Genomic DNA, 70,643 nt, shown 5'->3' on the forward strand with positions numbered 1-70,643 from the left:
CACCTGTTCTCCGTGATTAAAGTGCGTTGTACGCAAACACTTGGTGGAAACGAAAACGCCGCGGCGCCAAATGTAAATGTTAGCACAAGAAACCTTTTGCGGTACATCCAAAGAAAATTTACACATCGACTTTAGTAACGTTATTTACATGTTCTCTAAAGAGGTACACATCGACACATCAAAGTATTGCAAGGATCTTTAAAGTAATAAACTCGCTACATTGAAATTTAACGATATTTACTCGTATTATGTATGCAAGATAACCTCTATTTATCTATATGTTACCGTTACAATGCTTTTTTCGTTTGAACGACTTTTCGCTAGTTAGCAGTTGTAGCTAAATGCCTTTGTTACCATTTAAAACGGGCTTAGTTGTAACATATACATATAATAAAACAATAACCAGACCATTACTATACATTTGCTTTTAAAGAGTAATTGCTATGCAATATGGATATTTATAGTCCATAAAACATTGTAATAATAATCTATATTTACATAAATGTTTTTTACAAGTTCTTATGGGAAATAATTACTCATAAATAATTGCTGCATACAGCACATTCACCAATCACAGTAGCATGCAAATATGTTTAACACAGCTCCGCTGTTGAGCGATTTGTATTATCGTCAAGAGATTTTGACAAAATTTTATTTGGTCTACCTATTTCTAAGACAAAGATTAGATTCAAAATAAGTAAAAGCATAGGAAACACTTTAAAGGTTACATTTTATGTTAAAAAAATATTATTTAGGTTTGGCTAGGCATACGTGTGATAAAAATAAATGTAAATAAGATTAAACAGTCTACTGTGACTACTGTGACTTTGACATTGTTGAAAAATATTCAAACAAACTGCTTTTGATCAATTAAATTAATCCATTTGAAAAAATACTGATGTTAAATAATTATAAACATATACAAATGTATAGAGGTAAGTAAATTTTGTATTACAAATTATCTGATAAAATGTATTTTTCATAAAAAAATCTTTGGTGTCTCAGCCACACTTCTTCATTATGCGCAACTCACAAAAGCTTTAGTGTGTATTTTATAAAAAAAAAAAAAATTATAAAATAACAATTTTGTTTCGTTTTCTACAAGGTACGAACGCTTAAATTGTATCACTCACAAAACGATTCTCCTGTCAAAAGTACCGTTTGGCCAAACATTGTTTGTCCTATAACTTCACGTTCTGTTGCGTTGGATAGAAAAAAATAATGTCACTTGTCTACCAATTTAGAAGTTCGTTACGCTCGATCATGTACCTTAGGTAATTTCAATTCCAATCATTGTCAATTTTTTCTACTAAAGTAACTACGCTAATAGAAAGTCGTTTGTATAGGGGACTTACTGGACCACTACGGTATATAATTAATAACATTTTATATGTACACAGTAACACCAACTTGCCCATACATACGTACGGTGAGTGGGGGAGCCGGAGGCCCGTTTCCTTTTCCTCACCCGTCCCAGTCCATTCCTTCTTTCCAGTCGTTAATCCTTTCCTTTTCCCTTACCCCAAAAAAGCGGGCAGCGCATTCCCAGAGGCCCTACTTTTGCGAATGTTCATGGGCGGTGGTGATCGCTTACCATCAGGCGAACCACCAGCTCAGTTGCCCGCTATGACATAAAAAAAAAAAAAAATAGAAACTGTTTAATTGTGAAATGGGCATTCGATATGATGGGTGTATTTAGAATCAGTTTATTTAAAACTAGCTGTTCGCCTCGGCTTCGCCCGTGGAACATATATAGCGTATGTCACTTTGTGAAGTTGCAGCTTTCTAATGGTGGAATAATTTTTGAAATCAATCCAGCAGTTTTTGAGTTTATCCATTACAAACAAACAAAAATACAAATTCTTTATTTTTATAAGATTAGTAAAAGGGCTCCGCCGACTCGTAAACTGCACGATGGAAAAGTGAATTCTCGGCATAATACTTAACTGCGATATAATGCAAATATAGTCTAATGAAAAATAATATGATAAATTGTAAGCAGTACAGTATGTTATGCATCACAGACAGACATTTCGCCAGTCAATCCAATGATGATGTATAGTGAGGTTTACAATTTTACGGTGACATATAGATAAATCACATCATTGACCCACGTTGCTAACAGTTGAATTTCTGCATATCTTTACAAAATATTTATAAACGCTTTAAATGTTGCCGCAAATAGCAATGTCTAACTAGTCCAAGTGATTTTATCGACACGGAATAGAACTAGGTAGAGACCGGGGTACATTAAATTCAATAACACGAGTTAGGGAGTTCGACGCTCGCTCCGAGCGTCCTCAAATAAGTAAAGAAGAAAACTTTTTAAAAACTCCGCTCAACTTGTACTGTTATACGTATAAATATATGCAAGGTAAACTAATGTACGCGTAAATAACATAATCAATCTGCATATTGTAAATCTTAATGTATTTTATTATCAAATTCATTTATTTCGATTTTTCGACATTTCGATTATTCGACAAAACAAATTATTTCAATTTCGATGAGATCTATGTACTAAATAAAGGAATATGAACGTTAACAACCTCCTCTGCGCTATAAGTTATATAAGATATTGGTGCAAGTTTTAAGTGTCGTTACGCCTTGTGCCTCGTGTGGCGGACATCGCATGCATTATTATTCGTCGCGGCTACGCGACAGTTTACTTGTTAGTAGGTTCTCGACTCGCCCCTCTGTAGCGCCTATGACTAAACTAAACTTGTAAGTATTTCGTAGTTTACTCTCTAATTTTCGCCCAAACGTTAACATACACTTAAAGTTTCCTGTTAACAAAACAATGTTATCGCCTTAGTTCTTTACCATCGAGAACGAAATAAAGGCGATAAACGTGCCAGATTATCGTCTAATGTTATTGCTATTTCAAAAAATTTATATTGAAAAGGCCTTTGGAAGAAATTTAAAAAAGTTCTATAAATTACCATTTTATGTTCTATTCTCATGGAGTGGTCGTTTAGTTTAATTTTATATTCATTAAACATAAAAACTGGATTTGTTACTACACCAAATTTGATAAAAAGCTCTGGAATAAGTATTTAATGAACATGTCGAATCAATAATAAACTAAGTGCACCTATAGCATATACCCAATTATTTTTTGGTTTACTACGAAAATCTAAAGCTCGGCTTTCTTTAAAACTACTGAAGGCGTGTAATAAATGCAAACTAATTTTCTGAGGGTCGTTCAGTAGCCGACGGAGGCGGGTTATGCAGGACTGACTCTCATCAAGCAATCATTATGGAGGCGCCATGTTTTTAAAACGGCTTTGGCTAGCACATGCTTCTGATCCAAATTAATCCTCTACTACAATATTGTTTCATAAAATTAGGATAATCTCTTTTAGGAAAATATTTTTCGTTATATAAGATTCAAATTTCAGAGTTTCCAAGGCTGCAACATTAATTATATTCCCCTCAGGGTCTATGTCGGACCGTGACTTCAGCCGTGATTTTGCATATAATTTTCTTCTCAATGAACGGTATCCTCACATTGCTCTTTTAGACTTTGAAGCACACTTATAAATTTATCCGCAACACTTCAAAAATTAATTGAAAAAATGTGTGATGCTAATTTTTATTGCATGAATATGATGAATATGATAACTATATTATCGATTTACGATTGCTACAGTAAGTATATATAATTTATTCTGGAAAAAACAAATGAAGATTTTATGAGATACAGTAACTTTATTTATTTATTTTATGTATGTTATACATCCAATATCCGTTGTATCCGAAATTAAAATAAATATATTTGTAGAAACTATGACTTAATTTATAGTTTTATAGGATTTAAATGCTTTTTTTTATTATTGCAAGATATCTCAAAAACTACGAATTCAGATATAATTAAAAATATGCACAATTAAAATTAAATAGTGCATTATAGAACGGTTAGGTAATGGTGCACTTTTGCACGTAATTTAGGTACCTTCCCCTTTATTACACAAGCAAATTATTCAATGCAACATCAGAACAAAAACTATGCTTTCTTTAATAACTTTATGAACTACGATAAATTTATATAATGAAGATAACTTAAAACACAACTAGTTATATCTTAGTATAATTGTCATTGTAGGCTATTTATTAATAGGTGTACATATATAATATTATAAAGAAAGATTCTATAGATATTTTATAGGTATTGACTGTACGAGATTCGTTTCCTCCATAATTTTAAACAAAAGCAGCGCTTTATCAAAATACCTCACTATAAAACGTAAGCCTAACACATTCAGGAAAGTAATAAAAGCACGCATTTCACGTGCAAGTCACGAACGAGATTATTGCGGGTGCGGAACAGCCGAGGATTCCTTTGCTTCGGTTGAACGAACAGATGTTCAATTACTTGTCTCCCTGTCATATTGTATCGAACTCTTATTAGACGCAAACACGTTGTAAAAGAATTATAATATTTTATACGACATTGTTGTTACTTATTAACATCGAAGTTTTGACGGCATACGACAATCTTCACGAAATGAATGTAATCATGACTGCCGAGCTTCATTTTTCTGAAGAGATACAAAATATGATTTTCATAAGATTTTCTTATTATCTATGATTTTGTTTAGTACATTATAAATTCTCTCTAACTTTATAAATCTCAAAGTGTGATTGTTTTTTGTTTCTGGCACGCCGCAACGGAGCGATTTCATAATATGGGGATGGGATGGTGGGAAAAGGAGCCTACATGTCACAAGTTACTTTTAATCGTATTAAAACATATCATTTCTTTTGATTACGCAGCCGTAGCGCCTGAAAAGCTTAGTAATACCCGTAAATCAAAAAAATACAAGAACTTTAACTACTCAACTATTTTCTTAAGCTCACTAAATGAAAAGTGGGTAAAGAAAAGTAACGTCAATAAGTGGTGGTGGAGTTGGCAAATTGAATTGAATAAAACACACAAGTCCGCTAACGAGCCGGTGTTTACCCAAGTGGACACTAATTGGCTTAGCCAGCGGTCGCCATTGCACTGAAAACAAAACAATCCGCGTAACACCAATGGATACGGCGCGGCGTGGATTTTTTGTTTGCATGACGATTTTCGACACTTTTATAGACACATTTTGTACTCTTTTATCACTGAAAATAGATATTGAGTGATTATGTTTAAACAATACATAATACGCAGATGATTGATGATTTGGAATAATATCCGTCGTATCTTTTCGTCAAAAGTTATGTTGGTTAATAGACACTATAAGGCTCATTTACATAAAATATTATTCATATTTAAATATTAATTAACTTTGCAACTTAATAAAGCCTACTATTACTGAATATTTTTATTTTTGCAAAGTTATGTGTATTAAAGTCGTTTACATCTAAAATATAATAAACAAAAGAATCTCTTGCAATGTATAGTGTCATATTTTATTCCTTCAGTCTATAACTCTTAATATAAGATTTTTTTCTTCGGATTCTTCGTTATGTATTGAATAATTATTCACTTTTTCGAATTAGCTGTAAAACCTCAATAAACTGTAAAAATCCAAACTGAGTAATTTTATTTCCTTGCCAATAGATATATTCCTATTTTTATTGTAAGAACATGTATAGTACAAATTGTCTGTTAACATAATATCAACCATGTTACATAGCTCAGTAATTTTAAAAATATAATGGAATCATAAATAAACAACCGCATCCAATATTTTAACAAATCACACCTCCCTATAAACACCATTTAGCGAGAGTGACCTCTGAATGAAGATGCAATCACTGTAACTAAACACGTGTTTCGGGCAGGAAAGATGCCTTTGTACAGAAGTTTGGTCTTCCGCAAGACGGGTGCAGCTTAAAGGCAAGATTTTGACATAGAAAAGTATTTGCGGGAAATGTTTGAATAACAAAGCGAATGAAATGGTATAATAAGGAGCGGGCAATTTGCAAGATGCCGCGAGGCACCGCTTAGGCGTACACCTTCTTCTTCAGGTCCGTAAAGTAAAGAAAATTTAAATAAACAGACTGTGGTTTACTGCGTCATAATGATCTCAAAAGGAAGGAAATTTTCTTGGCTCTGTTTTTTCCCATTCAGTCAATAAACAAAATATAAAATGGGAATGATAATGAATTGCAAATACAAAATAAGTAACACAAGCTTTAGGCCAATAAACATCATTAAAGCATAAATACAATTTATTTTAAAGATAATTTTCTTGAGAACTGATGAGAATGAATGTAAGTTTAATTTAAATATGAATACACCCTTTAAATAATCTAATCGCTAATCTGTAAAAAAAAAACTAAGAGGTGATATTCTATTATGAGTACAAAATATTTCTAGTATTTGATACCTATGGGCGACAGCCGACACCACTACTGTTTTAAATCGAAGTTTTGTTGTTCAGAAATTGTAAAAATCAATATTTTTTTTATCATTATTCCAATTCTACTGAAACATCGATATCTAATTTAAACTTTCTTACAAAACATACTTGTTGAATACTCCATGCCAAGAGATATAAGTATTAAATATCGATACAAATCATTTGCTAACATAATACATAATATAATAAATTGAGTATTTTCAATTACTTTAGTGTTTTATTTAATACGTGTAGGAACAAATTCATCATATAATTCATACATGTAGATATTTTTTTATTAATTTTACAGCTACCTATGCAAACTATGATAACTTTATTTATACGTCTATAGCCAAACGATACGGATCAGAAATAATGGACGAAGTTGGAATGACAATAGTTTGATTACGGTTATCTATATTATATATTGTACATTATATAACACTGACCTAAATGTAAACTTGCCTTACATATATTTATATAAAATTAATTCAGAATAAATAAAGTTAAAAAAAATTAAAAGATATGCTTTAATTATAGCATCAACTGAATTGTGTCACTTACTCTGATGGAGTGTATATGTAAAGATATAATGTAAACCTGCCGATCAGGATATTTTACATCAACTCATGTAGTAATTGTATTGTCACCGTTATTGTCAACGATAAGTTTTTTTTTTTTTCATGTTACAGTCGGCAATGGCGCTGGTGGGACGTCTGATGGTAAGCGCTACCACCGCCCATGAACATTTGTAGAGGCATAAGATCCTTTGCAGACCTTACGCCTCTACAAATGGATTGCCGACTTTTTGGGAAGGGATTAAGAAAGGATTGGCGATAGGAATAAAGGAAAGGACTGGGAAGGGTAAGGAAAAGGATATGGGCCTCCGGCTCCCTCACTCACCGAACGAAACACAGCAGAATGCTATTTCACGCCGATCTTCTGTGGGGGTGTGGTACTTCCCCAAGCGAGCTGGCCCAATTCGTGCCGAAGCGTGCTCGACTACCACATACAAAGTGTACAAAGTTTGAATTAAATCTGCCGATTAAAGTGGGTCCGAATCGAGCCGAAAATAGGCTTAAGGCATATTAATAGCTTAAGTTATTTCCTGCTGCAATTTCTGTGGTATATACAGGTATAAGAAAAATAAGCAAGTAGCAACTAGCACAGTTAATATTTGAGTAGTTTAAAAAAATATTCATTCACAGTCTCTCAGTATAATTAAAAGCATTGATTGTAAGAGGCGATATTTTAATTATTCTTTAATATTATTAAAGTCCGTTTCTTATTTAACTCTTTTTTTTTTATTAAGCTGTCACATTTTACATTTTGATAAATTTTAGTTCACGATTCATGTGTTATAATGATAACTATTTAATTAAGATAACTCATGAGGTATAGGTATAATATAGGTAACTAACACATTTTCAAACTACAAACTTTGAACCATTATGATTAACAACGGAACATCTAGTATGCTAACCGCGAAAGTAATTTTAGAAGTCCTAATACAAGCGTGCGTCTCGGGTTCTCTTGGCGCCAACACCCGGCATATCAGTGGCTTGTATCTTGTTTTCGATTTGCATGTAAATTGTGTCTTTCGGTCAGACACTGCCAAGATGACACACGTCCCTAATAATGCCGTCCTTACCAGGAACTCGGGGAGTTTAATATACTGGATTTAAATCATTTTAAGTTATTTATACGTATGTTGGTTGTAGTGCTTATTTTTTATTGAAATAAGTAAATAAATTAAAATCAAATGAATTATATACAAACATATACTTCGAGACATCTTTAGATTCGTATCTGCGTTATATGGTGAAATATTTTTTTTTTTTAATAAATATCGATAATAATAACTAAACTTTGATGTCTCATTATTATATACTACTTTTTTAATTTTTAATTTCGAAATTCCTCAATAATATTTTTATACGTTCATGATGGCTTTTAAATATGTAAGAAAAAAAATTATAACCACATCACTTATTCAATGTATTTATTACAAACAACAGCAATTAATTTAAAATTCAAACAATCGCTAATCATTATAAAGCAATCTTTTATTAAAATTAACGCCTATATTAGTCTTCATCACCTCCGCTCGCAACGGCGCGGACAATAAAACGATGAAAAGAAGCTAATTTTTCAGCAAATCATCTCCGGTCCCTATGAAGTCATCAATATTCATTTTGCGGCGCGCCTGTGAAACAAACACCTTTCCGAAGTTGCATAACACGCTTCCTTTGAAGAGAACTATGACGCGGGTGACGGCTCGTCGACGCAAGGGTGGCTAACTCAATTTATTTGGATAATTGGCTTGTTTCACGAACGTGCTCTACACCAATAAATTGTTCCACGTTACTGAATAGATTACAGAAATGTCATAATTAGCTTTATGCAGTTGTATCCGACAGAATGTAATCAGCAAATTCATGTGCTCATTTTACAGTTATCTACTAACTAGTTGAAAATTAATTAGCTATTGTGAGAGCTGTACGTCATTCCGATATAATGTATTCGTGTTTATAATTTTCACTTCTTCAAATCATTGAATTATTGAAGATTTTCGTTAAATTCCTCGCCTAGAATGATAAAGTTATAATATTTACTTCAGTGAATTATGTGTCATACATTTGTTTTATATTAGCCAAAATTGCAGGCAACTCTATGTGGGATGTAAAATTAAGTCAGTGCTGGCTATACCATCATAACACTATGCATGCGTAGCCTAATATTAATAACAATAAAGTGATGTGATTTGAAACTGGGTGAAGCAAACGTATGTTTAGTACTAACATAACATGCGTAGAGGTTTTATGTGCATATCTCTGATAAGCAAGAAAATATGTTCAAACATATGTACATGTAAAGTCATTTTATTCATAAAGTGATAGCGCTAACGAAGGTGAACCGGGTTAGAGGATTAGTTTAGCTGGCTCACGTACGCGACCGCAACGTCCAGCCATCATTACTGCGGCTCGACGCCAAATTGCGACGTCCGCAGCCTTTACCGGCGCCCGTCGCACTTGCAGTCCACGTAGAAACCAACCCGCTCCAACAATTTTATCATTAGAGCACATTATTTACTACTTATTCGGGGAATCTTCATTGCGAGAAATTCGTATAGTTAAAACGCGAGAAAATCGCAATGTCATGATTAAAAGTAATGTTCAACTTCAGCAGTATTATATTATCTGTGACTTCAGTTAGATTTTGTATACACAGCTGTAGCACGTCCCGTGGGCTCATTGTCCTAAAACCGCTACTATCCACAAATCCAAGCTACTAATGTTTACTTTCCCGCAATGAATTTGCTAACATTTTTTTTTAATTTTGAATACATTTGAGTACAATTCTGTGGCTGTTGCTCGCCCCTGGCAATCTCCAAATTGCCTCTTTATGCGCAGATGTTCCGACCCTCGGTTTTTCCGTCTTTTGAATGTCGTTTTGCTGTTAAATAACCTGCGCTTTCATTGTAATTTGGATCTTTAAGTTTATTTCCCATTCCCATCAATGCATATTATCGTTATTGTTATAGTACTATTTATACTTCCTGAATAATGAGGAAAAGAACAGAAGCATTAAATTATTCTTACAGACATGAAATTAAATAGCAAGTGATTTAAACGGATCGTATTATATTAGTCTTGATTCTATAAAAACAAGCATTTTTGTGTTTAATAATCTTTAGTTATAAAGGCAAGTCTCAAATGAATAAAAGAAATACGAGATTCAAAATTGCCTCTCAACGAAAGGAGTTCCTTTGAATTTCATTTTACTAAAGATTACAATTACACATTTTACAAGATTCAAACTCATTTATTTTTCCTCGCAGAAATTATTTCTTGTGAAGCAAATTAATTCCTTAGTATAATACTTCTTTCAAAATCTGAATAAACTTGAGAAGTAAGTATTTCATAAAAAATAGCCGGCGTGCGGCCCGCGGCGGAAGCCAAATTACGTCCTTATTTACAAGATTTCTTCTCAACAGGAAGCAGTAATAACATTTTTCAAATTAATATTATACAAATAGAATAAAAAGGGTAATGAATTATTAGTTCAAGTTCAGACATCATGAATCAGCTTTTGGTCCATTCAATAATAAAGAATATAATCCCTATTTATATTATAAATATCAATCTCAAAGTTCCTGACAGATATCCGCCATGTAAAATAACACCTTTAGTTCCTCCTCTGCGTTAAACTGTATTTGGCTATTGAGTAAACTTGAGCACGCAAATGGTATTTGTATATTTCATGATTATTGTCACAAAATCTGTAGATATTTCAAAAAAATTTAATATATTTATAAACACTTTTCTTTTGTTCTAATATGGCGGAAACTTAATAGTACATGTGTTATCCTTTAATTATCTGTCACATTCATTATTATTTGTAAAATCTATGTATTTTATGTATAAATACTAATGTAGCAAAGTTGGATGATCATAATAAATAAATTTAAAAAAGTGAAAAGTGAAAGTATCTCTGTCTGTATGTCTCTCTTCTTCACGCCTCCGAGCCAAAACTCTGAAACCGATTTGGATGGATTTTGATACAAATAGAGTTGAGACCCGACGGTAAAGGAAACTATGCAAATATAACCTCAGAATGTTTATCTTTTCCTCCGAATACGCGGATGACGCCGCGGGCGGAAACTTACTTAAAAAAAATACAATATATTTGCTTATTATGCTTTATTAACTTAAATACTTATTTACAGCTCCTCCGTTTCGTCAGCGTCACTCAGTTTGAATAATACTTATGTTAGAAGAGGAAATAAAACTGAAAATAAAAATGGTTTTAACATGTGCTTGTTTTTTCATATGTTTAATTGACTTATAAAGAAAACTTACGTCTGGATCCTGTTTATACGAACACTGATGAACATCGAATGCTCTTTGACACTTATCTTTGTCCTTTGTATCTGTAATATAGTTAAAAAAAACATATAAACATTCTTAAGTGACAAGATCAACTTAATTGACTTACTGGACTTATAAATTTAATTAAAAATATAATGTTATTAGAAAAACTCATCAAATTATCGTATTATCTCCGATTATAAAACCTGTTTATGTAACCTGGTTTTGACCATATGTAATTTTGCCTTAAAGTGTCCAGCGGATTTTTCGTGACTGAAGCACATACAAACGGACAAACAGAACTCCATGTACATTTTTTTGTTTCGGGGATTACAAAACGTCTGTAATGCATAACAACTACTCTTAAAAAATATGTATTCTACAGAAATAGTCTAATTATTGTTTTAATTATTATGTGTATAGATTGTTATTATTTTAATTGTTAGATTATTGATATTATTTGCGATAGAAAAAACTGAAATCTTTCGATATTTTTTCGTTGCATAGTTTAATAAGCTTAATTAATTGCTTAAAGATTTTTACCAAAGAGAATAATTCGTTTATACCTAAATGTTTGCAGGCGGTAATCATTTTTGTAACTCTTTCAGTGTACTGTTCAGGAATGAGGCTGATCATCATGTCATAATCTACATTTCCATCATCGTCGACCTGATAATATCAAATATTATGAAATTTTATTGTGCATATTTTCATTTAAATTATAAGAAACAAATAAAATTCGTATTACAAAGAAGACAGATAGCAGATCAGCATTTTTGCTTCGTGCTTTTGCACGAAGCTGACTTTCAGGTGCATTTATAAAAAATCATCTTTAAAAATCAAAACCTTTTTATTGTATTTAGTAAAATCAATAAATCAATCAGTATTTTATTTTGAATCGCATATGAATCTATAGCCACGACGCAACATTTAAACTCTTTTAGCCAGCAGGATGAGATAAAAACAAAAGAAAGATAACTCACAAGGCTACCCTCCTCGAGTAGGCAAAACATATAGCACTTCAATTTGTTGTCCTCCTTAAATATGCCGTTTTCGCAATTCGCTATATCCTCTGGGGGCAAGAGAGAATAAAGAGTCTTTAATGTATTTGAATATCACATAAATATTACACATCACATGATTATTCAGCCAGGGAAAGAAATCACTGGTTTTATCATGGAAATTTGTCACTTGTGTTGTATTCTAGTCAAACAAATGAACGTGTATTATATATGTATACGTACAGCTATCATTAATATGCTATTTATTACGTTATACTTATTTGAAACGATACAATATATACATTTGTTAAAGATAGACAAACAGGTTTTACTAGTTTTTATATGTATGTATATATTTGTTTTCTTTTGCAATGGATATACATGTTCCTTTCTGGTTATTATTATAGCTATGGTATAAGTTAAGCCGCGCACAAAAAAGTATGCGTCAAAATAGACGAAAGTAACACAAAGGTAAGATGAAATAAATAGCTGTTTTGTTTTTTGAACTCACCCTCGGCGACCCCAGTCAAACCGACGCATTCGTTGTGAACATGCTCTATTATTTCTTTGATTTCATCGCTAAGTTCCTGAAATACGATTCACTTATGAAATCAATTTTCTTACGAGTTACCTTCTCGAATCACGACTGTATTTGAACTCTCTCAAAGGACAATTTTTTGTATGAGAGTAATAGACAAGTTCAGAAACAAGTTTATTACGATGTCAAACACATTTACAGTACATCAAAACATGTTATAACTTATAAGTTTATAAGTAGGTTTATATTTTATTTAGGTGGATGTTTATTTATTAGAGAATTATTTTAAATGCGTCAGATACAAGAAAATACATTAGGAAATTTTCTGGTGACTCGCGTTATGGCATTTTCAATCCAACTACATTATATAATCTCTTAGACATATCCTCTTAAAATATTTTCTTTGTGAATGTAGTGACGCAAAGACATCACTTTAATATTAAAAATGACATAAAATTCTCAAAGAAAATTATTAAGCCGAGATTCCAGTGGGACCAACCCATAGCGCATCAAGTTGTATCATAAGATCAAATATTAATTTAAGAGCATAGTGAGTGTTTCCACTGCATCACAACTATTCGAAAAAATGTAACAAAATCTGAACATTTTGTCGCATCGTGCGTTCTATAAGTAATTTTATGTTTTTATTATTGAATTAAATTGTTGCTTTTTATAGTTCTTGAATATATGTAAAATAAAGGTGCATCAAAAAATACAAGCAAAATGCGTTCTATCTTCTTATCATTTGGGCAACAGATTGTCAGTTGGCCAATTCTTTTTCCATTCCTACTGAGGAATGAAATTTATATCTTTGCTCGATATTCTTATTCATGAACAATTTTAATTTTTTAATCCCTAGATGTTGGTATGTACATTTTGTAAAGTATTTAATTATATATTGTAACCGATAAGTCATACAAAACATGAAAATGCTTCTTTTGTTCGTGACATTGGAAATAAACTTTTTTGTTTAGGTGAAAGGGTTAGATCTTATAATGTCACACAAGTTTGTACACCGAAGCTGACGTTGAAAGATGACTGTTAGCGTCTTCGTAGCATTCTATGTATTGCTAAAAATTCTTATATTTCAAACGTGTCTGTAGTCAAGGTAGTCGACTGTGTTTAGCATATTTAAATTAGAATACTGTCACACCATAGAAATGTTATAGTATTTAGCTAAGCTTCGCTTCAAAATTCCATGTAGATAAATAAATTTGAAAAATGTATTCAATCACAGAAAAATATCCTCACATACACCAATTCGGAGAAACTGGATTTGGATGGAAAATATGAAGCTATACAGCAATATTTTCTTACTAAACTAATATAGCATTATCTGTGACATTACTTATCATCTACATATATCATTACATATCATTTTTAAGATCAATGTGGTAGATGAATCGTGTTAAACTACATGTCTATAACGTCCAATTTGTCGAAGACAAGCCTCGGTTTCAGCTGTCCCAGGAAACAAGGGACCCATAGAGACAGTCACTCACACGGGTGAGCAGTTTGCGATACAAGGGTCCTCGCCTTCGAAGCCGCTGCAAATCTGTTTGATAGAGTTGATTCGAGCCATGATTAAAATCCGGTGGACCAACGCCGTCTGTAGTGTCAAATGCAATTTTTGAATACGCACACAAATTAGTTTATCCTCGCTTCGGGGTAGAGGTTTGTTTTACGAGACTAATTTTTCATACATAGATTTATATGTTTAATAGAATATGAGAGTACGAGATGTAAGTACTTGAAATGAGTACGATTTGAAAATGCTTACCGGTTTCTCCTTTGCTCCATGACCACACGTTACAAAGACTATTAAAGTAATAAGCAGCGCCGCCGACATGGCGTTTCGCTGCCCTTCTAATACGAACCCACGTTGCGGCTATATATAATTCAATGAAGTACCTATGAGCAATTAAGAGTCAAAGTGACAATTAACACATCACTTACAAAGTGTTCTATAATCAATTGCGAAGTGCTTCCGTTGTGCAATCTGCATTAATCCTATGATTTAACGAGTAACACTGTAGTCTGTAACTAGACAAGAAGTAGCTATATTTAATAAAACTCAATAAACGAATAAAACAGTAATTCAAAACTATTTCTCAACTGTTATTCTTCGGCATTTCTCGTAACGCCATCTAGTTCAAAACTGTGCAAAGCTTTGCAAACAAACAAGTACCTAATATATAATATTTTACTTAAATATCAAACAATATTTTCTCCAACAAACGTGAACGTGTAAATATTAACAATACTTATATAAGATAACGATTGCGCTATGTGGGTCAACAATTTAAAACATTGTACTGATATTATACAAAATTTCATCTTTGTATTGATCTTTAATTTTTCACTATCCTGTGTCGATATTTGCTTATAATTTACAAAGTGATGAGTGAAAAGAGGATGGGATTATATTAAGTCAGCTTTAGAATATTGAAATGGATTAAAAATCTTTAAATAATAGCTATTTAGAAGCAGCCTTGTAGCTTTGGCAATTGATTTCAACGAAAACTGAAACTAATTTACCTCAAACGAAGATAATCTTTAAAAAAATGCGATAAACGAATAAAACAGTAATTCTTTATATTATGTCTAATATTTTTCTGTTATAATTAAAATGTATCTGTTATAATCTTCCGACACGTTTTAACTGTTATTAATTGTTTAGACGACGAAGGTTCGGAAGAGAATACACGTTTTTGTTAGCAAGGTCTTTATTGTTGTATCACAATAATTATAAAATTAATGTCAAAATATGCGGCACACGCCCGCCGAGTCTACAATAAGCCAAAGGATATCAGACATAATGATTATTAATGGCTCGAAGACAGCTTGTGAAGTCATCTTTATGTTTACCCAAAAGTTTCTACATTACATACAAATTAAACTTTATGTTGAGTACGATATGGATGAAAAAATCATGATGGATTTAAACATTGTATAGTTGTATGGGTATTGCCACTTGTAGTAATATTCTAATGATAATTTACGACACAACATTAAATTAGATTAATAATAATATTTATGCTATAGTATTAAGATTTATAAAGCTGTGCTAATAACTAAACAATTAAAATTTTTATTTTATAACACCAATATAATGTTAGCTAGAAAATACAGTCATGATCTCGTGAGATTATAAATGTGTACATTATATATAGTAACACAGTAAAATGCTAATATGAGACGATTATTCGCGTAATAAGAACTAAATAAGAACGTCAATTTATTATTATATAAAATATACCTTATCATTATGTTTACTTTCAGCTGCCAGGTTCTATTTGAAAACATAATTTTTATAGAAACTGCTTACCTACTTTCATTATAGAAGATTATTTTTTATTAAACATCCTATAAACGTATCATGTAAAGGCACGGTAAGTGTATATGACAGAATACTATTACGCCGCATAAAGGGTGCGATGATGCAAACGTGTGCATCAGCATGGCAAGTGGATGCGGATGCCGGCGAGGATGCAACAAATCCGCTTAGCACGGTCACTGGCGCCGCCTACGTCCGTCCCGGTACCGACCTAAACGACCTTAATGGATTTTTCATGTCGATTGCACTTTGTAAAAGTGAACGTAGGATTATCGAAAATTTTTCAATAGCCAAAATAAACCAATACGTTTTTGTCTATTTCCAATCAATTTAATAAAAACATTTCAAGTTAATGATAAAATGCTCGTGCGATTTCAATATTTCATACTTATATAAACTTACCGCTAGTTCAATACGCAGAGTGTTAAAATAACAAATAGGTACTGCTTTTAACGTTATCAACATTCAAAAGACTCATTAGAATTAACCAGTCGCCCAGAACTCCGCCGGAATGGTGTTGACCCACGAAAAAAAAATTTGGTTTTTGAGCGGATATGCGGATTTATATATAAAAGATTAAAGTCCAGTTATTAAACTGTTTGCTAATAACGATATAAATAACGATTGCTAATAAAGTCACCGTTAGTCTGTTTAACATTATTTGTAAATTTTTTTTCCTACATTAATTATTCATCACTTTAAACGACAAATAAGCTAACCAAAACTCATCTAGTAAATTTGAAAATGGCTATAAATATTACCTTTAGAAAACATTAGGTAACGTAGGTATGTTATTGCCGTTTATTTGTAAAATATAAGTTTTTTACCAGTAAATTCTGGAATTTACCAAAATGAGTTGGAAAATGTAAATATACGGAAACATCATCACTCCATCAAACAACACACTCAATTATCAAATGACGTTTTACAAGTTGACGGAATTAGTTCTGAATTTCGCCAAAAGATCCTTGTACTAGGTATATGATAATTTATTTAGATATGTAGTATAATGTTACTTGCAATGGCTAGGTTTGGGTTGAGTTAGCTTAAAACTGTGACGTCAATACGATCCGCCTTCGGACCGGACCAGATCCAAATTGTACCTATTTAACTAGATTAGAACAGAGGACTTAGATGGACCACTTAAAAAAAGAGGACTTAGATAATTCCAAATAATCATTTGTCAATCGTATTTATAATACATTACATTTGGTATAATAAACAACTTCAAACAAGTTAGTTATCAATTCGATATGTATGTTTGTAAAATTGCCAGAATTGGACAGTGTTTAGAAATGTTTTATGTATGATAGTCCATAACAGTTTTTAAACAAATGTGCCAAATTTCAGAAGTTTATATTTGTTTGTTATATGTATGTTTGTCTACGTTTAAACCAATAACTATAAGTTTGATTGCTTTTTTTTTTTTTGGTTGTGTTGGGTTGCTCCAACTTAGGAATCAATGCAGTTTCATGAAAATCGATTACGTAGTTTTTGAAATAGAAATCCAAATATATCGCAATTGCTTCCGCTTCTTCTTCACGCGTTTTAAAGATTTAAAAATTAACAAATAACACAAATGAATTTATTTTCTTCATCATACTGCCCATGTTTGATAAATCACTTTCTGTATTCAGCGTGCCTTTGAGGTAAATCTTCAGATTAACTAAGTGAATAGTGGGACTTGGAATTAAAAATGATCACAGAACTGATCGGACTCTCACCATTCCGAGTTGATAATTCTTAGGTTTTACAGGAGAATCTTTTTTTTCCAGCTTTTACAGTAACAGATACATTTTATTGCAATTCGAGAAACTTGCAAGTTATATAAGAATGTAAAAATTCATAATGGAGGGAGTATGTACGTTTAACTTAATTAAATCATCTATATGATCAATAGGCTGAATGCAGGTATTGCCTGTTTAAAAGTTTTATGAAAACTCAAGATATTACCAGCTTCCGTCCTCGACGTCACGCGCTTGGACATGACAAATTACCACTCTCTAGTCTTCTATCTCCACATAAAAAAATCATGTCATAAAATGTTCCCGTTGCGACGTGAAACAAGCACAAGCAAACATACTCTCGCATTAAAATATGAGTAAGAATAAAGGCTAATAAGGATGCTTAGCAATGAAATTATGTTTTAATTTATAGATAACTGCTATACTTGCCAGTACTTTATGTTAATCAATGCATATCCCATACAGAAAACTACCTATTTCTACCCTAAGCGGGCAGCGCATTCGCCCATAAGCGGTGGTGATCGCTTACATCAGGCAAACCACCACCAGTTACCGTTCTGATATAAAAAAGGTAGCCTAAATTATGTAAGCCAGTTAAAAGCCGAGGTAAACATCTCGATCTCATAATTATGCGGGATAAATACTATCCACACTCTTAATTAATAAATGTAAACTAACATATTATGACATATTAGATGTTATTTTTTAGAGTTCGTTAAAGAATAAAAACATTAAAATCAACTTACAATTTAGTTAGTAAATAAGTACCTAAAAAAGACATCAGGTCGATTTCAATGTACTTCTTTTATTCCATCTCTATTCGTAGATAGCATTTACTTTATAAACTACTCGTGCCATCGTTGCGCTGAATTTATCTGTTTTACTAATTTCAAAAATACACTCGTCACTAATGTTAATTCTATCATGATTGCGGATTGCAGAAATATATTTATGTAACTAGGTACTTGATTGGCATACATGTAAATTTGTAGAAAAAAAATATTGTTATGCTTGTTTAATAATTTAGGACGGAACCCCGGAAAATAATTCCTACTTGGGTCTTATTAAAATTTTACATATGTCGTGCATTAATTAAAAAGATGCATCAATTTGCAAGAAAAAAATATGAAGATAGTGAAAAGATGAGTCGAGTGGTACGGGAGACGGGAGAGACGTCATTACCGCAATCAAAGCTCGAAGCCGCAGCAAGCGCCCCGCGTCCGCTAGCTAACGACGAGTGCTCTCGATAAAAATTAAAAACACGTGCAAGCCCAGTCTGAGGAAAGTTTTAATGAGACTACACGGTTTGCGCTCCACCGACAGATATACCTGTGCAGATACTTGTGTGGTGCGCTGTGCGTGCTATGCAATCACTCTCCAAATTGGTTATCACGTTGTTAGTGTCGGATTTTATAAAGGGGGACCTATTCGCATTTCGTGCCTACTCTCTCTATACCGATCATTTATATTTGAACTGGGTGGGAACAGGAGAACGCTTTTTTTTCTGTATTTGTCATTGTAAATTGTGTTTGTCATTTTTTTATATTATTTAACATTTATTGGCCTAAGGAATAAAAGAAATGTTAAAAACTACTAATTAAAGATTTACCTATGCAAAAATAATACCATCCAGCATAAAACACTGAGAAATCGAATATATTTTGGTTGGTACGTAACCGAATATATATGTAATATTAGTTGTTTACCTAAATCTTTACTAGTATTTTAGAGATGAAGAGTTTGTTTGTATGAACGCGCTAATCTGAGGAACTGCCAGTACCGTCTTTACCATAAGGGCACAAGGGGCCAGTGCCCAGGGCCCCCTTCCTCAGAGGGCCCCGAAGGGCCGACAATTTCTCTCACATTTAATCTCAAAATACTCATTACACTTTTCTCAATGCCCGAATATCGATTATTTTTAGATTTATTCGAGTCAATATATTTATATGAATTTGAGTGACATCAAGCTTACAGGGTCTCGGTTGTGTGCGGTATATAGACACGGTAGCTTCTTGCTTAATTTAAACTTAGTGCGCTTTTTGGCTGTACTAAAGGGCTGTTTTTGGTCTGATATAAGTTACCAGACATTTACTTGAGTTTATAAATTTTATAATATAGAGTCTATAATGTCTATTTTCAAGTTACATATCATTTGATTTTTTATTCAGTTATTCAGTAATTTAAAAGTATTTCTGAACGCATCCTACCTAATTTACTAAAAACACCATCTAGCGATCATCCATGCAAACCGCTCCAATGCCAAATTCAAGCGACCATAAAAAATGTCGACTTTGTCTATGGTTGGGGCTTGGGGGAATCCCCGGATAAATTATGAAAAACTTTCAGTCGGAACTTTTTACCTAAAGTTATTACTTATTATATCACTTATTTTCACAGAAGTGTCGTGATTTAACTTTGTTTAATGTAATTTGGGTAAAATTAATAGAACCATTGATTTGTTCGTTTAAATATTATTTCAGTATGTCGAAAAGAACATATCTAAGTGGTTCACAAAAGAGAAAAAAAGTTTTAGCTCAAAAAGAAATCACGGAAAAACTTCCAAAATCATTAATTATATTAGATTTGATTACCCATAATAAAGCAGATCACAGTAAAAATATGTATTTCACTTTCTTTACATTCCAAAAGGGCCCCAAATTCTTGAGTGCCCAAGGGCCCCAGCACAGTCTAAGACGGCCCTGGGAACTGCCGGTCCGAATTGAAAAATTATTACAGTGTTAGATAGCCCATATAATGAGGAAGGCTATAGGCTGTATATGTACCACGGGCGAAGACGGGGCGGACCGTTAGTACTTTGATAAAATGCTTGTAACTCATGCCTGAACTTTACTGAGGAAATTGGAATAAAAAAGAGCCATTATAGGTCAGAGCCTTCTTGATCTTTAATTTTGATCTTGCGTATTCCAAATATTTTCATTCAACTTTTATTGAATTCTGTTCTGCGGTAGACATGTGAAAGGATAACAGGTATATCCTCACCGTAGGTACCTATTTCGTTCACTTTGTCATTTTATGTCTACGTATATAAGGGAGTAGCTAGGAATATGTTTTGCTTTTCACTATAGCTACCTGTATATATAATTGTTTTTATATTGAAAGAAATACATATTGAATTCGTTGGATATCATAGGTTCTTCGTAATAAAGCTAAAAACATTGTATGGCCACAGCATGGCCCAATTTGAACCAGCAGTTACTGAGATAAACGTGCTCAAACAAACAAACCAACTCTTCAGATTTAGATATAAATAATATAATATTAATTGCTATTATTAGGGTAAATACAAATCGGAACTAAATTGCCATGCGTCCAGTAAAGGAAACAAAGACTTAATTCCAGTGTAACCAAAAAGGCAGACGCATTATTATTTTCAATAGCACCCACGGGCGAGATGCAGTCTACTAAAATAGGAATAAATTGTGAGGATCTTCACAAAACAATAGTTGGAAATGGTCTGTGCGAGAAAAAGCCGGATGCAAATGCCATTCATATTAATTAGCAAAGCGAGACGGGGCTTTCACGAAATTAGAGCATGATTTCAGTGAAGATTTATTATTGTGTTCGAAACAGTTTTTGAAGCAAAGGTATTTAGACGACAGGAAATTGGTGTTGTCAGAACGTCTGAAATTGAATCGCGATGAGCTACGAATCTCAACGTCTTGTGCTTTTAGGGAGCTTCTTATAAAAATATTCTGAATATAATTTACGATTGTACTCAGATGAGATTTGCCAACTAAGTAGAAGTAATATAAATGCACTTTTATCGTGTTAAACTTGAGGTTATGAAAACAAATGGCACGCTATCTTAATACGTACCTACTTGTAATACCTATCTACATACAGAACATACTGTTTTGCATTGCAGTATAAATTTTTTGTCTTCATAATATCTGCATTCCATACATATTCCGTTCGAGCAAATTATATTAGCCCATAATGTTTTTTTTTTGTGTGTCGTTCATGTAGATTTTAATAAGTATATTATAATAATATTATCATAAGTCGTGCTTATAAAGTTAAACTCGTTTTTTTTTTTATCTCGTTACTCGACAACTCCGTGGGTTTTCAACCGATTGGCGTAATTCTTTGTTTTATGGGGAATTGTCATTTAAGTCTTATTTTGGAGTACCTTAAATTTAACCTAGAATTTGGATACCTCCCCTAGAAATTTATGAGGTTGTAAAGGTTATATTATAGTACTAGATGTAAAATGTATTCTTTTTACTACAGGTATCCATATCTACTTGGAGCAATAATTATTCACTCTCCACATCCGACTTTGTTAAAATTATGGTGTCACATTTCATATGATTCTATGTTAATATATTTGTAGATGATTTTTTTTTTTATTTTTTTCATTTAAGATACTGTTCTTACTATTACTGTAACCGTATTGTAAATATAAGCCATTATTTACCATAAAACAATTACATTATACATTAACATTAAAATCGGTTCAGCTTTTGGGAAGAGTCAGTTCAGTGGCAAACACAATTGTATTTTATTATTAATAGGGCTTTGTATATAATATTCTGACTATTTTTAGTTATATATTTTATTTAATACGTGTTTTTTATAATTTATTTAAATAAGCATTACATGCAATTGACAGGATTAGACAGTGAAAAATAATAAAAATAAGTATACACTGGACATAATAAATGTAAAATTTATTTATCTATAATAAAATGAGTTCAATATAAATGATTAAGTTCAACACACATTTCCACTTTTAGATATTAAAAGAGTGCTAAACTTAAACATACAGGAAATTATCAAATAAAATACATAATTATGCTTGTTCCATTCTGTCACTAATTGGTTACATATCAATATTTTTTTTTTTAATTAATCACAGTGAGCATTTTAGCATTTGGCAAGAACATATTTGTTACAAAAATCCTTAATTAACAATTTTAAAACTTAAAATAAGAACACAACCAAATATGTATAAGATGTATAGGTAAATATTAAGTTTGATTGGAAAGAACTTTCTTTATATAAACAGTAAATAATTTAGATTTAATTTTGATTAGCCTCACTAAACCAAATACATCTAATTTAATTGAATACAATTAAAGCCTATAATTACTAATACCATTTTTAAGGAACAAAAGTATTATAGGAAAACTGCTGAAAGCATTCAAATCCATTTTAAATACATTTAAGTTATAGTAATGAAAACAAGTATTATTACAGACACAAATAGAAGTGAATCAAAATTACAACGCATCATGATAAATTGTATTGATAATCTATGTTATGTCAATATTCTCAGACTTTTGGTTAATTTAATTGAATGTACTTGTTACTAATTAGTCGGAAATGTCACAAACACGGTGGTGGCAGTGGCATAGATATTAATTTGCATACTTCTAATAAGAAATTCTTTAATATAGCTGCTTGATTATCTCTTGAACTGTTCAATAATACAGTTGGTATAAATGTGGGTTTCAAGATATGTGTATCGTCACCATATTTTTTTAATAGTTCAGAGCCATGAGTACTTCCAGCACAGTTAAGGATAGGTTCTGGTTCTATATTCAATTGCTTTGCACACTGAAACAAATAAAACATCGTGAGATTTAATAGAATTAACTGGTATATATACTTAAAACGATCTAATGTATTCCATTATCAAAATAAACATATTTGTACATCAAATTAAAGTCATTACCCTTGTAAGAGCTGCATCAGCATCATAATTATCCTCTATCATGCAGACTGTTATCTTCACTGCTAATACCATATCATTTAGTATGTCTATACTACATGCATGTACTTTGTTAGCATAACATTCTTCTTCTTGGTGCTGACATTTGAAGTAATACTGACCGTTTTTTTCTGTTGTCTATAAACATAAAAATAAATAAATAAAATATATAAATTTGTTACGAAAATATGTTAACAATCTAATGTCAACTATATTACTACATCTAGCAGTATTTTGTTGACTGAAATACTTACAGTTGCTTTTCCATATGGGACTAAAGCCACATCAATGAAATCTGAAAGCTTCTCAGTAACTGGCCCTAAATGCTTTATAAAAAAGTGCTTTGAATCTGGACACAATGTTTCATAATATACTCTTATTTTAACTTTGTCCTGTTTATGTGTGTTGTATGCATCATCTTCCAATTGAACTATATTACTCTGCAATAAAAGAATTGCATAAAAATAAATATATGCTAATGCGATGTGAAATCAATTAAACAAAATTATAAATTAAATACTTACCTCCGGCGTAGTTGCTGGTTTTTTTAACACAAACCGCGAATAATTAGCATAAACTTGCCACATAATTAGCACAACCATGACCAGAACAATTATTTTATATCGACTGCACAAATATGCCATTTTAGTATTCCTAATAATAACACTGAAAAATTAACACTTTAATAACAGGAACGCTTGTGTCAAGTAATGAAATATTTTATGACTTCATAGTTTGATATTTTCCTTATGTGGCAAAATACTTAATAAGTTACAAAAATAACATAAAATAAAATATATTTGGTACATATATCAATTCAGTGGTCACCCATTGACCATAAAACTCACGTGACATTGACAATTGACATTTGGCAATAGGATGACAAATGACATGGGACACAACGGTTAACGCAACACTGATATGGCATTGACAGAAGACCTAGTATAAGACCAAGTGACATTATTTGTCTAAATCATTGCTGTTAGAAAATAGGGTGGACCAAAGAGTAGAATAATAATACGAGGGTGGATTTTAATGGGAGCAGCCACCTTCTTACCATAAATGCCTACGACTCATCCGCTCATACCTAGTCTTACGAAAAAAAAATGTCTTTTTGATAATATTTTAATTTGTGTTAATATGTGTTAATCATAGTTATAGATAATGACATAATCAATCAACCAAGTTCAAAAAATGGGTCGTTCCCAATTCGAATTAATTTTTAATTCTTTTTAGTCCATTGTAAAGTTACATTGAGGGTTGCGTATTTCCTCATGAATATAGAGTTGGCAAAATACATCACTGCTCTAGATTTTGCGTTTTGAAGCGAGTAGGAAGCTAACGTTCAACAAACATCCGTACTTTGAAAACGGTTAGTCAGAGCACGCAGTTTAGTGCCAGTATATAAGTGTATAATCTATTCAAAAAAAAAATCAAAATTCAAATTGTATTGGTTGTATTGGGAATAAGCGAAAGCGTTATCCATCAAAACGGGTTGCCTACGGTACGGTTGGTTACGGTAGGACTGGTACGTTATACATATTTGTGGATTTGCTACCCCTGTTCCACGCCCGCTATCTCGAAAATAAGGTTGAGGCTTTATCTCCTAAACTAGAAACGCACGCTAGGGCCTAAAAAATGTAACATTTCGATAGACTATACACTCGTCGCTCGTAATCGACAGATCAAAAAATTTATTTCCTTTAGAATTCTAATCACATGGATTGCTCAAAATCAATCAATTTGTGAAATTGTAGATTAAGTTTAGTTTGTGACGTGAAAAATGATAATAATACTCATTACTCATAAAGCATTTATTATTCAGTCAATAGCAGGGCATTAAACTTTTCTACACTATAAAATCCAGCTTTAACTTGTCTGCCTCCAAAGAATCTACCATTAAGGTCAACTACAGCTTTTATAGCACTTTCGATACGTTTAAACTCAACAAATATTCGTACTGCTTCATCAGAGGGAGCATTTGGCATTTCGAAAATCACTACTTTTACTACTTCCCCGTACTTTGTGTTACATTCATCTTTGACTTCTGGTTCTAATTCATCATCTACATCACCTGGTCCCACCATATTCTGAAAAAAAAATCACAGAATATAAATAATATCCTAGATCCTCAGACGTCACGTTGATACCCGATTGTGTTCTGCACAGCGTAATACGGCTAGTTCCGGAGCGACCGTAAAGTTTGGCGAGTAATATTAACTACGCAATCCTAGGTTAAAGTCTCTAAAAACTATTCATCTTCTGGTATAGAAAAGAAAATAAAGTTTTAATTTAATATCACAAAATCTTAACTTAAAGTTAAAGTTAAGTTGAGTTTTTCTAATTCATTGAAAACAAGAAGATGTTTTGCATTAGAAATAATAAAGAGATATGATATGACAGATATACATATAAAGATAAAGAGATAATAGAGAGAGAGCATAAAAACATGTTAATGCATAACTTACCCGCAGTAAAACAACTTTACTAGGTGACTTCATGATTTCTGTAATAGACGGTTCCTGTTTTGCTTGTGAATTAGGTGAATCTAAAAAAGTAAATTGTAATAATTAAATCATGAATTTATTTGTAAAGCATTACTTTGGAATGAGATGGTCTGTGTCTCTCCCACTGGTGTCTTAAAAAGCCCAAGTAAAGAGTTAATTTTATTTAATTTTGTTTTTATAATTTCACTGTTTCCATACCTGGGCCTGGAGGAGCAGGCATAGCAAAACTAGGTGGTGGCATGGAACTGCTATCTTTTTCATGTATAATACGTCCACCCCTTTTGGAAGTTTTCTCAACTTGCAGTGCAACTGACATGCCTTGCTCTTTCTTTCCTAATCCTTGACCTTCCTAATAATTAATTAAAAAATGGATTATATAATTGCTTTCTTTGTTCAGAATGTTAAATTTCTGTAAAGAACAATTTAAGAAAAACTAATGGCATAATAAATATCATTACAAATATAATACAATATTAGGTAATCGTTTTTCCTTAAGATGCCTATTTTATGTAAGCTTGATTCAAGAAAATTAAAACAAAAGTTTTTAAGCCTTGACAAGTATGTAATTAATATGAAAGAAATTTTTATTAAAATTTTAATGACAAAAAACATACTTTAAATCCATATTTGGCCATAATTTTTGCAGCCACTGAGCTTGCTCCATATCCACCAATTGAAAATCCAGGGGAAGGTGTGGGAAGAATTGGTGGTGGTGATGGGGTTTCTACAGTAAGAGATGGTGGCGGTGCTATTGCTGCACCTGCTGCTCTTTTTGATATCTCCTCTGCTTCCTCCTCCTCTGGTTGCTAAAATATTATTTTTTTAATAGTCAAATCACCATCCGACCATACAGGGTAATAATCCTAAACAATGCAAAAATACCATTGGTATAAGTGTCTTCTCAGGAATAGCATCTTCTTCATCACCAAAGCGTGATTTACGTTTTCTATCTGATCTATCTCTATCACCTCCATCAGTTTGTAGCCTTTTTGCTTGCATATCTGTAATATTAGATTGAATATATTTGTTTAATCTGTTGTTATATAAAAAAAGGTTACTTCATTCAATACTATTATATATTGTTAGATATGAATTGTGTTTTAATAGTCTGATAAAAGAATTGTCAGTAAAGATACAGATGCCTCTTACCATAACTTGTCAAAAAACTAAATGAGCTTTGACAAGTTACGAAAGCTATGGAATCCTATAAAATGGCGAATCATTTGGAAAAGTGGCACATTCGTACAAATTGCGCCTTGGTGTTCATACATTGTTTATTCAATGTTAACTACCCTCCCTTTGTTAACAGTCTTTGTGACTGGGTGTGATTTTTTATGAACTGACTCCATCAATTAGGCAGTTGTGTAAAATCACAGTACATTCTTGTAACAAACTAATTAATATTTAACACAGTCCCCTTCTAATTTCTAATAATATTATATTAGTATCATATTTCATTCACCTTCACAAAAAAATTATGTAAATTAATGTTATTTCAAATTGAAATTAATAGTTTTAAACAATATACTATACAAAATCATCTATCTTTAGTATAACATACCCTTCGCAACTTTTTCATAATCATTAGGCCACATAGGATCATACTCATTTGCAACATTCCAGTCAAAATCTCGGACATTTAATGTTGCTGACAACACTTTGGATTGACTTTTAGGACTGTCTGAGTTAGATTCGTCTTCTTCTTTCTGTTTACTTTTCAGGTCTATGACAGGAGTTAAGACCTACGCAATAATTGTACATTAGTTTCTTAAATCTTAAAAGAATACATTCATTCAAAAATATTCACAAACGAATAGTAGTTAGATTTACCTGATTAGATCGTCTTAAAGCCTCTCTTTTTGGCTGGGTGATTGCGGCTTTTTTTAGTTGCAATTGAGATTGTAATAATTTGATTCCCGAAGACCATCCTGCCACTTTTTCTGTTGTTCGAGCTTTTATGGTATCAAGATCATCATACAAAGACATCTTTGCGACTAAAACTACTTCTCATATAAAAAAATTCGTGAAAGACAAACGTGTGTGACAGAAAAATGTTTTATATTTAATTAGTAAAACTAATCCTATTGTATTTTGATTTTGGTATTCATTTATTTAGGGAACTTTTAATTTAAGGTACTACAAGATTGAAAATAGCTGATAACTCGATTGACAAATATAAACATTTGAACAGTGACCACAGCATTTAACTGTCAACTGTCAAGTACCCAAATGTCAGCACATATACAGTATATAAGTGTATAATCTATGGTCAGCATAGTGCCATCACAGAATACAAATTTTTTGATGTAGATGATGTTATGTTTATGTTATGTTATGTTATCTTATTATTTTACACAAAGAAATTGACAAAAAAAATACAGCACAAGAAGTTGAGGTACAGAAGGCGGTCTTATTGCTATTGAGCGATTTCGAGTAAGAAATTAGGCGTCGTACAAAATGGAATTTACATAACAGATACATGCGTGATAAATATAAAGAGAGATAAATACATATTAAAAAAATTACGTACATACATATAAATATTGTATAGATGAATAGGTTAAAACATGTGTATATTATTATAAAATAAACAAAAATATGTGTATATAAAAATCTTTTGTCAATATGCTATATCCAAAGTTTGAAAGGAATAAAATTAATAAATGGATTAACTTTGCAGCTTGATAACGAAGATTTTGAGTGAGCTCTTAATTTTCCGGAAGCAATGACCGATAATGTTTTTTAAGACTTGCTTTAAAAATAGGAAGGCTTGGGGCTTTTTTTTCAGAATCAGGAAGAGCGGAAATGGTAAAAGAGAAATGTAAGAACTTAGAATGGTGGGAAGGGAAAGATAGTGTGAGATTGTTTGCGCATCGTCAGGAGAGTGTGTGGTTAGAGGAGAGGTAAGAAAAGTTTTGTTTAAGGTAAAGAGGGATTTTGGGGTCGAACAGAATAGAGTATAAAAGGTGAAGTATGTGAGTATTCCGACGAAGACGAATTGGTAACCACTTGAGCGCAAAATAGCGCAAAATTCGGACACATGAAGATAATATAGTATATACCTAGTTGCATCATAGATATTGCAAAAAAAAATCATAAAATGAAACTTGTAATCGAAAAAATCACCTAAGTATAACTCAGAAGCGATGCTGAATGAATTTTAATAATTTTTGATTTGTTATGATTGTTTTTAAAAGGATGGGGCAAATACACTGTAAGTATGTGTTACACACTATTCGATTCACTCTGATCAGCCTTCTGAGTCCTAACCCGACCGAAACATGATTTTTTGTTTGTTAGACCCCAAAATCTCGCTCACTCTCACGCGTTAGCCACTTAACTAACCGCTAAAAACTAAAAATATACAGACGAAGCCGGGCCAAACTGAATATATTCTTTAAAATTAAAATAAAAATATAAATTTCATCATCATTGAAATAATATAACCTTTTTTCATATGAAACTTGATTCGTCCAATGTAGGATACGTTTTGACGTAATTAAAATTTATGTAATAGAAAGATTGTCGATAAAATTTTAGATAATGAATTTTAAATTATTTTCAAAATTTTAAAACTATGGGTAATTTACCAAGCAAAGACACAAGACGTATAAGTTTCTATAATACTTTTGCCATGAATTCAGCTCTGGCCATACCAAAATCATTGGAAGAAGACGAGGTCTTGAATATTAAGGAATTGGAAGCGGTACCATAAAATATCCTATCCTTCTTACTAGTCCAATTGTATCCTACTAATATTATAAATGCGAAAGTTTGTAAGGATGTGTGTGTGCTTGTTGCTCTTTCACGCAAAAGCTACTGAACCGATTGCAATGAAATTTGGTACGTAGACAGCTGGACAGCTGGAATAACATATAAGCAACTTTTTATCTCGATATTCCTACGGGATACGGACCTACGCGGGTGAAGCCGCGGGGCGTAGCTAGTCATTTATATTTCTTTAGAAGTCTATAAATATTATATTATTTTGCTTGGGTACATGTCTCTACATAATAAAATTTAATTTTAATATGCACGTGATCAATAATACCAACAAGCTATATGTTATATTACATTCATTCCTACTACGTAGTGAGCTAAGAAACCGTTAAGAGCCGTTTGCATGTTTGCTACACTTCTTAAAGACCTACTGAAAGGATTTTCATGTTCTTTTCTTTTGACAGAAATTTATAATATACATTTCTCAAGATTGTAAAATCGCTGAAAACCATTAGATTACTCGCATATATTAGCCCCTTTGATGGTAGATACCAGTATATTATTCAAAACTAGCTGTTCCCCGCAGCTTCGCCCGCGCCGTCCTAAAAAAATTTCACGGTACAAACTTTCATCCAATTTTATCCCCGGGGGGGTAGAATTTATCAAAATCCTTTCTTAGCGGATGCCTATGTCATTACATCTATCAGCATGCCAATTTTCAGCTTGATTCGTCGTATTTGGGCTGTTCGTTGATAAATCATCAGTCAAGTCAGTCCTTTGGGTTTATATATGTAGACAATGAATACGAGAAACCTTATTTAAATCTTATTAATAATTGAGTTTAATTATTGAATAAAATAAAAACTATAGATTATTTTTTATTCTTACGATTTTAGAATAAAATCAATGACAGCAAAGAAATTGGTTCTAGAGCATTTGAAATACATGATAATGAACATGATTACTGGGCACATAGAATTGAATATTTGAAAAATGAACATCAACTGATTAATAAAATTATAGAAACAGAATACGAAAAGACTATTGAAAATACAAAGAATCTATTTGATCCACCTAAAATAACTCAGGAACAAATACAAAGGATTAAACCATGCTATGATTGGCGCTCGAAGGTAAGCCTCGTGTGTATTCATTATTTTAATGTGAATATTTTTAATGAACGTCTTTCATATTAACAAAATGTTAAAGTTAGCTTATTTTATTTTTATGTACAGTAATAAAAATGAATTTCAAAATACACATGTCATATTTTGTAATTTGTTTTTAAATGATAATTACTATTGCAATAAATTTTTGCATTCAGATTATGAAATGTTATGAAGACAATCCCCGACAACCTTTACTTTGTTCAGCAACTGTTCAAGCATTCAACAATTGTGTTACATCATGCCAGTTAGAAGAATGACTTTAAAAAACAATGTAATTTACTATTTAATGATACAAAATCTACATGCTTTAAGTACATATTTTAAAAAGTTTAAATAAAAAAAAAACAATTTAACTAAAACATTTCATCTATGTCACGTTTTATAATAAATAATACTGACTTCCTGCCCGCGACTTCGCCTACGCAGTCAAACAAAATGATTGGCAGTCTTTTTTATATATTATGAAGAGGCAAGGAGCATTTGCATATGCGTTATGAACATATGAACCAACAACGCTAGGAACATAAGCCTTTGAGAGTCTTAAGGTTTTACCCTCATAGTTTCCATTCCTGTAAGATTTTCAAAAAATTCCAAAAAATTCAAAAAATTCCTTTGGAAAATTCTTTAGAAATTTCCTTTGGTTTCCTTTTCCGCTATAAGGACTTAAAACGATCTCCTCAGATAGGTAACAATATACTTCCATACCGGTTTAGTAGTTCAAGCATGACGAAGAAACAGATAGACAAACAGTCTGGGCTACTTTCATATTTTTAGTGCTAGCAAGGATTATTAATGTTAAACATTACTTGGCCATAATTATCGATGCTATAAATGTACAAGTTGTAATTTAAGTTGATTTTAGGCGGTTTTATTCCTAGATGAATTTTTGGAAATATTGAAATGCACTTACTTTTCTTTTATGTGTAAAATGTGTATGTGTACTCGTATCAATAAAATAATGCTCACTTCTTATATATTATCAATAGTATTATGTTATCTCTGGTAATAAGCAATAAAAGAACCGGTAATAAAGTCGATTAACCGCATTTTAGTTTATAATAAAATAACATGATGACTGCAGCTTACCTTAAATTGATGTGCATATTTTGATAAATGTCTGTATTAAAGAAAACAATTAAGTCTGCCCGAAAAAATGTATTTCTTTCTTTTTATAGTTCTTCTTTACTTTGTTTCGTGGTAACTAGTTCTTAATCTGTGATTGTTAAAAGTTGGCAATTATAGTTCATATATGACATTGACAGTGACAATTATTGATAACATCTTGACGTCAGCACGTCAGTGACGTAAATGGTGATTTAAAATATTCAAATTCAAATTGGTTGTAACTGATATTTGAGATTTAATCCACAGTTTTAAATGACAAATAAAGTTAAAATAGATTAACATTGTACAACGAAAGTACGCCAAATGTTTGTAATTATATTCAATTAGAATCTCGCTGAAAATAATAATGAGTGGTGTCTTATGATATAATTTAGTGAAAAGCGCAACGATTGTTATTTGTATTTAAAAATGATATTTTTTTAATAACATGTAGAACCTCCGAAGTGATTGATTTTACTCCCAAAGAATAATAATTTATGATCTACTTCTAAGGAAGAACAATGTCTTGCAGCAATTTAAATGTAGATGATAAATCAACATGTCACACAATTTTGGAAAAAATCAATGCAAACAATCCAGATCCTACAAACAAGGTAAATAATGAATCTAGAATTGAAATGAAACCATTGATTTATAATTAATTATTCGAGTCATGCTTTATCTACAACTTAATTAAAAAGAAAATAGTATGAAATAATTTTTAAAATAAATAATTGAAGGGTCGCAATTCAAATTTATCATCTGAACAGTATAGCTATATTATTGAACTTAATATTACCAAATTAGTCAAACAATTTGGATTACTTAAAGCATGTGTAAAGAGTAACAATTTTAAATTAGAAGATTGATTTAAAATAAACTTGTGTCACTGTTTTGACTGACTCATTAATTTTTATGTGTTAAAATTTACATTTTTAATGCAAGCTAGTAATGGGCAAAGCTTACTAGCTTTACTTATTGCTATATTATACTAAATACATATTTTTAAAGTACATAAAAACTACTAATTATAAAAGGATACCTATATTTTTTTGTTTCAGTTGCCTGATATTCATGATTTTACAATTATCAAACCCATTAGTAGAGGTGCTTTTGGAAAAGTGTTTCTGGCTCAGAAAAAACACAATCCAGAACAGCTTTATGCTATTAAAGTCATGAAGAAATCAGATATGATAAACAAGAATATGGTAACACAGGTTGTTACAGAGAGAAATGCTTTGGCACTATCCCGGAGTCCATTTTGTGTACATTTATTTTATTCATTACAGTCTATCTCATCTGTTTATTTAGTAAGTTGTTGTACTTTTTACTACAAATAGTCTATGTAGTAAACTCCTGCTACTCCTAGATTGAACAAGTTAAACGCAAGAAAAAAATATAGCACATGTTACTGGTTAATTCTGAAGTCTCTACATTCATATCATAAAAATTGTATAAATGTAAATAATTTTTTTAAATCAAAATATTTTATAAAAATTTACTTTCAGGTGATGGAATACATGGTGGGCGGGGATATGAAGTCATTGTTAAATGTATATGGCTTTTTAGAAGAGCCAATGGCCATATTCTATGTGGCGGAAGTCACATTAGCCTTAGATTACCTGCACAAACATAATATAATCCATAGAGACTTAAAGCCAGACAATATGTTAATCTCAAAAACAGGCCATGTAAAATTAACTGATTTTGGATTATCAAAAATTGAAATACACAGAGGTAACTAATGACTTAAATATAAGTATTGTATGATTTTTTGTCAAGATTCTTGTTTCAATGTATAAGACTGTGCACATCTAATAATTTTTTTCTTAGTTTTGCTTCTAATATTTCTGTGTCTAGATGTCATCTACTAATATATTCATAAAATTTATTTCAGATCTAGAGATATCTGATTTTGTGAATCGAACACCAAGCCTTAACATGCGCACTCCAGGACAATTACTATCACTTACGTCTCATCTTTCATTTGGCTCTGGAGGTGGTGACAGCACACAGACATCAGTGGTTGAAGCCTGTGAGAACCTTCTTGATGAACTTAGAGAAACTAGTAGGATTATACAGTTTTGTCAGACATTTTTAATTTGATTAAGCATTATTTAATGCACTATTTATGTTTGTAGCTAAACAAAAGGGAATATTTGATGGAGATGCACTAACTACCCCATTGATGGAACACTCACAACTGTCAGGAATACATCCCTTTTTAAGTGCTGAAAGCATCAATTTAGATGATATTGTTGTGAGTATATGTAATTACATTTCTTAATGGAAGATATGTCAATTTATCTTTAAGGAATATTTCATAACTAAAATGTTATTAACTTTACTAAAAAAAATATGTCTGTGTTACAAAACAATTTTTTCAGTATTGATTTTCGACTTGTTTGTCTTATGAGTCACGGTTATTACACACATGTGTACATACAATTTTTTGATTGATTTACTTTGTTGCATTTCCAGTTGCAAGATTCTGGGTCAGAATCTTTGAGTTCTTATCATACATGTGAGAGTTCCAAAAACAGTTCAAACTCCAGGAGCCAACAGTCAACAGATATCAGCAGTGCAAATGGTTCCTCATTAGAGTCTGCTCTTACTGATTCTCAACATGACCAATCAACATCACCTCTTTGTAGAGGACATTCCTTGAAACGAATTCCTAGGTATGTTTTGGTTAATTTAATTACATAATTAACTACAAAATTTAAGTATTGTATTAATATTAAAATTTATTATTTGTAATGAAATTATATGGCTAGTTTCCGGGCGAAAAAAAGAAAAAGGATATTGGACTGTGATGGAGACACACCCACTGGAGTCACCAGTCTGTTGGAGTCGAAAGAGAATCACAGTGGTCTTACCCAAGAAATTATGGCTTTGGAATTGGAAGTCACACAAAACACGCCCAAAAGAATTTCTATACACCCCACACCTGAGAGGCGAAAGAATCCTATAAAAGGAGTGTTAAAAAAGAGGTAGGTACTATCTTCTAATATTATATCTTTTAATATTTGATTTGAAGTTAAAGTGTAAATAATGTATCAATTGATAGGACTAAAAAAGTGTAAATTGAGACATACCAATATTTTTGAAATATTAATCTCATCAAAAAATCAATCATTTCTTTTTTTTATAGATGGGTATCACAAAACGACAGTCACCATTTTAATGTAGGTGTAATATTCTCAACACCAGTATCAAATAGCAAATCACCCAACATGAAGAAAAGGCAAAAAGCAACCCGATTTAATTTACCCATTGAAGAACCTGTGTCAGGCACCAAAGAGAAATCTATTACATTTGGAAAGCATATTTCAACTAGTTTAGAAATTTTTCCAACTAGAAGGTTAAGTAAGGTAAGCTTAATTTTTTTTTACTAACCGGAATTATATCCCTCTTAAAGTAAAACATTATGTTGTGTACTTTGAAGTAAACTTCAAAGTACACAACTTTTTTTCAACAAATTGGCTAAAGCCAATGACTGCTAATACTTTTTTATTGTTAAGCAAACAAAATGCATCCACAATGTGTTAGTATTTTATATTATAGGAGACACAAATTTAATAAAAATTATGTAATTTTTAAGAACAAGTTGAGAAGTTTCATAAAGTTATTTTTGATTTTGGCTCATAAAGCTCCTTATTTCTTACAATTCTCATTTACAGGGTGAGGGCAGTAAATCGCCTACAGAGTTATGTAAAACACCGTCAGCCGCTCAAACGCCGTATCGAACTCCTAAAAGTGTACGACGTGGAAACCAAATATCGGATCAACGTATCTTAGGCACTCCTGATTACCTCGCGCCTGAGCTATTACTCAGGTAAAATTTAAATTATACAGATTATTTTTAAAAGATAGTACTTAAAATACAAAATTTTGTTTCATTTTACTGTAATATTTCTTGTGCATAATGTAATAAAAATTTATAGTTGATTCCTTGAACATACTTTTAAAATTGTGCTTTGTATTGCATACCTTTCTGGTCATGGTAATTGGTTTACATTCACATTAAATTAGGGAATTCCTAATATTAGAGAATGTTTATATTTAATATGGTAGGATATTGAAATTGTTAAGAATATGACTACATAACATAATATTATAATTTTTCAGGCAAGGCCATGGTCCCCAAGTCGACTGGTGGGCTTTAGGAGTGTGCCTCTATGAATTCATGACTGGTATTCCACCATTTAATGATGAAACTCCACAAGCAGTGTTCAATAATATTTTAACTCGAAGTAAATATTTTCATTATCATATTATTAGCTAAAAGTAAAATATACATTTAATAAGACAATTTACATCGCCAGTTAAGGCATATTCTAAATTTATATAGTGAAGTGTATAGCATGAATTCTATTTTAAGGAACTTTCTATTCAATTATCGTAAACAAAACAGACGTAATTAACGATAAATTTTCCGTATATTATAAATTTTATTAATACCTACTCTATGGTGGAGTAATATACTACAAAAAGTTCCAGCAATTATAAAATTTAATTTAATTTTAGACATAGAATGGCCAGAAGATGATGAAGCTCTGTCGCCAGAAGCGGTGAGTGCAATAGAATCGCTGCTCACTATGGAGCCGAGCGCGAGGCCGGCCGCCGCCGAGGTTCGGCTGATGCCGCTGTTCAGACACGTGGACTGGGATAACCAGCTCAATGCGGAGCCGCCGTTTGTACCAACCCCCGATGATATACACGATACTGGATACTTTCAAGGTGAGTTTTTGTTGCATTTTTGCATTTTACAACCTATGTGCGTGGGTCAGCAAATTTGTTTGCTTTTGAAAGGAGTTTTTGCTTACAAATTTCGCATCGATTTTCATTGATTTCTCGCTCCGATTGTATGTCCGATGGTGTATATACTGAGTAACTCTTAGCATTTCTCGATAAATAGATAATGCAAAATAATTTTCCGCCTCGAACTAGTTGTTACTGAGATTTTCGCGTTTAACCAAAGAAAGATACAATCAAATACTTCGCATTATATTATTGGAATAGATTGAATTTTTTAACCTACTAAAAAGGTGTTGAGTTCAGTTATAATCGGTGTTTAACTAGTTTAATTCAATTTAATCTTACGTGTGGTAATATTTTAATTTCATTTCTTTAATATTATGTTATTTAATACCTGTAGCTGTTTTCGCTATAATACTTATATATCACTTCTGGGTTGCCTGGAAGAAATCGCTTGTAACCAACAAGGCCGCTCATTATATTATTACTGATTGTTATGATAAGTTTTATTACTTTTTAGTGCAATAAAGTTCATTTCATTTCGTTTATTCATAAGATTTAAAAGTATTTTGTATGAATAGAATGGTTTACCTTTTGTTTTGTTTTCAGCTCGAAATATACTGCAACAGCTGCAAGTGTCCAACTTTGATATATAAAAAGTAGTCAATTTATAATAGTTTTTTTGAATAGCTTAAATATTGTACCGCAGTATATTAAATCAATTGTATTCGAATTTCTAGCTTTTACAGTCATGTATTGCATGTTTTATGAAGACTGATTATTTAGAAATGTACCTGTGTATATTGTAGTATCCAAGGTAACGATGTAATTATGTGTATTGTCTTATTTAATTGTGTTGTAAAGGTCATGTTATAATATGTAATAAAATTAAAATAAAGAATATTTCGAGGTACACAATTATTTTATTTTATCCTAAATTGGCACATGCAAAATCTAAAATGAAGTAGTAATCAAAATCAATTTATTAAGAAAGACAAACGATATCATCTTTCTTAAAATAATTGATACGTTTTTGAACTTTTCGTACCGTTGAAAAGTATTTCATATCGCGTATCCCGAATTGATATTTTATTTAGAGTTCTTTTGAATCCATGGTAGGAAGGCGGTGACGCGTGTGTACACGCCAGGGTATTGACCTTTTCCGCAACCAATTCCCCAGGACACGACACCCACTTGAGTCCAGCGTCCACCTTCGTTCACCATCAATGGACCGCCACTGTCACCCTATAAAAAAATCATACTCAGAACAAAAATAATAGTGTAAAATGGAAGCATTCAATTATGGTCCCTTTCTTAGCATAATAAAACAATAAAAAATACCATTAAAGATCAGGTTAATTGGTCATAATTAATCCAAAACAGGTTATCGCTTTGTAATAATACCGATTAACTGCAATAAGGGTTAATCCTGACGTGGATGATCACATAACTAATATTTATAAACGTTTCTTTTAACAAATTCATTTACTGTAAATTAAAAATACAGACAAAAATAATGTATTTACACTGCAAGAATCCATGCTCGCTTTTCCTGCGCAAAGCATATGTTCTACTATGCCACCTGGAGCCGCAGAGCCGTACTTTAAACGGCATTCTGCATTGGACCATATTGGTATAGATACTTCTTGTAAAACAGACGGTTGTGGTCCACCTTGAAGAAAATATTAAAATTTTTAATATCGTCCCAGAGACCAAAACACAATAAAATAATACAATTTAGAAGGAAACAGATAGATAAAGAAAAAAATTATGGTCACCAAAACCGATACGTACTGTATAATATATATAAGTTGCTTAAAAATGAGATATACAATGAAAATACATAGAGATAAGTACATATATTATATTTACACATAAATTAAACAGGGGAAATTCTTTCAACTAGCCAGTCATAAAGCGTTATCATTTTTATGGACAGAGTAGCTACCTTAATAAATTAGTCACACATCAAAAAACGCATATTTATTACAAGCTAATACTTACTCTCTCTAAGACTTCCCCATCCAATGACGGTGGCTGTGAGGCCGGCATAAGCTCTTCCCCCCGAAGGTAAACAAACGGGTCGAATATTCTTCGTAAATGTTACTGGTTGATCCAGTGTCAAGATAGCGACATCGTTGTACTGAAAGCATTTGTGTGATATAAATAGCTCGCATTGAATACGTAATAAATTACTTTTGAAAACATTTTATTATGTTGTAAATGTATTGCTGTTTAAAATTTGTTACTGCTTATTCAAAACGAGCCGAGGTAGGCGGTGCCGTCCGGTTGTCGATTGAAGAAATATTGCCCTATATTTCATGTACAGGGTGACTAGTGAAATACTCGTTAAATTCGACAATGGATGTCTGGAGATTTTATGTGATGAAAGCAATTGATGTTGTAAAGGTATATTGTATTAAAATATTAATTCACCTCTGAGTTGAATTAACCGAAAGTTAGTATGTGGGAGCCGAGCAAGCTTCGGAACGAATTGGGCCAGCTCGCACCAGGGAACCAGGGAAGTACCACACCACCACAGAAATCCAGCGTGAACTATGAGCATGCTACTGTGTTTCGTATGGTGAGTGGGGAAACCCGTTCGTCCGTAAGTCCGTTTCATTTCCTCACCCCTCCCAGCCCATTCCTCCTTTTCAGTCGTCTATCCTTTCCTTATCCCTTTCCCCTTAAAAGCGGGTAGCGCATTCGCAGTGGCACTACCTCTGCGAATGTTCAGGGGCGGTGGTGATCGCTTACCCTAAGGCGAACCACCAATTCAGTTGCCCGCTTATGGTATAAAAAAAATAAACTTAAATACTAAACGTGACCATGGCGGACGGTTCGTTTGTAACGCTTCTGTGCTCATAGGAGCGCGTATCCACATAGCACTATTTTATTTTATGTGTATGAAAATTGGGACTGAAATTAAGGACCTCTTAGTATACAATTATAACGAATGTATATAAAATAAATACGGTGTAAGACAAATCAAATACTTGATATAAAAAAATTGAAACTATAAAAGAAGAGAATCAAGTGTCCAGTAATCCCTTTCAGTTTCTAAGCCTATAATAGCCTAATAATCAAAACATAATTTACCAAAGTGCGCATATCAAATCCCCTGTGCCTGACAACTCTTTTGATCTTTCTCTCTATGTGTTGAGTTTCAGTATTCGTTCTTATGTTGTAGTCTCCCAATCTTGCTGTTAGACGAGCTACATCCCAGGAAGTCATGCTAAAAAATTTAAATAATTAGGAAAACAAAATTGAAATGAGGTTGTCATCTAGGAAACTGAGAGACCTAGAATGACGCACGCACATATTTATACAATCAACGGTGTCGGCCGGCTCAACGGCACACGGCCGCACGCACACATCTGTACATATCATCGCTCAGAAACAAGACGCGATTTACTAAAAATCTATCAACTATACTTAAAGAAATCACTATTAAATGTTGAAATGTTGCTTGACGAACTGTTTGACAAAAAATGAGGATGTTTGGAGGTATATTTGTAGTTTTTTTATCACATCAGATTTGTAGTATTTTATATTTCTTATATTTTTCCGTTTCCCCTGTGTGCATTACTTACTGTGCCACACAATGCGCAGCTGACAAAACATGTGAACTGTCTATTAATGAGCCTCCACAGAATTGTCGTCCATTATTGAACAAAGCTACTATCCAGGGCCATTCGTTTAGCTCGGCGTTGTGTCCTCCCACAATCCTTTCCTCATCTTGGGTGCTCTCGTAAGTCTGTGAAACAAAATTGCATAAGAATCGATTCTTCAAATTTATAAGAAATTTTTATTAAGCATTAACAATGCTATTTACAAAAAAAAAAAATTACCTGGGCTCCATTCTTGATACCGCATGAGCCATCAGTTCCTGGTTGCACTGGAGGTTTGGTCGGTTGGGTCGGGTATAACGGAGGCCATGTCTGGACATAAGTTTTATGAAATATTATTTACGACAAATGGGAATATGATTTTAGAATCAAGACATTTTTGATGCAAATATAAAGCCATTTATAAGTGTTGACATTTAAATTCATGTAATTTGGAGGCCATTTTCCATATAAATTATTTTTAATGATGAACTGATTTAATATTCTACCATGTTGGCCATATAAATTAAAATGATAAAGTTACTTGTTTTGTAGTGCTTGGCGGCCTCGTGCCCCAAGTCGTGGTTGGAGGAGTTTGTGCAGGTATCGTGGGCTGCGCAGGTGTAACTTGCCCACCAACTGCAATTTTAACAGATCCATACTCCAGAATTTTTCTAATTCCTCTATAAGTTTTGTAACCTTAATAGGTTACTTAATAGTTATATTAAGAGCGAGGAGCACACAAAATATGCATATAAACAGACTTTTTTCTATTTGTTTAAGAGCAGTTATCCGTTATAATGATGTTTTTTTGTAATATAAATACTTTCATTTTAAACAATATTAAATTGTTTACATCTGTGTAGCTATTGTTACCTAAAGATGGAGGATGGGTCGCTGGCGTGTGGTCTGGTGGATGAGTTGGAAGTGGCGGTATTGTGGGCGGCCACTGCGCTGGTATCTGTCTTTGGTGTGCGTTATCGAACAGCCATTGAGAAGCAAACGTATAAGGCTGAGAGCGTCCTGGGAATCTGAAATTTTAGATAAGATCAAAAATGTTTATTAGGTAGTCTCTAACGAAGACGAAATTGTATTGTGGCACATGAAAACAGAAGTTTCAATTCAGTAAATTTTCATGTTAAGTCATCACATCTTAGTCATCAAGATGTTGATATCTAGCTTCAATACCTGCAAATAAGAGGAACTACAACTCGACAAATTTAAAAACAATTATAAATTAATGACATCTATGTACGCGTATTAATAAAGTTTCGCTATAATTAAAACCTGTTCACGTAAAGATTAATTACCTTTTGAAAGTTTTCAAGTTTCAGAAACAAATATCTAATGACATATAATTTTGTAAATTTTTAGGAAATATCTATACGGTCTATAACATGCTTTAAGTTTTGTGTTTGACATTTAATAGATTTTGATGCAACAGTGTAATTCTACATTATTCCAGAAGAACTTAATGATAACATTTTATAATGGCCGTTAAATGTTATTTCAGACATTCAATTCTGTCCTAAAGGTTATTTTTATAATGTCAACTAGCTGCGCCCCGCGGTTTCACCCGCGTAAGTCCGTATCCCGTAGGAATATCGGGATAAAAAATAGATGTTGGCCGATTCTCAGACCTACCCAATATGCTTACCAAATTTCAGAGGAATCGGTCAAGCCGTTTCGGAGGAGTATGGCAACGAAAACTGTGACACGAGAATTTTATATATATAGATTAACAATTTGATATTCAAACATACAATGACGATAGAAAAGCTTCCTGTTCAAAATATTACTAACTGACATTTACGGTCCTTAAAATAATTCAGTGTTTTTAATTGTGTATATTATATTTAATGTGTATAATACATTACAAAGTTGTGCAAGTGTTATTTGACGCTCATTCTTATAACGTTATTTTTCATCACATCATCAGTATACAGCGTCAATCAAGAAAAAAAATAGAGTTCATTGTTACACAAAAAGTAATAATAGTAATGAGTCATTGAAAGAATTTATTTTCATATAGTATGTTCAGTCACCAAATATACATACCCCGGTATTTGCAGCGGTAGGGCAGGTCTGAGGATACCCAATCTTTGTACATCAGGTTCTTGTTGCGGTGGCGTGCCTACCGGTTCCGTGCAACATACACCAAATACCTATAATATTGGAGTTTATTTTTAAAATACGATGTACTGAATTCAAAGAATCCAATAACATTCTCATAATGTTCATATGTCTTAATTATGATGAAGATAATAGACATTAATAGCATACAAGGCATTTGGTTCGATCTTGGTATTGACTTTTCTATTTATACAAGGCAAACTACTTACGGCTTGACAAACGCAAAACTTTTTCGGTACTTTTATATATTTATAAGTTTATCCTGAATAGCATATTACGTACATTCAGGTATTCTTTAAGTGGTCTATAGACCTAATAACCTGGTCTATAGTAATATATATATATATATATATATATATATATATATATATATATATATATATATATTACGGTGTATACATAAAACAATTTTATGTAATTTACCTCAGTGTTTTCTCCACTGATATAGCTGCATGTGTCATAGTGGCCCATCACCCAACCATCATACCCTGACAACTCAGCCACTTTGAATAATGGGTAGCAATCGCGAAAACTCTTACATGTTCCTTTCTTGCCTAGTGTTGTTTCACAATCTAGGCCAAATCTCTCATCGTGAGTCTAAAAAACAATCACTGTAGGTTACAATAAAGTTGTAAATTTGCAAAAATAATTTGGCCGCAGAAGCGTTCCTTGAAGTTAAGTTCAATATAGTGCAAGATAATTTAAAGCGACTTTACCTGTCTTGTTTGTAAATATAAAAGTTGTTTTTCATCGCGTGTATTGTTTGATTCACGTTTCGTTCGCGCCACAGCTGGAAGTTTTAATGAAAAATTTATTTATTGTTCATTATAAGATTAATTACAGGGGTAAATTAAAAAGCATTTTTTTAATTAAAACGAAGACTGCGTCCAAATTAAAAGCAGTCCCTAAAACGTTTATAAAATAAAGTTCCAACTGAATATAAAAAAGTGTTGAAATATCATAATAAGTGCTTCCAAATAACAAATAATAAAATCATATAGGTAGATAAGAATCTAATATCTCACATAAAATCTAAATCGATCAGTGACATTTACATTTAAGTGCAGCTTATCATTGTCTTCCCCATTTAACCGAGGCTTATATTATTCAGGTAGCGTCCAAAAAGTATTAGTCACAACAAGTATGTAAGTTGTTTATCGCGATATAACGGTCACGAATTTGTAAGTACGTATTGGAATTTGATTGAAAAAAAGCACACAAATATGGAGCTAAGACAGAAACATCAATCTGAAAATCCGTGAAGTTAATTAACACAGACTAAAGCACCTGCACTTTTAATAAGCGTGCACTTCTTGGCATTTATAATGTTTCTTTCATGTTATATTGTCGCTAGAACTGGAGGTGACTATTTACTTCCCAATATTCATTTTAAACAAAAAAACATACAAACTATATTGAATACAATAACTAACAAAGGAGTCTTTATAGAATAATTCAGAGCAAAAGTAGTAAATAAAACAATGATTAACTAAATTAAAGTAAAAGTACTTTTAAAGCAGGCAGTGAAAATAAACTTCAAATTATGCGGTCTTTAATTTTTGCAAAAGTATTTTCTGCAGGTAACGATTTTTTCCTATTACATTGTAGGACACAATTGGATTCATTATTTAGTTGAATTTTTCTAAATATGTAGTAAATAAGATGCTAAATGCTGCGTTGGCTTGTTGGATATTTATATTTTATTTCAGAACATAAAGGGAGGATCTCAGATTTAAACACCTGATAACGCGAAGCGCTAAATGTTAAATGACTCTCCCTCCCTCCCTCCTTCCTTCCTTTTGCCTGTAGAAATGTTGTTGTGTATTATTTTTCTTATTTTTTCGTATTTTTAACGGCTTCGCTCTGAATAAAGATACATCCAAAAAAGTTCTGCGGTTCAGTTGTGAACACTTCGAAGTAGATCACATAAACATACTTACGGTATTTAGGCAAAATTTAAGCCATTTCGTCATACGTTTACGTTTTAATGTTATCAACAATATCTGTATAAAATGAGAACATAATAAATTTGCTCAATAAATAAACAAATAAATCTAATATTCATGAAGAATCAAAGCAGCTGAATTTTTATAAATAACTGTTATATTTTTGTTAATTTTAGTATGGATGTGCATAAGGGGACATCAGCTAAAATCGCGTTAAAGTATAAGATCCACTGCATTTAGAAAAAAGAAAAAAGTGCTTGAAGATATTTGTACGCTACAAATTTGATACATAGAAAAAATCGCAAAGATACCTCTAACATTTATTTTAACGATTAAAAACCAATAAGTCAGAATATTTATCCTTGTATTAGATACGCACAAATCATACTGACTTTTTGTCAAATTATTCTTCAAGCAATATAATAGAAAGCTAATTGAATAGTGATTTATTTTTTTAATACAATCCATAGATTTTTGGTGATACTCGTTTTCTTATTTCTGACCGATAACGTGTACTCATGTGTGCGTGCGGCCGTGTTTATCGATGGAGCCGGCCAGGACCTTTGGTTCGTTGAGTGTATAAATGTGTGAGTGCATTATTCTAGTTCTTAAACTAGTATTTTATTGGGATTTTTTTATTGAAAATTTTCTATATAACTACAAAAAAGTCATTTAGATCAATATTTCATTTATAGTGCCACGATAAAGAAAAAGGGATCAAGAATTTGTTATAAATAAAATAAAAGGTAAAGTAAACAACCGGCCTTGAAGATGTCAGCTAGTTAGTAATGCATGCAATTTTCGACCGAAACTTTACTGCTATTAAACCTGGTTCCCTGTGACATTTACGAGAATACACAAACTTGTCTTATTCCTAGATATGGAATTTTATAAAAACATCGAGTACACTCTTCTTATGTGGAAATAAAATGAACCAAAGCTTTGTTTATACAAGAATCAATTTCAATAAAAGTTTCTGAGTTCTAGGTTGATGAGCAATCTAAAGTTGGCTCATTATAGCATGAGCTTTTGTATCATATATCAGGATTATCGAGTATAATGAGATTAAGTTAACATTTTAAGACAAATATTGTATGTACATGTTGAGAAACTGAAAAGAAGTTTGCAATTAAAAGAAGTCTCTAACTCTATACCATTTATCTACATAAACCATTCAAAAGTTACTTAAAAGAAACGACTTGCGTAAAATTCTATGTATATTGTTATTTATTTTAGACTTTGTTTTAGATGTGTTTTATTGGGATCATAAGGCTTTATGAGAATTAAAAGATAAACCTAATCGAATCGATATATATTTGCGCAGTAATGTTTAATGCTGTTTGACATTTCCCAAATGCGATGTAGACCCTTTAGTCAAGAAGTTTGCCATTTGACTTTATTATCAGTCATAAATTAAATCATGTTAGATTGCTTTCTTAAATTGCTTCTTAAAATAAAAAGTGCATAGTGTATAACTATATATTTATACTATATAGGTATCTACTAAATTGGTAAACCAATCAGCTTGGCGATATAAACGATTTATTGTCGCAAGCATTCCGGGTTCATATTCACTTTGCCAGGAAATGTCAGGTGTGCCAGCTTTGTACAAACTCGTCACTGATCTAATTAATGTAGGTACCAACAAAAAATAAACGGACTGTATAAAAAAAAAACAATATGTGATTGATGTGGTTGGTTGTGTGTAGGTGTTAGAATTTGCATTGAATTGCTTTATAAGTAAGTTCTAAATTATAGTTCGTGTTAATAATATTATGATTTAGAGTCTTTATAATGTCAGGTTAATGACCGCATCATATTATAGGCAACAAACAAATATATAACTGTATTATCTCCCAATATATAATATTAATAGTTCAGCTTATTTACCACTCACATCTATGCACATTTTTAACCGGCGTTCATAAAAAAGGGGGCTGTCAATTCAACTGCATTTTTTTTGGTTTTGTGTTGAATACTCGATAGTTGTCCGCGGGTTTTTAACTGATTGGCGTGGTTGTTTTTGTTTTATAAGAAAATGTTTCATTTCATTCTATTTTAGAATCTGGAGTGGTACCTACGTCCTTTCCAGAAACATCGATGCCCTTTTTGTAAAGAAGATTTATTATTTGTTATTTAAATGTTTATGATATCTAAAATCTAAAAATCTTGCTCAGTATTTTAAGGTTACTGTTTAAATTCTAGTTAATATGTATTGCTTAACTTTTGTGAATACAGTTTTATTTATACATAGATCATACAACATATGTTAGAGGATATAATTGTTTTATAGGTATCTAATAAAATAATTAATTGTAAAAAATGCGGATACAAAAAAAAAAATTGATAAACAATTCAAAGCACAATCAAAACAAACCTGTGGTATAACACTTGGAAACTTATTTCTCTTTGTCATGCAAAACTAGAGAACAGTATAAAATAATAAACTATTTATATAATAAACTATTTCATATTTCTGTAACAGTTTCAATAGAATTTAATAGTAAATAAACATGAAAATTGTGTAAAAAAGCTTTCAGAAATCTTAACTATAGGCCTATTGGCGAACACGAATTCGATCGGGTGTGCTAGTATATCATAAATATTTTCAATATAATTTATGTCATTCAGATTAAGCTATATCCTTTTGGAACATAAATTCGTTCTTATTCAATACAATGTATTAAAATCGACCATTAGCATCCGAAAGTGATCGCTTTTGCCGGATATCTAAGGTGCAATTTGACTTTCTCTAGCCTAATAACCTCGTAAGAACAATGTCGCGTATTGTTTTATGACCGTTGAAATGGAATTACTAATTTGTTTTTGTGCTATGTCCTATATTATTATTCTAAATTCTGATGGTAACAATTTAGGTGATAGATACCATTAAGCTTTGTATAATAATTAAACATGTTTATCGTTTTAGAACCAATTAATAAACTGGCATGCATAAAAGAAAAAAACAATTGAAATATAAACGTAAACTACAAGTATTTAATTAGTTCTCTTACCGTTTACATAAACAGCATCGTCAGTGTAAAATTCGCCATTTTTTTCTGAAAAATCGATATCACCTCCCGACACATAAAAACAATTTATAGCCAATAATATCAACAAATTGATAAAAGTCCTTTTATTCATTTTTAAATTTTTGTAAACAAGTTTGCGTTCACTTAAAGTTTCTGACAAGAAATAAGGTTTATTGGACCGCGACACGAGGATGTGTGGCTCCTAAGGAGTCTCTTCGCAAAATGCTTTGGCAATTTGAATCCGTCGCTTTATAATATTTTTTAACTGTCGCTCTACATTTGTTTGAAAGATAACAGAGCTTTTTCACCTTCTGTACTGAAATGACATTTCGCAATCATTAAAGCTGTGATTAAAACGAACTTTAGACATGACAATCACAAGATTAGTGCATCTAAAAAAGGCCATTATTAGATGGTTCTTTTTTCTCAATCAAAACAAAACATGCATATTGCGTCGAATATAACAGTTCGATGAACCTTTTGCATTTAATTTTTGTAGGTACCTAAATACCCGTAATTTACCTTAATATAAAGCAATAAAATTATAAAGGCAACTAATTTAACTGCGAGTAATTTTTTGAAATATTCGCGAAAACTTAAAGGTTTGCGTTATGCAGGTATTTAATCGACATTTTAAAGCGCTATAGCGATAATGCTCATCTTTGTTAATAACTTATTTTTAAGAAAACTTAAAAGCCGGAGTAAAGCGGTCCTTTCAAAAACAAAAAGAATTTGAAGTATTAAATTATATTTTTGTTTGCAGTTTGATGAGTGTATTAATATTATTTTCAAAATAAAATACGTCCATAAATTTGGGAAGAGCTTTTTTATGCAATTTGGAATGTTGTTTTTCACATGATATAAGCAAATTTAAAGTTATTGCATTGTAGGTACGTACATAACATGGGATACAAATAACCAGGCTACTACACACAAACCAATTTTGGATAAAATCCATTGGCAAGTTATTTATATTACCTATAATTATTCGAAATATGGAGCAGAAATATACAAATTAAGAAATTCTGATAGATACATTTTTACAGAATAATAGGGTAAAATAAAGTAAAGTAAAATACTTTACTATTATAACTGTAAAGTATTTTATGATTAATCCAGCCGAAAGTTCGGAGGTAAAAAACAGTCGAATTGGGAACCCCCTACTTTTGTGAAGTCCGCTAAAAAAGAGACCATAAGAACAAAGCTTCACACCTAAAAATGCAATATGCATTGCACCATTTTTATTCACACTGTAAAGATCGCTGACATTTATTACAAACTATAAATTAAAAAGAAAAGTGTAATATAGATATTTATGATAGGCCGTTTTTGTACTATTACTAAGTGGGCTTCGATGTGCAAGATTAGCGCAGAACACAGCGCGTTATATGCCGCTGAGTACTGGAGACTCATTGATATTGGCTGTACTAACATCCAGATTGTGATCATAATATTATTTAAAATGTGAATCGATTTAATAAAAATAAAATAATGTGAAAGAGCTGTGTGATTGATAACTAATAAATATGACTCTACCAGATATCCCGTATTGAAAAATCTTTAATTTATATTCATCCATTATTATTTAAAAACCGACATAACAACTCTGTGAAATGGACGAATATTTATTAGATACAACGTTCGAGACCAAGTCAATTATAATTTTTTCAAAATAGGTCCATCTTAAAATATCCAAAATGAAAAGTCATGTACCTACATACATGTATTATCGCTATCCTAATATCCATTCTATAAAAGAATCACAATTTACGTAACAGAGAAGACATTTTAATTTTCTCAGTTTAACATTTCATATCTTAACGTTATAATAATAGCATATCTAAGTTAATCATTATTAATAGATAAATATAAGTTACTCAACTATTTGTATTCAATTGATGTAACATAATTTATACCGTTCTGTATAATTAAGAACAATCAAAATTTTCGAGTTTGTAGCTATCGTCACCAATCAACTCTGAAAACCGTCAGATTACAATGTCGGAGCATAGATTATAATGTTTATAATTTATCATATTATTTTTCTGTAAATCATAATTTATCGATTTTGATATGGGCATTTGATATATTCGATGGATTGGGTTAGGTTATATTTATTTAATAATGATTTTTGACATTAAACTAAATCTTTGCGTTAAAATTCAAGTTGTAACAAATTTAAAGGGCACCAAATTTAGAGGGCACCACACGGGAGGCACTAGCTTAAAATAAGAAAATTATCATCTGAAGATCATCAGAAGCAAGATCACAATCGGTTAACCCGGTTCTGAGGCAAACAATCAAAATTAAGTCGAATTAAGAACTTTCTTTATTAAATCGGTTAAAAACTACACAGAAATAATGTGTTAAATTGCTAATATTATACCTAGATCATAATTTACCGACAGTAAGCAATTTCGCGAGTTAGATTATAAACTAACGCTTTTTGCAATCTTAAAGCGACATATCCATTGCGTCCGCCGATAGGTACATAAAAATATTTTCCTCTTGAACATGAGGTGTATAAATACCGTTGCGTGTAATCATATTACTTACACTAATCTTAGAACCGTGTCAACGACCTATTGGAAATAAGGAGACATTAATTTTGCAGTGCTCTTGACACGTGATTGATACGCATAATGACTAGCTAGAGTCATGAAGAAAGGCTTATTACGGTTTGATGTCTTTATGTTCATTTATATCCTCTTTAGAGAATCAGTACTCTAAGATACGTGGGGTGATTTATTTTAGCTATTTAGTATTTTTACATAGGTAGGAAAAAAAATTGTATTCGTATTTTTTTTTCACAATTATAAGCCTTATGCTTGTACAAAAATTACCAAATGCCGTACAAACCCGTTAATTAAACGCTATATGTTTTCATAAAAATAATTGTAACTCTTAATAATAATCTACTTTTTTATGCACCCAATTTAAGTGCTGTCGTCTTATGATATAATAGAATTCTATTTGAGAATTATTTTAAATAAGTCGGACGCATTATGGGATTTTCCCCGATCAAACTTTACGGATATCCCTCGTCATCCTAAAAGGCTTAGCAGATTCATTTCAAAAGGGTTTTAAAATCAATATGTATCACATAAGAAGATTAAGATTTTTTGGAAGATAAAAGAATACCCATACTTAATATCATTCCTTTTATTCACGGTTGAACCTTTGTACCGATTTTGACAAAATTTGGTACAAAGATAGTTTGAGACCCAAGAAAGAAGATGAGATTGAGACTGGAAATTCCTCGTGATCAGGAACTATGGAACGCGGGCGGAAAGGCAGTGTTTTTTAATATTACAAATTGTTGCTTATAGAAGAAGTTTGAGTTAAGTAAGATGTACTTAACTCAAACAAAAAAGTTAAGTACATCTTACTTAACTCAAACTAGGTAGGTAAACGCTAGGTACTTAAACAAAAATTTTGTCATATAATACATACATACAATACCTGAAACTATATTCTAAGGTTCTAATTTCCATCGGAATTTAGCAAATATTCATATGGAATCGTTTTACATAAACTGTAATTATTATAAACTATGGAAAGTTTATTTAAACAAGTGAGACATAAAAAAAGCCAACGGTAAAATCTAGAAACGCGATTATTTTTAAGATAACGCGCTAATACCTGTGCTAATAATCAATCCAATGGACGTGCTCTTTACAAATAAGGAACGTTTAAAATTTCTGTACGTTCTCATTAATCTTGAATTGTACCGTTATGTCATTTCAACGATTGTATCATTATGAGCCAAGCAAAAATATTTGAGTAGGTGTAGGTACTTACGGTCCATTTACACTGTTTTATGTAACAAACATAACGGACAGACGCGACGTTTTAGTATCCCAAAAATGCTTCTGTTGTAAAATAACTATTTACATGTCTCCCAGATTTTTTTTTGTTACAGTCGACAATGGAGCTGTGGGACGCCTGATGGTAAGCGCTACCACCGCCCAAAAACATTTGGAGAGGCATAAGGTCCATTGCAGACCTTACGCCTCTGCAAATGGATTGCCGACTTTTTGGGAAGGGATTAAGAAAGGATTGGCGATAGGAATAAAGGAAACAACTGGGAAGGGTAAGGAAAAGGATATGGGCCTCCCGCTCCCCCAGACTAGAGCTCCTAAAGCAATAATTATGTCAGTGTTTCCGACTTAAGCTTCATGTTAATTGGAGAATTCTATATTGAATCGTAACTTATATACATTTAATAATAAAATAAATAAATGAATTTTCTAGGTATCAACTAAGCCGTTTACTTTTAAACATCCCCTTCAAATAAAAATGTAACTACGCTCAACTTGAATTGCTATTAAATATCAGTAAATCTTTTCAAATTTTGGACTCCTTAAAGAATAAACATGCATCATTGGATTGGTATAATATTTGCTTGTAGAAAAAAAACCGATTGATGTCTGGTGTACTTAATTTATCTCTCAGATTTAAGTAAAGTACTATGTTAAGCATCTACACGAAAGTCCACAGAAAGTAAACAAGTTATTATAAACAATTATGAAACTTAACTTTAAGATTTAACTTTTGAGATTTCCATCATACCGTACATATTTTATTACGGACTTAAAACTTAAGAAATTAGGTATGGTCATCCCAATCCAAAATATATTTATATTTTGGCTCCTTTGGCATTTCTGTTAATAAAAACATATTATTGAGGCCATTTAAAGAAATATTATTCCGTATTTTTATACCGATTCGACTATTTTCTATTTCATATATTGATATTGGTAGTTTTCACCTGACACCTTCTCTGTCAGGTTTATTCTGGCTATATTATATTGACTTATTATTGTTGACGCTGGGATGTAATATTATCTGGTACAACCAAGGTACGACTTGCGAGTACGGATTGCGATACACAGCAAGGACTAACTGACCTTGTTCCGTGTGGATTATATTATAAGCATTTATATTACGAAGCTAGGTATTTAAATGATGCTCAGTATTTTTGTGGTAAGACGCTCTCAAATATTCTATAATATGGCTTGTTTGAAATAAACGACAAATATATTAATTGTCTTTATAAGATAGAAAGGTCGAGGCCCTGTTCTGTCTAAGTTTATTCTTGAGATGAACATAAAAATATAATACAGCCTATGGACTTATAGTAGTGAATTATTATTACATAACCATACGCAGATGTGGGATTTTGATACATTTCTGTACCATTATGATAAATAACTTCCCAGGTAATAAATAACCTCGCTAGCATGTCAAGCATATTGCAATGTCAGGGAATATGCATTAAAAATACACAAAAACAAAAAAAAACATTAACAATCTAATTAGTAGGTTAAAATATGCAGACATCATTGAATAATAATATTGTTTGATGCTGAGAATAAGAGAATGAGGATGTATCTAAAAGATTTTATCAAATAAGACAACGAAAAGAGTGTGAATAGATATCTTATACATTGTCTACTGTGACGTAATTAATAATACAACAGAACCAGTGGGTGACATTGAATGGCGTATGTTTATGCAACAACGCAAGCTCCTACCACCACTAAAGTTGCTGTGGCCGTCGCAAGACGACTGAGAGAGGCTGGCTCTAGAAGTCGTCTTTGTTGAATAATTTTATTTTATATCAATTTGTTGATTTCTATATCTTGTTGTTTTGTTGTTAATACAAAATGTTTAAAATATATATTATATTATCGTTATTTATATGCAATGGGTACGGCTTGGAAAATATTGGTAAGTGATTTTATGAATGTTGTGCAAGTAGGTACTTTAGATTCATATCATTTATTAGATAAGATGTATTTTTAACCAACGTTTCCGCGAAGGAGTCTTAATTAGACTGCAATTTTTTATTGGTTTTGTTACAATTTTGTTTTTTTTCGTAATTTGGGAGCAAATACCACCCTTCCCACTTCGCATGTCGGATGTCGGTAACTTATTTGTAATAAATAATTATTAGGTATACATCCGATAATAAATTGCGACTCGTAATATAGAAGTGTACAATTCTTTATTATATGTAGTCAATACATAAATATATAATTTTTATTTACAGATAATTATTTAAAAATATGTAACAGAAATTCATTGGAAGTTAACGAGTGTCTCATAGAAGCAGTTCATAAGGGAGTAAGGGACTTTGCTAATGGAAATAAAGATTTGGGAGTGCCCCCATTGGACCCTTTCCTTCAAAAGGAACTTAAAGTGGAATATAAGAATAATCAGGTATGTTGTTAACAACTTGAACACTATATAGTTCTTGTATCTTATTTGTTGAGACATGTGTTAAAAATGCTTAAAATAAGTATTTTATCATGATCAACCCATTCAAGTTCTTTTTTATTTAAATCAAGTGCACTACACAATATAAAAAAAATGTATTCCACGAATACGCGATGTGGGGAGGTAGTTACAAGGTGAATCAGTGTTGAAAACAATTATAAATGTTCACAATAAAATGTAAAAAATATTATTAGCATTTATATAGAATAATGAACGACTGCTTTTTTTTGCTTAAATTATATTTATAGTTTATTTTATACCACTATGTAATTCATTCTCGATCTCGTGAAATCTGGATCCTATACTCTGAATAAGTTGGTAGAAAATCTCATTCTAGGCAGTTCTATAAACAGTAAGATGTATTCCTCATAGATAACTTTTTTTGTATATAAAAAATGACAACGATCTTTTTAAAATACTCAAGGCCTCTGCCGTAACCAAATAAAATAAGCTAACATGCTCGCTTCGCTTATCAAAAACAAAAATTATAAGTTAATTACGAATATATGAAAAAAAAGGATAATAAATTCGATTGAAAATAAAAAAAAATATATTCATATTATCGTATTAACGCTCTCGGTGAACTGTTTAAAGTCAGCCCATTTCACAATTTATTTTTTTATTATTAAATATTTAAATTGTACGGTATTATAACTAGTAAGTTTATTTTAGTAACTGTCCATGTTTTATAATGAACATTATACCTATTTATCTTATACCTTTAAACGAGCAATTCTTGTATATATATATGTTTATATATATATATATAATTGGAATCTCGGAATCGGCTCCAACGATTTTCATGAAATTTAGTATATAGGGTGTTTCGGGGGCGATAAATCTATCTAGCTAGGAGTCTTTTTTAGAAAATGTCATATTCGTGTTTTATCGACTTAAACTTAGCGACTCTTCCTGACATCTATTGGCGAATAATAATACTAATACTATTTTTTTTTCTGACGTCTATTGGCGAATAATAATACTATTTTTTGGTGAATAATTAAAGTTCCAGCAAATGGCGTTGTTAAGTAACGAAGTCAATGAGTGTTTGCTTTGAGGTTAGACTAATTGTTTATATTGTTTTGTGTCTTATTGATGCATGTGTTCACTTAAAAATGCCTAAACGATCTTGGAAAAAAACGCTTATAAACAATATAACTTCACGAAGTTAAACCGAGCAAAGCTCGGTCATCCAGGTACTGATAAATAAAATGACTTCCCGTAATTATTTTCTACTGTTTTATACGACATTACATATAAGATATAAGAGATTTACGGGGTTTAAATTTTTGTCTTCATTAACTTAAAAGCAAAAATATTATATATATATATATATATATATATATATATATATATATATATATATATATATATATATATATATATATATATATATATATATATATATATATATAATTTTGTTCAATAGTCCATCTTAATAACTAGTAAGCAGTTTCAATCATATTTCAGTTATCTAATTAAAACAACACTTTTCGAAATCCATTCTAAATTTTGAAAATGCCGAGTTCTCGCCGAGAATCGAGTTCGAATCTCTGGTCTCTTGAGATCTCGTCGTAAGAGTTCATTACATACTATGGAAACCATACATTACAACAGAAACTTCAAAATTAGGTTTGTTTGCAAAAGAATTTCATTTTTCTATTACTGAGGACAGTGAGACAAACAGCTCTAAAGCGGGATATTACACATAGCTAATATAGTTTTTGGAAGGTATGATGAAAAAAATGGTCACCGGAAGTAAAATTTCTGGAATCATCTGAAATCTATTAAATAAAAAATTACACAAATGAATGTATAATTAATATGATCTAGCTCAGGTTGATATTATTATATGAATAAATTAATAATTTATAAAAAGTGAATATGTACTACATATAAAGAACTCATTTCCCATTTTATTACCTACCCAATGAAAAATAAACGAAGACTAGATCATTGTTTTCTACGTTAATTAATTATTCTTTTATTTTTATTAAACCTTTTTTATCTGGAGTTTCATTGAATCTAGCTTTTATCCGATACTTTTATCCTGTACTTTCTACGCCTCATTTGTTTCGGATATAAAACATAGTAAATTTTTAAAATTAGGTTTTCCTAAATAAATCTATGTCTAACAATTCATATATGTATATGCTTCAGATCATTCAGTGTTCAAGTGTGTCATTGTCATGTTAATTATGCAGAAAAACAACAAATTGAGTAAAATGTTACCTATATGTCACGACCTGTACTGTGTCTCCCACATATACTTCCACATCGACGGACGATCCCCATTTATTGGGTGGAGCGATTAATTAAAAATGTAACAAATTGCGTGAAATAGAGTGAGTTAGTTTTGTATTTATAAACTGGGTAGAGTATTTAGGTTCCTCTCACTCCTCAACTTTGAATTTCGTCTCTACCAAATAGCTCTGTCTATGTTATGTTTGATAGTTAATGCTATTTTTACATAATTATTTCTACCAATAAACTAATACACCTCTTACATTAATCTCATATAATTTTTCAACGGTTTAAGTGCAGAGTTCAATAATAACAACATGTCATAAACATTACACATAGAGTATCTGTAGAATATAGACTATAAATAGACCGTATAATCTATTAATTAATGTGTAGCCCTGACCATGAGATTATAGTTCACGGTCAAAAAATTCGCTCGCGTGCGAGTAATTCTAATCTAATCTAAGATATAGGATGTTATTTTTTTACACTGCGTCCTAAATCCTTTATAATAAAATATGCTAGTATTAGTTTGTTTAGGGAGGTGAAACTAAAAACAAACGCGACACCCGAAACCTAACCGAACCTACACAATTAATATGAAACAATGATTACAATTCAAATGCTTTAAAGATTAAGAAATTAAAAATGAGAAAAAAATGTGAAATTAGGATTGCAAAATAGGATTTCCCAGCAAAACGTATTTTTCAACTGACATTGGACACGTATTTGATACAAATAAATCATTGTTATTTGAATTTAGTGCTTTCAAACAAACAAACAAATTCTCCAACTTTATAATATTATTAGTATAATATCACAGCGTTGTAGAGAGTATGCTAATACAGTATTATGTAATCTGTGGTATTGATAATCAATCGAATTACAATTAATTCCTATCAGATAATATTTTTAAGGTAAACCTTCACAATAATATGCCATTAATTTGTACATTGCTACCAACATGAAATACAAAATAATGGATTTTATTTCCCATACGAGTAGGTACTATGAATATTGACTAACCAATTGACCGAGTTATGCATGGATTAAAATTTGTAACTAGTGCCTAACGTGTATTGTTTTATAATCATCAGCTTACCCAACTCATTATCAACTTAAAAATCCGCGTTATTATAAGTATATGTCGAAATCGTGGTGAAAAAACTTATACGTATCACATTTATTTTATAAATTAGGATCCATTAAGACTTTTTAGGTCTTTTTAGTTTTGATAACCTTGGTGCAAGCGATCCATCTTGCACCAAAATTAGTCTTGGCATTATAAAAAATGATGGATTTTTGCGATCTGATCTATCAAGGGCGTTATTTTTTTTTTAATAGGGGATCTTCGTTTTCCAAAGGTTTTCCACTCTTAATCAATTTTACGTAAACACGCAGGAACCCAGCTACGATATTCACGGCAAAATTTCTTCAGGATGTTTGAAACGCTTGACAGTCAAATGACTAATTGCCAACTCTATTCGGCGACACTAATTATCTTGTATCACAATGGTTAATACATACTGTGCAGAGTAATAGGAAGCAATTATATTTCTTGTTTTTCCTTTACTGCTATAAGGTCTAACTAGCGGCTAACCATCTGCATCGGTTTAACTACCTCTTATAAAAGTAATGCATGTTTACCTACTTATATTCTTCTATACATATAATAAAACAGCAAAAACTCTGTACATTGAATATATTAAAATGAACACAATATGTGTATTGTGTTCATTTTAAAATATGTTTTAATACAAGAAAATGATAAAAACATCTGATATTGACCTAGTATTAACTATAAAAGTTATACAAATTTTGCCATAACAAAAATTATTACACTTGATGAGTATTTTCTACAACTAAATTTGAACATCAGGAACATCTGATATGGAACCCAAGAGCCCAGATACAAAATGTTATGTATATATATAAATGACGTCTTAGTATTTACATTGTTCAGTCTAAAGGACATTTTCAGTTGTCTTATAAATATCGAAGGCTTGGAACTCCCGATGTGGAACTCCAAGTTCCTCTCAGTGATGTCTTAGCAGCGGTTGTTCAGTTTGATTCGCGGTTTCTGTTGACTTATAACAATCGAGATCTGGAACATTAATTTATGTACGAAGTCACGGGCACCAGCTAGTATACAAATATGAACGATCCTTAATTTCTTGGAAAAAGAATATCTAATTTTAGCCACTTACCATGTTTGCACTGGCCATACTATTTTTTCTTTTTATCTGACTTCAAAAAAGGAAGAGGTACTAATGACTGTATTTTTTGTCTAGATACCACAGCTTTCGACTGGGTCAGCCAATTTTGATTTTTTTTTTCATTTGAAAACTATTGTCTCCGGTGCGTCTTATTAACGTTTGGTCTAATCCTGACAATTTGTTATGTTAAAAATAATTATTATCATATGGCTTCGAGACCCTAAGCAAGCCAAAAAAAAAATTGCTTGTATTGAAACGACATTTGATACAGATAAAAAAAAATTGGTTATGTTTTATTTATGAAAAATTCCAAGGTGAAACTTTATTCGACCTCTCGACGATTATTGAAATAAAAAAACACAACCTTCATACTACTCTTAACTAATAATTATTTGATTATTTTGACTGATTAAATTGATAATTTTAATTTCAAATCCGAGGAAATATATTCTAATTGTTTCATCTAATCTTTCAACGATGTTTTCTTTTAGATTGAAGCAAAAATGAACGCATTTGATATTTATGTGGCTGGCCTTAGTACATCTACGGTACGAGATGCAAGGTTTGGACCTTTGTATTAATATTATTTACCTTCTATCGAGAAAATACTATAAATAACTAATTTCTTAAAGTTATTATTATATAAGAACTTTTTTCTTCTTTTATGTGTTTATATTAAATATCAGCTCTTAAGCTAACAAATCGATTTATTTATAATCTTTCCTAAAATTATAAGTAACTATTATAAAGTTTATCTCTGGTATCTAACTAATTGTTCTCTCCTAACGGCCAGGTTACTGCAGTTTTATGCTTGGTTTGTGTAATGGAAAAAAAAATACTTAACAGTAATAATGAAAAAAATGTTCATAAAAATATTGTCCATTTCGAATTACAATATATTTTATTGGTTGTTTGCACTAAAAAGGTCAATATGATAATACGATATGATGCTTTGTTGCACTAATGCCAAATTAATCAGTTGATTTGTCTGTATTTTGAAGATTTTTTATTATCATAATATGTCAAAAACGAATAGTTGTACCTACTAATTAACCCCCGGCAAATTAGCATATATTTTATATATTAATTTTGAACGAAGGTTGTATTTTATAAATTTTTGTTGTATTTTATATACTTCAAACTAAAAAAATGTGCATTTATTTATATTCAACTAGCTGCACCCGGCAAACGCTGTTCTGCCTTACTCTGATCATTTAGGGGGATGAAAAATAGATGTTGGCCGATTCTCATAGATACCGGATAAGCACAAAAAATTTCATCAAAATCGGTCAAGCCGTTTCGGAGGAGTATGGCAACGAAAACTGTGACACGAGAATTTTATACATATAGATTATGTACTGCTATGCACGTCTGCGACAGTCGAATAACCATTTAAGATTATACAAATAAAGGATTTTTTTAGTGTCGTAAAGATATGGAATCATATATACTTTTTTAAACTTTATAGTAGTTGTAGGATTTTATAACGAACGTCCAAGACCTTTCATGTTATGGGTACATTGACAATAGTTACTACTTAAATGACATAAGTACAGTAGCTACAGGCTACTTATTAGTAGCAGGGAGTCAACAGAATAATAACAAAGGACTAAGGAGCAACATAATTAGTTACTTACCAACAAGACCTAAGAAGTTGCCTCCTTTAATTTTGGTGACAATTCCTATAGAATTACAATTAAGGATGCATCGTCATAAGAACTATACTAAAATGTTTTTAAGTGAACATCTTAAAATGTCTATGTTCGTTATAATGTGTGATATGTTTTAGGCTAAAGGCGGATGAAGAGTCTTTTCATTTGGAAATAGATATGTTTACGCCTGAAGTATTTATCAAAGGTAAATACGAAGGAGGTGGCAGTTATAACTCTCTTAAGATTCTTGCTAATGGAGATTTCAATAACACAATGAGTAAGTACCAATTAAATAAACAAATATATCTACTTACTTATCTAGTGAAAACGTTAAAAAAACACGCTTATATGTCAATATTGGTTAGATTATTTTATGAAATTATCGCAAAATATAGATTTCCAACAAGTTTTTTATGTTATAATTTGACAAGTCAATTACCGATTTTATATCATGTACCTACATCAGTAACTTTTCATTATAAATTAAATAATACGGGTGAATTAGCCTATTCCCTGTGAATTTTATTTTAAATAAATATACTTATTTCAAACTTTATACTAACCTCTATTAACAAGGTTGTTATTTTTTTGTGTATCAAGCTCTGACACATGATTTGAATTAAAATTATGTTTTTAGCAACATACACAGTATAATTTGTACATAGGTATTTTAAATTCATATTTCCTTGTTTTTGTATCAAAGGTAGATAATTTAGTAATAAACAACATGTCATATGTTTGTTGCTAAATTATAAAAAGAGTAAAAAATATAGTTAGCCATAAGTCCTTTGCAAAATACGTTCGGATCTTTACACAATCGAATTCGTACTGTCTACTTTTCGAGTTATATCATTTTCCGGTTTTGCGTGATATCAGTTTGTGAAAATTTTAAAACAGTTAAGATTTTATTGCAACATGCAAATTTAATCAAGAACGTGCGATGTCGCTCGCGTGGTAACTAACATCCATACTCACAAAATTTCGCATTTATTATATAAGTAGAATTGTGTAAAATGGGAAGTGAGACAGTAATAGGAAATTAGTATGTAGTATAAGTACTTACTAAAAATGGCAAACACCCAGACAGTTCTTTTTATATATAGCTTTACTTTATTCTAATAATTATCACATGATACCTCAGTCATAATTGTTATATTATCTGTGCTAAAATTGCGCAAGGGAAACCACCGATCCTATAGGTACCTATTGGATATCAATTAACTACTAAAAGTTATATTTTATTAGCTTTTACCCGCGGCATCGCACACGTTAAATTCTGAGCAGTTTAATAGATGTTATAATACATGCCGTCGTGTTAGAGATCGTGATGTTAGAGTTCATTAAATGCATAACTTGACTTAGATCCCTTCGATTTGGCGAATATTTTTAGATAACATAATACTATACAGTAGTATCAGATACTAATATATGCACTAATTTCACGTTGCGTCACTGAAAGGTTGTGACTAGATAATATAGATAATAACAAAAAGGTGGTAATGCCCACTTATTATTATCAATAAAAAAAAAATATTTTTAAATAAATATGCTTAAATGAGATTTTTCTTTATTCCACCACATATTTTTTCAGCTGATCTTGTCTACACGTGGAAATTGGACGGTAAACCTGAAGTTATAGACGGTGTCACCTACATAAAAATTAATTCCTTTTACATGCGTCCTGATGTCGGTTCCATGAAGACTTACCTTTCTAATGAAAACCCGGACAGCAAACCCTTAAGTAAGTATTATAGCAACTTCCAGCATATTATATCGCTATTTACATCTGCCTACAATATGGACAAGAGTATAGTATTATTTTATCTGTGGTATAGGACAGAGCCTACAAATCCTTGAAAGGCCCGCAAAACAATCGCAATGCCCATAACAACATGATTGCATACAGGCATCGGTGATCACCTAACACCGAGCGCATCGTCTGCTCTTTCGCTGGTAGCGGTAAAAAAGAAAGATAGATTCAAACATTATTGTATGCGTGTACAATTCTACTTTAATTTGAAAGCTGGTGCCGCCCGTGTGGTCATATTAAAATGTGGTCTAATTCTAAGCATTTGTAGAGGGTTTGTATTTTGTTAAAATAATTGTGTTATTGTATTAACATACAAATTGTCTTTCGAGTTTATATTATTGTACTTATTTTATATTAATGTAAATCAGAAGCGTTTATTTGTTTGCTTGCGTGCTAAACTCTGGAACTTCTGGTCCGTTTTGAAATTTGGTACATAGAAAGTTTCGAGACAAAGGATAGTTTTATCTAAGAAATCCCACGGGAACGTCAATTATACCAGTACGCCCCGCGTCGTCTATATCTTCCATTGATTATGCGGACAAAGCCGATGACGGAATGTTATTAGTCGTTTATAAAACTGGGTTTCATAGTGAGTCAAAGAGTCACTTCATCATGACTCATGATTTAATAATTAGCTACTTGTTTTAGTAGTTTTACTATAACATAATTAAATAAATACAGTAGGTTTCGGCAGTTTTTGTTTTATACAAATTAACTATTGACTTGTACTTTTATAGCTATTTTATTGCATAAAAATTACTATTTACATATTATATTACATAAAGTCATAAAGTTTGCTTTTAGAATCGTAATTGGCACTACTGTGTGATATTTGAATAAAATATCTATAGACTATACATTGATATAAATCTTTGTTTCTATAAATATCTATGAATACATATACAATAAAAAATAATAAAAAAAAACATGTAAGACGGAAGTCAAATAGTACAAAAAAAGTTTGTGAGATATTTTTTGTAACAATCAAGCTTTAATTATGGTAGGCCTTAGCTGAATCACAGATAACATAATACTATACAGAATGTTATATACATATATTCAAAAATATACTTATGTTTACGATTGTAACAAAGTATACATTTCCCATTTTATTATAAATAACAACATCTTATCAGTAGTTTTTATTTTATCAGAGAAGGTATAAGCTATAAGTTATATTACTATTTGCCTTTTATATTGCCTTCCTTTAAAATAATTGTAGACAATCCATAATAAACGTTAATATACAAATGAAGTAAATACAAACTTATTTTTCAGCTGAATTGGGTATGAGAATTACAAACGAAAACTGGCGTCTTCTATATAAAGAAATGTTACCATTTGCTCAAAGTAACTGGAACAAAATTGGGACACGTATAGCTAATAAAATATTTTTAAAAGTTCCTTACGATACCCTATTCCCTAATAAATCTTAGCTTATGACATTATTATAATGAGTTGTTGTAAATTATTTAATAAATATTTGATTACCAAGAAGTGTCTATTTTATTTGAATTGCTTATGAGACGATAATATTGCATTTATATAAGATTGAACTCATATGTATTTTAGAAACAAAAGAAACAATTATAAATTGTAGCAATCCTCGCCTGCCGCATAATAAGTTATTCAAGTTGACTAATTCAAATATCCGCTTTTTTCACATATCAGGTCATTAATATTAAGCAATCGAAGTTTATTTTCAACTTCTTTTTTATCTTGGTTGAAGTCAGTTGAAGCAGTGCTGCATTATAATTAATAAAAATATAAATAGTCAATAAATATAAGTAAATAGATTTTAATTTTATGAATTTTAATAGCTAAATCTTTTAAATCTGCCCATATATTTGTAAGTTAACTTTTAGTTATGTTATTACCAGTACAATATTTTACGAGTTGTTATATTTTATCCACGAACAAAAATCGTCGTCTGATTGACAATATATTAGAGCGGACAACTTAGCTGGTGGGTTTGAGGCTTGTGCCTCTGCAAATGCTTTGGCTGCTTTTGAAGAATAAAGAGAGGATAACGACGGGGAAACAGGAATGGACTGGGAAGGTTATTTTGGGAACGGAGGGAGAGTTATTACATAACTAACACTTTTTACGTAATAATTTCTACGTAAATAATACAAGAGGAAGACGAAAAAGTTACTCGACTACGTCGTCTGTTTCTCCTTCTTTAGGGTTGCTATAATTTCTTTCAAAGATGCCAATTGTTTCATAAGTGTTACATTTCGCCGGGTAAGGGATTTAATTCTTAAGACATGCTTCTGCTGTAGTCGAATTTTTCTTCTCAATGCTCGCCGGAGCTTTGCTTCTGTCGGTGAATCGTAAACAGAGTCGAGATCAGAAGAAATATCACTTTTGCTACTTTCGTCACCCTTGTCTTCTTTCTTCAATCCATCTAGCATGTTAGCATCGATTATTTGCTCTGGTAAATAAGTACTAGTACAAGCTAAATTTGTATTATTGAATGATTCATCAGGAGGTTCTTGTTTTATAGGAAAGTCGGAAATATCTATTGAATCATCAAAATAATCATTGCTTTCAAATTCTGACACATTCTGTAAATAAAGGCAAGCTAATTTTATTATATCAAAACATCATATATATTTTTAACATTATATATAATTAAGATTATATCAAAACATTTAATGTATTGATTATTAACACATTGAGCAGGTATACGGAGCAGAGCAGATTTCAGCAGTAGTGCAAATGATTCGCACTGTTGTATGAAGCCTATCTCTTCCGTTTAATCTCTTCCGTTTATCTACTCATGTAGTATATACACGATAAATTCAAATTCTTGACAACTCTTCAGCTTAAAGAAAAACTTACAGAAGTGACTAAAGGTTTTATTTCACCATTTCCAATTTTAGCATTTTCATTTATATTGGTAGTATTAGCATCTTCACCTCCATCATCATCATCAAAGTCCGCAGATACAAAGCATAATCTGTAACAAGTGTAAAAATATTCCATTAATACTATTAAAGTATTTTTATAATCGGGAGGATTTTTCATTTTCCCAATTCTATAATCAGGATCATGCGCTCTGGTAAATTTATACAAACAGAGGAATAATTGATACGTAGTCGTCGATTTATTGAAAAGAGGAAATAATATTGTACATTGCAATCAGTATACCTTAGATGGGCGCACAACCGATAAAAAAGAACAGAGATGGGAGCAAACCGCTCTTTGAGTATCGTGTCTCACTTGCATATTTTAAAAATGGCAAATTAAACATTTTTGGGTATCGGTGAGTATTTGTGAATTACTTTTTGTGTTATTAAAACACTTATTAATTATAAAGATGTGTGTATCATTCACGATGTTCTATGCAGTAGTGACTGGCAATTAGGGGCAACTTAGTCCTATATCTTACCTTTAATAACAAATTTATAAATAGATGTACCACAATTTATAAAAAAAAAATTAAATAGCTTAACATGGTATTGCCTCTGTTTTAATCCCTTGGCGTGATTGTGCTTCTACATTGTAAATATCTTTTTTGCGAAAATGGTTAGAGCAAACCATGTTATATTGCCGCTGTCCAGTTCTTCACATCTTTTTCTTATTATTTCTATCCATTTACTTCACTAAATGGGATAAGTCGGTAATCTGTAAGAAATAATGCTTCACATACTAATGAAAGGTGTTTGTTTTTTATAGAATTTTGCAATTTTTGCACAAAAATCTAAAATTCTGACTGCCATGTTTGGCAATTGAAATGGAGAATGTGAATTAAATTTATTATTAGCTATAGCCATATTCTCTGTCAAAGATAAAAATAATTATTTCGAAACGGCAATAAGACGACTAGACGTTAAGATCTGGACATCTTCGGAACCACAAAAATACCAAAAATATATGTAACGGACTATTTGAAACATATTTTATCTGGTTAAAGTTGTTTTCTCCTGTCTTTTTGGAAACATTATAACGTTTTCTTCTTTTTTTAGTTATAGCGGGCAACTGAGCTGGTGGTTCGGCTGATGGTAAGCGATCACCGCCCATGAACATTCGCAGACGCTCAGACTTCTACGAATTCGCTTTTAAGAGGTAAGGGATAAGGAAAGAATTGATGACTGAAATGGGGCTCCGGCTTTCCCACTCCCTGTACGAAACACAATAGCATGCTATTATTTCACGCCGGTTTTATGTGGGCGTGTGGTACTTCCCCGGTGCGAGCCTGCCCAATTTGTGCCGTGTAACGTATAAGCGCTGCGGACATACATTGCCACCGAGTCAAATCAGTGTTCTTATTTCATATTGTATTACATTGCCGCTTTACTTATCTTTCACTATTATTTTGACAACCTCAAGTAAATGCCCAATGGATACACTACATAGGTAGGTAAGTAATGTCCTTTTACAGTTTGTTTTATGAAATAGGTTTGTTTATATATAGTTATGGTATATTTTATCAAATAAAATGAAGCTTCTTGTTTAAAATTATTTTCATTAAAGCCGCTACCATATTTTAAGGTAGCTGTTCACCCCGGTTACGTCCATGATTCAAATATAGCCTATGTCATTTGGTGATGACGCAGCTGTTCAATGGTGAAGTTTTTGCTTCAAAATGTTAAAAAATATGAGAGTACATATTTTGAATAAGCAACTTAACAGATTTCCTTATATTTAAATATCTATGTCTATAATAATAAACATAAGAGAAAGTAACAAAGAAATAAATAGTTCAATTATTATTTTCATTAAGTTACTTTTTTACTTTAGTTATTAGTTACTTGACAAAATTGAAGCTATGATAACTATTAAGGTGTAGTTACTTACGCATTGGAATTTGCTTTTGTATCAATATTTTCAATTTTCTTTCTCCTGAAAAAAAGAAACATTTCAATTATGAGTGTTCTCTTAAGTAACTCATCTGGTTGGTAAATCCATACCTGGAGCACAGCTCTATCATAACCCTACCAATAGCCAAATATGAAGTAGTAGTGGAATGCTTATTCTTTTCAATTTTATTGAATTGGGCCAACTCGCACTGGGGAAGTACCACATCCCCACAGAACACCGGCATGAAATAGTGCAGTGTTTAGTATTGTTGTATATTAAGTTTTTGTTGTAGAGCTTATCATCACCTTCCAGCTCCATTGGTAACAACGACATAGTAAAATTGCCCTTATAAAATAATCATGTGTTGCTCCACGGTTGTGGTGACAGAATAATTAAATCAATAATAATAGAATTAATAAATTAATTTTTTATATTTATTATAAAAAAAAAAAAAATTACTCAGAAAGCATACGCATGAAAAATATATATATAATAAAGAATTATTTGAAACATAAATATTTGGCATTGACCAATTACTTATAACTCTAATACTATAATAATATAAATACCTAAACTATTTAATTATAAAATAAGTCTCATCTAATATATTAATTTGAATCAGTCTTCATTATGAGTATATCCATTATACATTTGTGATTTATTTTATTTTTTATTTTTTATTTGGTTATTATTTGTAATGGTTGTATACTTATATTTACAGTATATGTGTATTGGTTGCTGCTTTTTTTAATCAGTGCTATTATATATACTAAGGAACTACAGATGGTACTACTACTTCAAAAGAAACACCTACAGATTTATCCTTTCAACTTTTTTCTTATTTGATTGATATTACAAAACTTTCATAAAATCTTTAAAGGCAAAAAAAGTTTTTACCAAAGTATTTGTTTTACGAAAAATTTGTGTATACATAAGCAAAAATGGGATATTTGTCTAGGCCCACAGTTATAATACTGAAAATATTAAGGGCTAAGCATAATGAAATTGACAATCGACCCTCAATTTCAATCCTCAACCATTAATAGCCTTTTTTTATTTCGAAGCTTTATTGTTGTATAAATATAAAATGTAAGCAAGTGTACATATATAACATTGAAATCAACATAGATTTGTAGCATTTTGAAATACAATGGGTATTTTATGTATAACATTCCAAAAACGTATCCATCTCTTAGCTGCTGTAGAATTAAGAAAAAAAATTACATACATCACAGTAGAAATGATCGCACTGATGCAGTTGTGAATAGCCTAAATGCCCTTAAATAAATCATATTATTTTATTACCTCTTCATATCGTTCATATGTTGAGCGTTTGATTTATATGAACGTTTTTTAGACCTCGTGACGGGCTTCACTTTATTTCCCATATTTCCCAATGACTATTTTAACTATATACAATAACGTATTATATTTACATAAAACAAGATTATTAACAGAAAGAAAACATTAAGCAACGACAACAAATAACATTATACAAAACGTAAACAGTCTGAGTAGAATGCGGCGAAAACGTGTGACAGTGACACTGACACATGACACATCTATGATTCTATGACATGCACGTTGCATAGATGTTATCACAGATTAAAATAGCAGTACCTACGTCAAGTACAATGTTTTATAACCTTACTAGTTGTGCCCCAGGGTTTCACCCGCCTAAGACCGTATCCCGTAGGAATATCGAGATAAAAAGTTGCCTATATGTCATTTCAGTTGTCCAGCTGTCTACGTACTAAATTTCATTGCAGTCGGTTCAGTACCTTTTGTGTGAAAGAGCAACAAACACACACACCTTACAAACTTTCGCATTTATAATATTAGTAGCAAGAATTAGTAGGATAAATTATAAAAGTAGGATAGGATATAGTATAGTAGGAAGTAGGATTTTAGGCTCCCAGAGTTGCGGTAAATAAATAAGAAATGACCTTAAAAAATGACTAAACTCAAAAGTGCGAGGTGACATTAGTAATTAATTCTTAATCTGTGATGACATTACTGTCGTTTGTCAGGTATAATGTACTTTAATGTTTGATTTGTTGAGTTTTGCCTTTTGGCATTTTCTAATTTATTAAATTGAGTCTGCTTTCATATAATTTTATTCGGAAAATTGGATGTAGTGAACTTTAATGTGTAAAATGTTGTTTTAACCTTGGATCGGATCACTGTCACCGCTCATTTAAATCAAGAATGGCTGTAATGTTAAAATATATAATTGCCGGTTTAGTAAGATATTGGCTTATACATACGGAATACTGGCAAACTATTGCGAACAGAGTTGAAATAGCGACACCTTTAAACTCATGGAAGAGATTAATAGAAGGGGTTTACCTATATGATCATGGAATAAATCCATATGAAGGTGATTCCTTTCATGAATCTCCTATAATGCTTATATTCTTTCACTTTTTACTGAAATATGCCCCTTTTGTATTACCGGTATTATTTACTCTTGTTGACATGCTCACAGCATACTTTCTGTATAAAACATCTAAGGCATTTGTTCAAATACTTCAAAGTAACCAAGAGAAAACCAAGAAAACCATAGCAGAGGACTCCAAGGCGTTGCTTTTGGATGATACACATTTGAATGAAGTTCCGGAATATGTGCTATCTGTGTATTTATTCAACCCTTATTCTGTACTTAATTGTGTTGGAATGACTACAACAGTAATACATAATCTATTAGTCGCTGTGTCCCTATGGGGCGCAGCAAGTGGACACAGGCTTTTAGCATGTTCTTTTATTGCTCTAGCTACCCACCAAGCCCTATATCCAATTACTCTTATTGTGCCAATATCAATATTATTAGCAGATGTCAACAAAGGTTGCAATAAATGCTCATATATAAGGACACTTCTAGTTTTTGTTGTATGTTGGGGATTTTTGATCTTCATATCAGCATACATTATGGATGGTTCATATAGTTACGTTTATAATACATATGGATTTATGTAAGTTGGATTATTTTAGTTATATTATAAATTTAATCAACTTGCGTAACTTGCATTTTTAATAATAAATCCTTTTTTAAATAATTTATAATTTTTCATGGATGTTGAAATATGTTAAATAGATATTTGTTTGAAAACTGTTTATGAACTATATTTATTTCATTTTCAGATTAAATGTTCCAGACCTGAAACCAAACATTGGATTGTTTTGGTACTTCTTTACAGAAATGTTTGAGCATTTCAGATTATTATTTGTATGTGCGTTTCAAATAAATGCATTAATTTTATATGTTGTGCCATTAACACTGAGATTTAAGAAAGAGCCTGTACTGTTAGCTACAGTTCTTATTGCACTTTCAACTATATTCCGATCATATCCTTGTATTGGAGATGTTGGTTTCTATTTGGCTCTATTACCTATGTGGAAGCATTTATTTACATGTAAGTAAATCTGTTTAAAGTCATATTTTTATCAATAGACTTTAATGGTTCATATTGTATATACCTAAACTAGTGTCCTCCTGCAGTTTCATCCATGGTACATAAAGCCTTTGGCACTCAGGGACACATCCATCACATACATATCCAATGGTGAAAGAATTTTCTCAATTAGTCCAGTAGGGATTAAAAAACAAACTCTTCAGATCACATATTATTACAGATCTATATAAATAAAAATGAATTGCCAAATGTTTTGTAATGCGTTAAACTCAAGAACTGCTCAACCAATTCGGCTAATTATTTATTAACATTTTTATTGAGCAAAAGGACATTTATAAAGAGAACAAAATATGTGCCATGCCGAAGCCGAGGTGGACTTCTATTCTGTACAAAAAAAGTTTCAATCACTTATTCAAAATTTAATTAACATAAATCAAGTGCCATTTTGTTTAAGTGTCTTTAATAATTTTAATTATACCATACATTATAAATCCAAATATGTTTTAAGAAAATAAAATTAGAAGAAGTTATAATTTATGTATCTAGCATTGTTTTGAAACATTCATTAAACAAACGATAAAATATATTATCAATAAATTTATTTCAGTTATGCAGCAGAAGTTTATAGCTGGTTGTGCATTTATCATCACATCTGCACTTGGTCCCACAGTAT

The 70,643-nt window shown here is 31.4% G+C and overlaps 9 protein-coding genes across 12 annotated transcripts in view; 4 read left to right on the top strand and 5 right to left on the bottom strand.

Moving 5' to 3' along the window:
- Positions 1-11,089: 11,089 nt before the first annotated feature.
- Positions 11,090-14,626, bottom strand: LOC119829355 (pheromone-binding protein-related protein 6-like). Its single transcript, XM_038351823.1, has 5 exons — positions 14,532-14,626; positions 12,725-12,800; positions 12,196-12,284; positions 11,779-11,881; positions 11,090-11,274 (listed from the first exon to the last, which is right to left on the bottom strand). The coding sequence occupies exons 1-5, from the start codon at positions 14,598-14,600 to the stop codon at positions 11,090-11,092; spliced, it is 522 nt and encodes a 173-aa protein (XP_038207751.1). The 5' UTR covers positions 14,601-14,626.
- An 8,072-nt stretch (positions 14,627-22,698) lies between these two features.
- Positions 22,699-24,424, bottom strand: LOC119829649 (GILT-like protein 1). The gene is made up of 4 exons (XM_038352264.1): positions 24,092-24,424; positions 23,822-24,007; positions 23,532-23,705; positions 22,699-23,413 (listed from the first exon to the last, which is right to left on the bottom strand). The coding sequence occupies exons 1-4, from the start codon at positions 24,209-24,211 to the stop codon at positions 23,183-23,185; spliced, it is 711 nt and encodes a 236-aa protein (XP_038208192.1). The 5' UTR covers positions 24,212-24,424; the 3' UTR covers positions 22,699-23,182.
- A 942-nt stretch (positions 24,425-25,366) lies between these two features.
- LOC119829724 (splicing factor 45) lies at positions 25,367-28,292 on the bottom strand. Its single transcript, XM_038352364.1, has 7 exons — positions 27,905-28,292; positions 27,636-27,816; positions 26,957-27,075; positions 26,689-26,880; positions 26,273-26,423; positions 26,036-26,115; positions 25,367-25,657 (listed from the first exon to the last, which is right to left on the bottom strand). The coding sequence occupies exons 1-7, from the start codon at positions 28,058-28,060 to the stop codon at positions 25,385-25,387; spliced, it is 1,152 nt and encodes a 383-aa protein (XP_038208292.1). The 5' UTR covers positions 28,061-28,292; the 3' UTR covers positions 25,367-25,384.
- A 587-nt stretch (positions 28,293-28,879) lies between these two features.
- Positions 28,880-31,220, top strand: LOC119829356 (MICOS complex subunit MIC25-like). The gene is made up of 4 exons (XM_038351825.1): positions 28,880-28,977; positions 29,669-29,780; positions 30,691-30,927; positions 31,119-31,220. The coding sequence occupies exons 1-4, from the start codon at positions 28,880-28,882 to the stop codon at positions 31,218-31,220; spliced, it is 549 nt and encodes a 182-aa protein (XP_038207753.1).
- A 1,058-nt stretch (positions 31,221-32,278) lies between these two features.
- On the top strand, positions 32,279-37,729 carry LOC119829279 (serine/threonine-protein kinase greatwall). 3 transcript variants are annotated; one of them, XM_038351715.1, is made up of 12 exons: positions 32,279-32,681; positions 33,129-33,377; positions 33,576-33,804; positions 33,965-34,135; positions 34,209-34,327; positions 34,549-34,748; positions 34,845-35,060; positions 35,222-35,441; positions 35,751-35,905; positions 36,199-36,323; positions 36,598-36,810; positions 37,438-37,729. In XM_038351715.1, the coding sequence occupies exons 1-12, from the start codon at positions 32,589-32,591 to the stop codon at positions 37,482-37,484; spliced, it is 2,037 nt and encodes a 678-aa protein (XP_038207643.1). In that variant the 5' UTR covers positions 32,279-32,588; the 3' UTR covers positions 37,485-37,729. The 3 variants fall into 3 exon arrangements, with proteins under 3 accessions (XP_038207643.1, XP_038207644.1, XP_038207645.1); XM_038351716.1 differs by having other exon boundaries at positions 34,863-35,060; XM_038351717.1 differs by having other exon boundaries at positions 33,965-34,102.
- Positions 37,730-37,733: 4 nt separating this feature from the next.
- LOC119829280 (proclotting enzyme-like) lies at positions 37,734-47,774 on the bottom strand. The gene is made up of 12 exons (XM_038351718.1): positions 47,530-47,774; positions 43,286-43,359; positions 42,993-43,166; positions 42,495-42,601; positions 41,313-41,467; positions 40,981-41,075; positions 40,680-40,769; positions 40,422-40,585; positions 39,928-40,063; positions 38,833-38,971; positions 38,355-38,500; positions 37,734-38,073 (listed from the first exon to the last, which is right to left on the bottom strand). The coding sequence occupies exons 1-12, from the start codon at positions 47,657-47,659 to the stop codon at positions 37,918-37,920; spliced, it is 1,566 nt and encodes a 521-aa protein (XP_038207646.1). The 5' UTR covers positions 47,660-47,774; the 3' UTR covers positions 37,734-37,917.
- A 5,303-nt stretch (positions 47,775-53,077) lies between these two features.
- On the top strand, positions 53,078-63,323 carry LOC119829659 (circadian clock-controlled protein daywake-like). 2 transcript variants are annotated; one of them, XM_038352276.1, is made up of 6 exons: positions 53,078-53,280; positions 53,603-53,772; positions 58,781-58,851; positions 60,079-60,218; positions 61,533-61,686; positions 63,030-63,094. In XM_038352276.1, the coding sequence occupies exons 1-6, from the start codon at positions 53,217-53,219 to the stop codon at positions 63,031-63,033; spliced, it is 603 nt and encodes a 200-aa protein (XP_038208204.1). In that variant the 5' UTR covers positions 53,078-53,216; the 3' UTR covers positions 63,034-63,094. The 2 variants fall into 2 exon arrangements, with proteins under 2 accessions (XP_038208204.1, XP_038208203.1); XM_038352275.1 differs by having other exon boundaries at positions 53,079-53,280; positions 61,533-61,682; positions 63,030-63,323.
- A 558-nt stretch (positions 63,324-63,881) lies between these two features.
- LOC119829660 lies at positions 63,882-68,102 on the bottom strand. Its single transcript, XM_038352277.1, has 4 exons — positions 67,863-68,102; positions 66,555-66,599; positions 64,596-64,713; positions 63,882-64,318 (listed from the first exon to the last, which is right to left on the bottom strand). The coding sequence occupies exons 1-4, from the start codon at positions 67,943-67,945 to the stop codon at positions 63,911-63,913; spliced, it is 654 nt and encodes a 217-aa protein (XP_038208205.1). The 5' UTR covers positions 67,946-68,102; the 3' UTR covers positions 63,882-63,910.
- Positions 68,103-68,575: 473 nt separating this feature from the next.
- Positions 68,576-70,643, top strand: part of LOC119829621 (phosphatidylinositol glycan anchor biosynthesis class U protein) — a 3,485-nt gene continuing 1,417 nt past the window's right edge. Inside the window, exons 1-3 of the mRNA XM_038352227.1 lie at positions 68,576-69,529; positions 69,699-69,970; positions 70,578-70,643. The exon at positions 70,578-70,643 is cut by the window's right edge and continues 1,417 nt beyond it. Of these exons, the coding sequence (XP_038208155.1) occupies positions 68,766-69,529; positions 69,699-69,970; positions 70,578-70,643 (1,102 nt within the window). The 5' untranslated portion in view covers positions 68,576-68,765. The remainder of the gene's footprint in view (positions 69,530-69,698; positions 69,971-70,577) is intronic.

This window comes from Zerene cesonia, chromosome 10 (assembly GCF_012273895.1).
Source record: "Zerene cesonia ecotype Mississippi chromosome 10, Zerene_cesonia_1.1, whole genome shotgun sequence".
Taxonomy (NCBI): domain Eukaryota; kingdom Metazoa; phylum Arthropoda; class Insecta; order Lepidoptera; family Pieridae; genus Zerene; species Zerene cesonia.

What these genes read in the sequence shown, in the direction of transcription:
- LOC119829355 (XM_038351823.1), bottom strand. Translation starts at nt 14,600, where the DNA reads ATGTCGGCGGCGCTGCTTATTACTTTAATAGTCTTTGTAACGTGTGGT. An exon ending in ATGGAGCAAAGGAGAAACCG is followed by an intron (nt 12,801 to 14,531) that starts GTAAGCATTTTC and finishes ATCGTATTTCAG; the next exon opens with GAACTTAGCGATGAAATCAA. An exon ending in TACTCGAGGAGGGTAGCCTT is followed by an intron (nt 11,882 to 12,195) that starts GTGAGTTATCTT and finishes TGATATTATCAG; the next exon opens with GTCGACGATGATGGAAATGT.
- LOC119829649 (XM_038352264.1), bottom strand. Translation starts at nt 24,211, where the DNA reads ATGGCATATTTGTGCAGTCGATATAAAATAATTGTTCTGGTCATGGTT. An exon ending in AACCAGCAACTACGCCGGAG is followed by an intron (nt 24,008 to 24,091) that starts GTAAGTATTTAA and finishes CTTTTATTGCAG; the next exon opens with AGTAATATAGTTCAATTGGA. An exon ending in CTGATGCAGCTCTTACAAGG is followed by an intron (nt 23,414 to 23,531) that starts GTAATGACTTTA and finishes TATTTGTTTCAG; the next exon opens with TGTGCAAAGCAATTGAATAT.
- LOC119829724 (XM_038352364.1), bottom strand. Translation starts at nt 28,060, where the DNA reads ATGTCTTTGTATGATGATCTTGATACCATAAAAGCTCGAACAACAGAA. An exon ending in AGAAGACACTTATACCAATG is followed by an intron (nt 26,881 to 26,956) that starts GTATTTTTGCAT and finishes ATAATATTTTAG; the next exon opens with CAACCAGAGGAGGAGGAAGC. An exon ending in TGGCCAAATATGGATTTAAA is followed by an intron (nt 26,424 to 26,688) that starts GTATGTTTTTTG and finishes ATTAATTATTAG; the next exon opens with GAAGGTCAAGGATTAGGAAA.
- LOC119829356 (XM_038351825.1), top strand. Translation starts at nt 28,880, where the DNA reads ATGGTAAAAGAGAAATGTAAGAACTTAGAATGGTGGGAAGGGAAAGAT. An exon ending in ATATTAAGGAATTGGAAGCG is followed by an intron (nt 29,781 to 30,690) that starts GTACCATAAAAT and finishes TTACGATTTTAG; the next exon opens with AATAAAATCAATGACAGCAA. An exon ending in GCTATGATTGGCGCTCGAAG is followed by an intron (nt 30,928 to 31,118) that starts GTAAGCCTCGTG and finishes TTTTGCATTCAG; the next exon opens with ATTATGAAATGTTATGAAGA.
- LOC119829279 (XM_038351715.1), top strand. Translation starts at nt 32,589, where the DNA reads ATGTCTTGCAGCAATTTAAATGTAGATGATAAATCAACATGTCACACA. An exon ending in CTATCTCATCTGTTTATTTA is followed by an intron (nt 33,378 to 33,575) that starts GTAAGTTGTTGT and finishes ATTTACTTTCAG; the next exon opens with GTGATGGAATACATGGTGGG. An exon ending in GCGCCTGAGCTATTACTCAG is followed by an intron (nt 35,906 to 36,198) that starts GTAAAATTTAAA and finishes ATAATTTTTCAG; the next exon opens with GCAAGGCCATGGTCCCCAAG.
- LOC119829280 (XM_038351718.1), bottom strand. Translation starts at nt 47,659, where the DNA reads ATGAATAAAAGGACTTTTATCAATTTGTTGATATTATTGGCTATAAAT. An exon ending in TATATTTACAAACAAGACAG is followed by an intron (nt 43,167 to 43,285) that starts GTAAAGTCGCTT and finishes ATTGTTTTTTAG; the next exon opens with ACTCACGATGAGAGATTTGG. An exon ending in CGCCAAGCACTACAAAACAA is followed by an intron (nt 40,770 to 40,980) that starts GTAACTTTATCA and finishes ACTTATGTCCAG; the next exon opens with ACATGGCCTCCGTTATACCC.
- LOC119829659 (XM_038352275.1), top strand. Translation starts at nt 53,217, where the DNA reads ATGTTTAAAATATATATTATATTATCGTTATTTATATGCAATGGGTAC. An exon ending in TGGAATATAAGAATAATCAG is followed by an intron (nt 53,773 to 58,780) that starts GTATGTTGTTAA and finishes GTTTTCTTTTAG; the next exon opens with ATTGAAGCAAAAATGAACGC. An exon ending in CCCGGACAGCAAACCCTTAA is followed by an intron (nt 61,683 to 63,029) that starts GTAAGTATTATA and finishes CTTATTTTTCAG; the next exon opens with CTGAATTGGGTATGAGAATT.
- LOC119829660 (XM_038352277.1), bottom strand. Translation starts at nt 67,945, where the DNA reads ATGGGAAATAAAGTGAAGCCCGTCACGAGGTCTAAAAAACGTTCATAT. An exon ending in ACAAAAGCAAATTCCAATGC is followed by an intron (nt 64,714 to 66,554) that starts GTAAGTAACTAC and finishes CACTTGTTACAG; the next exon opens with ATTATGCTTTGTATCTGCGG. An exon ending in TAAAACCTTTAGTCACTTCT is followed by an intron (nt 64,319 to 64,595) that starts GTAAGTTTTTCT and finishes CTTTATTTACAG; the next exon opens with AATGTGTCAGAATTTGAAAG.